The sequence below is a fragment of the Perissodus microlepis genome, chromosome 2, assembly GCF_051167445.1.
Source record: "Perissodus microlepis isolate ML-2025 ecotype Zambia chromosome 2, ASM5116744v1, whole genome shotgun sequence".
Lineage (NCBI taxonomy): Eukaryota > Metazoa > Chordata > Actinopteri > Cichliformes > Cichlidae > Perissodus > Perissodus microlepis.
Window position 1 is genome coordinate 23,356,516 of NC_140462.1, and position 72,089 is coordinate 23,428,604.

The 72,089-nt window shown below is 41.0% G+C and overlaps 2 protein-coding genes, 1 long non-coding RNA gene and 1 pseudogene across 5 annotated transcripts in view; 2 read left to right on the forward strand and 2 right to left on the reverse strand.

The window, feature by feature from the left end:
• The window catches only part of gm2a (ganglioside GM2 activator), a 7,710-nt gene extending 3,022 nt beyond the window's left edge, over nucleotides 1–4,688 (forward strand). The window contains exons 3-4 of the mRNA XM_084953046.1: nucleotides 2,948–3,130; nucleotides 3,275–4,688. Of these exons, the coding sequence (XP_084809172.1) occupies nucleotides 2,948–3,130; nucleotides 3,275–3,430 (339 nt within the window). The 3' untranslated portion in view covers nucleotides 3,431–4,688. The remainder of the gene's footprint in view (nucleotides 1–2,947; nucleotides 3,131–3,274) is intronic.
• A 7,897-nt stretch (nucleotides 4,689–12,585) lies between these two features.
• pcdh12 (protocadherin 12) lies at nucleotides 12,586–32,665 on the forward strand. 3 transcript variants are annotated; one of them, XM_084953058.1, is made up of 6 exons: nucleotides 12,586–12,655; nucleotides 12,934–15,885; nucleotides 19,773–19,864; nucleotides 23,000–23,151; nucleotides 30,751–30,915; nucleotides 31,103–32,665. In XM_084953058.1, the coding sequence occupies exons 2-6, from the start codon at nucleotides 13,033–13,035 to the stop codon at nucleotides 31,339–31,341; spliced, it is 3,501 nt and encodes a 1,166-aa protein (XP_084809184.1). In that variant the 5' UTR covers nucleotides 12,586–12,655; nucleotides 12,934–13,032; the 3' UTR covers nucleotides 31,342–32,665. The 3 variants fall into 3 exon arrangements, with proteins under 3 accessions (XP_084809184.1, XP_084809193.1, XP_084809203.1); XM_084953067.1 differs by having other exon boundaries at nucleotides 19,776–19,864; XM_084953077.1 differs by having other exon boundaries at nucleotides 12,934–15,879.
• Nucleotides 26,557–33,636, reverse strand: LOC146392768 (uncharacterized). Its single transcript, XR_014802723.1, has 3 exons — nucleotides 33,342–33,636; nucleotides 30,812–30,973; nucleotides 26,557–30,569 (listed from the first exon to the last, which is right to left on the reverse strand). It is a non-coding gene; the product is annotated as an uncharacterized LOC146392768 (long non-coding RNA).
• Nucleotides 33,637–38,130: 4,494 nt separating this feature from the next.
• LOC146392769 (uncharacterized) lies at nucleotides 38,131–39,982 on the reverse strand (annotated as a pseudogene).
• Nucleotides 39,983–72,089: the final 32,107 nt, after the last annotated feature.

Consider the following 72,089-nt stretch of genomic DNA (forward strand, 5'->3'; position numbering starts at 1 on the left):
GTAACCAGACCGAAAAGCAGCGCACATTTCGGTGCTTTTTTTTTTTTCCTGAGATGTCATACACTTCGGATTCCAGCCAATCATTTTACCTTTGCAAGCGTAGTAGGCGGGCCCAGGTACGTACGTTCTTTTAGAGCAGAGCTACAGATTAAAAACGCCCAAGGCGAAGCGGTCAAAGTCTGGCTGTACTTCATAGCAAAAGATGCAAACTCAGCAGCCTGCAACAAGTGCTTTAAGGTGATACTGTGCAAAGGAGGTAACACCTTGAATCTGATGAAACACCTGGCGACGCATAGCGTTTTTTTTAAAAGCCGAGAAATGCACCGTATTTGATAGCTTGCTGCAAGAGCTCACATCGAGCGCATCTGCTGTGGGTGTGATGCCTGTTATCGGACCCGGAGTTAGCAACATCCCCCAAAAACCCGAAGAGGAGAGTCCTGGCCCCTAGCCCTGCCAGTGTAGCAGAAATGATGACGGATGATGATGGCAGCAGTCGTTCTTCTCTGGGTCAGTAGCTTAATGTTGTTCGTGTGTAATTTACGTTGAGTAGGCTAACCACGTTATTAAATTAATTCACGTAAGGTGAACTAGCAAACACTGTCGTAGTTACATGCGGCTGTCTTCTTGTTTGATGGCAGATACTCCCTTCACCCTGGCCAAAAAGGCTAAAATGACCAAAGAAAAAGTGGAAACAGCTAAACATGAGAGGTTTTTGGACAAAGTTTGTGTTCTTCATTCTTTAAGCACCGGTTTGAGCACCGTTTCAAAAGTACCGGTTTGGTACTGGTATCGGATAAAACCTAAATGATACCCATCCCTACTTGTGAGATAGATAGATAGAATTTATTTTGAACATTCAAAAATAACTGAAATAACAAGAGAAATAAGAAAAACTTTTAAACAAAATTAAAAAACATCAAGTTTTCATGTATATATCTATATCTACAGAATGTGTGTGCAACTTGTGGTGTAGACTTGAAGCAGTTGATTAGTCTTTAATCTTGGAAAATGAAATTAAACTAAGAATGTTGTTTGGGTTACATGGTACACTGAAAACAGAAGCTTGTCTTTGAAGCATGGTCACATGCTCCAAATAAAGAACTGGAAATTGTCCAGAAGAGAGATGAATGAGCTAACGTCATCAGAATGAGGAGACAGAAATATTAGAAAGGTATTATTACTTTATATATTTCAACTTTACTTAGAAGCACACATGAAAACCACTTCCTGTTTCCAATCTGTGTTTGATACAGAGGAATAAAAATACTGTCCGGTTTGCCAAGATATATAAAGCATTTAGAAGAAACACCTGATGGCACAGAGCAGTCAGGTTTTATTGGATTTTATTCAGTTTTCTTTTCTTTCATTCCTCAATCGGTTTATTTGTACACATATTAACCAAATAAATAACTAAATAGACAACCAGTTGCCTCCTGTGAGGCCTACACACGGACACCCCCCCGGATCAGGGCTGTCATTTATTTTTACAGGTTTAAGATTTTTAAATTTAAATCATTCTGCAAACTAGACACAGCCATATTCTAATGTTTAACAGCAATATTAAAAACTGCAGTGTATGATTGATACACAGTGACACATTACATTCTTCAGGATCACAGTAATATAATGAGCTACTGGACTAAAGTCCGTAATCACATCACACAGTTACAATTATGTGGTTACTTGTGTGACCAAAGTTCTTTACCTGCACTGCGAACCAAGAGAGAGACAAAACACCACCAACCACGTTGTTTTCTTCATGCATATGTCGCTACGATCAGCTGATTTCAGTTTGTGTGCAGGGAGGACGACGATGGTGGACATTACTTTTATTTTTATCACATGAAAGGACAAGAGCGTGACGGTAAAATTCAAACTGTGAATTATCTGGATTATACTGCTGACGCAGACACACACCGTTCTAACACAAAGACAACCCACAGCTACACCTGATCTTCAGCAGATAACAGTGATCCTGTTACAGTGTGAGCAGTCTGTTTCTAAAGTAGAATCGCCATGACGATTGCTTTGAAGCCTGCTGTTTTTCATCTTTGCTCCGTGTTCATATTTGAAAACTAAGATGGTGTGTGTCCTTATTAGGATGGGAATTTGTGTCGTGTGGGGCCTCAGGTTTTTATTGTTTTTTGGTGATTATGTCACAGTTTATTACAGAGCAGCTAGAAGGTAATGTAATGAGTAGTGTAACATGATGTAGTGGTGATGGTGTGTTTAAGGATGTGAGAGGCACTTGGAGGGTTTTTTTTTTTTTTTTTTTTTTTTTTTTTTCAGCTGTAAAGCGGCAATCATGCATCTGAAACGGGAAAAGAAACTTTATCACTCAGCAGAACTTGTTCTTTGTCACATGTGCAGTGATAAGCGTGAACTGTAAAACTCTGATTATGATCCTCTTCAAGGTCTCCTCAAATTTCTTTTAGAGTTCTTGGATTTACTGCAGTGAGTAATTAACCTGAGGCGATTGTGGTGATGAGGAGTTCTATTCTACCTTCACCAAATCAAAGGTCACTGCATCATGTTTGGCTGCTTTTAGTTTTTACGTTTGCTTCAACCTGCTGATGTTTTTCTTTATTTTATCTTATTTTTATGATACTTTTTGTAAAATTGAAAATAATTCTGACATGTTTATGTGGCTGTTGTTGCGTCTTGTTCACGCTGATGAAGGAACCTGCTATGTGGAGAGCTGAGGAAACTGGAGTTTCAAAACTCTGCACATACTGAGGCAATAAACTGAAGCTTCCTGCAGATTTGTAGATTTAAATTAAAAACCAAATACCCAGCACTTGCACGTTAGCTATGATAAAGGCATATGGGAGTATGTCGGGTATCACCGTTTCCTCTCAACAGGGTTAAATTTGCGGCACGGCGCTGGTGACGCTGCAGCATTTTTAACACACGTGCTGCTGTTTCTCTGTCTCCTCTCAATCTTTAGCTAAATGTAACTCTGGAGAAGGAGGTGGCAGGTTTCTGGGTGAAAGTGCCCTGTCTGGATGAGGTGGGCAGTTGTCACTATAAAGACGCCTGCGATATTCTGAGCCAGCTGATCCCGCCCGGCCAGGACTGTCCCGAACCGCTGCACACCTACGGCCTACCCTGCCACTGCCCCTTCAAAGCTGTAAGTCTTTGATGTCAAATCAGATCACTTCTCAGTAGCTGGGATTGAAACGTGTAGAAAACCATTTAGGGATGAAACATGAGCCCTGAGCTCTGTGACCTTTAAACATGATGAAACAGCATGACTCTCCCTCTCTGTTCTCAGGGTTCATACACGTTGCCACAGTCAATCTTCTACCTGCCCAACATCGATCTGCCCTACTGGCTGACTAACGGGGACTACCGGGTTCAGGGGGTCCTCGGCAGTCAGGGCAAAGAGCTGGGCTGCCTCAAAGTCACGCTCTCCATCCACTCAGACTGAGCCGTCAGCCGGAGCCTCATGGTTTTAAAACTGGGAAATGAAAAAAGTTTTCACCAATGAGGGAGGGGAGATGTGGGATAATAATCAGAAGAAAAGACAACAAAAACAGGTTTTATGGGATGAAACACACAGAACATGAGCTCCTGCAGCAATGTACGAAACCAGGCGCAGTGATGCACTGAAACGTTCTCTTTAGTGAAATTACAGGTTTTCTCCACGTTAAGATGCATCCAAGCTGCTCTTCTTTCACTCTGTATGAACACAAACTGCGTCACTGTATCTGCTGGACCCCTTATCGTGCTTTTTAACCATTGAGAACGATTTTACAGGAGCTGAAATTTTATTAAAACTACTTTTAATTGCTGGAAAAGCTACTGAAATTCCTGTTGTTCATCAACTTTTTATAGTTTTCATCTAATGCAGTAACAGAAAAACTAATTAGCAAAAAGCGAAGCCTTTATGTCGAAATATGACGTTATTATTATCACAGGTATGAAATGATCTGCTCACATGAAGGAAAATAGATTTAAACATGGATGACAGAGATGCATAAATATGCTGAAATAAATCACATGAATGCTCTTAATGAAATAATAGAAACCAATCTCTTTTTTTAGTTTTGCTTTAAGCTCCACTTGAGTCTAAATCTCAACCTTCAGTTATTCAAACAGTCCTGCACTTCAGTCAGTCCCCAAAGGTCTGACTGGTTTCATGTTTCCTGAGGAACTAAACCTGTCAGCATTAACATAAAGAATAACCACTGGAGCTCTTGCTCCTGTAATAATAAAGACTGTAAGATGGAGGGGATGGCTGTCTGTTTATGATTTCTTCATAATTCAGCCGTCAGCGGTCCTCATGACAAAACTTGGAACAAAATGATGTTGCAGCTCACTGAATTTTAGTGCTACTGTCTAAAAACCTGCTAACATTTGTCTAATTTATTTCTTATTTTTAAACATTCTGTGCTTTTTTTTTTTTTGATAATGTCACATGTCTTATTTTAACTGGGAGCCAGTTTTGACTGTTCAGTTATTGTGAATGACCTTATTATTAGTATTATTAGTATTATTATTGTTGTTATCATTATAATGTTTTTTTTTAAAAACTCTTTGTTGTTGCTAAGTGCCTGATTCATTCTTTCTTTGATTCATGTAAATCAGAGTTCAGATTTTTCTTGTGTGATGATCACAGAAAAATGTTGCTGTTATGCATTTGACTGATTCAACACAGTTTTGAATAAACTTTATCACATAAGTTATTCATGCTTTTCTGGTGCAGTAAAATCAATTACCTCAGGAAAAAAAGGTTCACGATAGGGCTGTTCGATATAACGATATATATCGGATGATGATATAAAAACGACTAACGTTTCATTTTACGCTATCGTTTGTTTCGTGGTGTTGCAAAATAAACTGTTTATGGCAATATTTTTTCATCGTTTTGATGGTCACTGTAGTGGCTATATTAATTTCTTAAAGTTCTCTCTTTCTCTTATATTTAATATAACCAGACTATGGACGGACAAGCGCCTGTTTTTATGCATTGTTGTTAGCAACAAGATGGTAAAACCATCACGTGTCCGCTTGTTTATTTTCCACATAAACCTTTCACAATAAAGCTCAAGATCCTGTTGAGACTTTTCAAAATAAACTGAATCACGTGAAAGAGTATGCAGAGTATTTACCGATGAGAAGCAAAAAAGAGCCGTCAGGTGCTAAAAAATAAACCTTAGACTCAAACGTAGGAACAGGCTTTTCCCCGCAGCACGCCGTGTAATAAATACTCGCAAAGAAAACGGCGGCCGTTACAACTTATGTCTAAAAATGTGTAGTTTCATGCATCGGTAAAACACTCGACACCAGATACACACGCCCAGCTTGAAACACTTCAGCTGCCCGAGATTCACAGAATTTACAGATAATGTTAAATTTTTGTGATTTATATCGTTATCGGACGATAGATGTTTTATATTGGGATATGAGATTTTGGTCATATCGCACAGCCCTAGTTCACGATGACTAAAACAAAGTTCAGAGGATGTTTCTGTTAGGTAGAGGTAAGGTTGCTACAGGAGTTGGTCCTCTACAGTGAATTGGCTCCCCCCCAGATGAAGGAGACGCAGGCCGCCATTCAGCCTCTGCTTTGCATCATTGTGGAGAAGAATTAAGACTGCAGCAGGAGACACACCTCAAAGCGGCAAAGATCTATTAGATGAACAGCACGCGCTGACTGTCATTGGGCTTCCTCTAACCTCGTGAACTCTGCCACACCAAACATTTACGGGTCACCAGGTCAACCGTTGTTGACCGGTTCAGAAGCTCTTTGGGACTCGCTTTGGACATGTGATCATCTCTGAACACGGGGCACTGCAGCTTTTATGTGTGCTTTTGTGTTTTCCCACAAGATGGCAGCATTTCACATCCAAACATTTGCTGAGCGTTCACATTAAAGAGTCACGTGTAGACCTGCAGCAATAACAGATGATGATAAAAATGCTTCATAGTTATTTTTGCTGGGACTGAATTTTGCTGATTTAACTGTCAAGACCAAGAGTCAGCTTTGGGCATTTTTAATCTGCTTCTCACTGCAGGAAACTAAATGTGTAACTCACATTCAAGAACGCAGAACAATAGAAATTACCCGCTTTCTTTATTTTGACCCAAACAAACCCACTTAGTGTTGAAGTCACGGCAGCAGTGAATGTTAACAGGAAACGCCAAAGAATACTGGAAACAAAAGGAGGAAAGTGAGGAATTACACACGAAGCAAACAGCCCAGCATAGAGTGGACCAGCACCACTGAGTTTACATCCAGAAAAAACCCAATGGAATGAAAGATTCATGAGACTGTGCAAGAACGGGTTAAAAGAGAAGTCTCCACATGTGTTTCCTGCCTGCCTGCTGCATCTGGGTCTTTGAAGCTGGTGAGCTACCGATGAAAATCAGCCTCCATGGTCTGGAAATGTTCACGAAGTTCTTCTTTTGTGGTTTCAGCAGTGATGAAGGAAACACAGAGTTCAGATCAGATCAGAAAGATGATCAGCACAGAATAAAAAGCTCAGCGAGGTTTCTTCTCGCCTTCCTCTGCAGTCTGACGCGTTGGCCACACACAGCAGGATCTATGTTTTAGAGTGCAGTCGAGTGTCACACCACCTTCAAAAAAAGTGTGTGTGTGTGAGATGCAGCTGCAGACCACTTGTTTCTGGGCTAATCTCAGACAGGAAGTGTTTTACTTTGGCAGCAGCATTTTAACCAGAGAAGGTAACGTGGCTTCACTTAAACACCGACCACAGCATGTGGACACCAGGCATCAGAGGTCATACGGTTTGCATTTAATGGCCACTTCATTAGGTACACCTGTTCGGCTTCTCGTTAATACAAATATCAGAGTACAAATGCTTTGTAGATGGCAGAGGTCCGACTGCGTCAAGTTGATAGGAAGGCAACAGAAACTCAAATAGCACTTGTTACAACCGAGGTCTGTAGAAGAGCATCTCTGAACCCTCAAGCTGATGACAACAGTAGCAGAAGACCACACCGGGTGCCACTGCTGTCAGCTAAGAACAGGAAACTGAGGCTACAGCTCACACAGACTCACAAAAACGTTTCCTGGTCTAATAAGTCTCAGATGGTCAGCTCGGAGTTTAAAACATGGACCCATCATGCCTGTGTCAGTGTACAGGCTGCTGCTCCACAGCCTGCCCGAGTGCTGCTGCTGACCACGCCCATCTTTTATGACCTCAGTGCAGTGTCTTCAGTAGGATAACAAAGCTCCGTGTCTCAAAGCTCAGACTGGTTTCTAGAACATGAACCATATTTTTAAAAGATTTTTTTCTTTGATTTGATTTTGTTTCAAAATCAACTCATGATGATGCTTTTTCACTAAAGACATCCTCTTCACCTTAAAGCTGCTTCAGCTAGCAAACAGTCAGTCTTTGCTCCTTTCTTTAGCAGACTGTGTTATTAGGATGAAGTTCCTTTCCTATCCCTCAGTTCTCTTCTCTGATTTCTGCTATAAGTATAGCCACGATCTGACTCTGAGAAACCCTCTCTGTGATTAGAATAACAGTCTGACTCCTGACTCTGTCGTGTTGGTCTGATGCCACGTTTGCCACAATTGCAGGACTGCTTAGTCAGCAATGTTCTGTTACTGAGGCACGGGCATGAGTGTAACAGGTGAACAATGGCTGCAGATTGATTTAGGATAAGCCTCTGATTAAAGTGTCATCTGAACATGGTTTCAATGGAAAGACAGAATAAGGAACTCTGACCAAAGCAGTTCAATAACACTAATCATCTTTAGGTGAGGATATTTCAGCTTGTATTACAATTTTCATAATTAGGCTAAACACAGACTCAGATAACAGACTGTCGGCAGTTTGAAATGTTTGAAACTCAAAAGTCTTTGTATAAAACCAGTTCTCCAAAGTAGCTGGACCAGGAGCACTGCTGGAGTAAAAGCTTCCAAATGGTCACGAAGGGGTTGGTTGGTTTATTGCATGTTGTTTGTGATCAAAGGCAAAAGTCTTACTTGCCAGGAGTGAGGATTGGAGTCTAGGAGGAGTACTGGCCTGGCAAAAAAAACCCCCAAGGTGAATAGAAGTTCACAGGTTGAGAGTGGGAAGCAGCTGAGCCGTTTCCTCTGCAGAGAACAGAGAAGCTGACCAAGGCAGGAGAGAGTGGCTGATGGCGCTTACGGAGGCATGGCCACATTCAAGCAGGCTGGTTTCCAGGACAGGTTCCAAGAAAAGAACATGAAGGTGAACAGAGTTATGGGACTAATAAAGCCAAAGACAAAGGCAACATATAGAGAGTCTGAACTGTGGCTCCCATCAGCCTTGAAATGATTAGTCCGTCCTCCACAGGACACAAACAAAAGGATAGGACAATAGGAGCAGCTTAACCGCTCCACCTGAGACTTAAAGGTTAAAAATATAAAGTAAAACCCAAATTTGGTGTGACCATGGTGGCTTTTTAAACTTTAAAAGTTTTTCTTTGGTTTGTTTCAGTGCACCAACCCCCTCCCACCACCCCCCACCCCCCCCGCGCGCAAAGAGTGGCGGAGATTGAGCTACACAAAAATATCACAGAAGGATCACTGAGGACAACCTCTTCACGAAAGTAAACCAACAGCCAAAGACCAAACTTGTCCTGTGGTCTACGCCAGCGCCATCCCACCTGCCTGCTGATGCGGAGGAGAACCCAGTTCACTAAATGAGAGCCAGTATGTGATAAACTGGGAGTGAGAAGGATTTTTCTCTTACATGTTGAAACAGTCTCATAATTTTAGATGCTTCACATCGATGTGATGCAGCTGTCGTTAGCACGATCAGAGAATCTGATTCGACAGCAGAACAAAAAACACACTTTAATGTTCTTGAAGTTGCAGCAGCTGCAGACAATAGTTTCTGTGTTTGGCTGTAAATTAAATTTGGTAAGAATGTTTATTTAATACACACACACACACACACACACACACACACACACACACACACACACACACACACACACACACACACACACACACACAGAGAGAGTTTGTCCTCACCAGAGTGTTTGGTATTTGTCTTCCTCCACTCCGATCCTTATCTAGCAACATGCAGGTCAGCAGATCAGTTACATCCTGCTTTCAACCACACACACACACACACACACACACACACACACACACACACACACACACACACACACACACACACACACACACTGTTTGTGGAGGGGTTTTTGAGCTGCTTTCAGTGAGGCTTTAAGCCAAACAAAAGGTGAATTTACAGGGGACCTCACCGCTAATGGGAGTTAATGGGGTCACAAATAAATACACACACACACACAGTCAGGTGAAGCTTCTACCACTTAATGACAACCAACAATGAGCTTGAGTTTCCTCTCACCTTCTGCCTTTTACCTTTACACATCGTTTGGGGACCAACTCTGTCCAGTTTCCAGCCACAAAGCTTTTGCAGCAGAATCAGTTCTGCTTGTGGATTCTGCACAGTTGGAGTCTCTCTGTGGATATTTTGCATCTATTTGCTGGTTTGCACTTGGAGACTTGAATGCTGTTTTTGAGCCTTTGTGATCATTTTTGCTTCATACAAAATTCTGTTTTCTGTTTATTTTCTGCCAATTTACTCAAAGAACAAACTTAATAAATTAATTTACCTGAAGACAGAATGTTTCAGTCGGTTTTTTTGTGGTTGTACTGAAATTTTGTTCATTGTGTGTCTGTCTGCCCCACTGAAGAGCATTTTGCGTTTTGCATTTCATTTTAGTCCATTTCAGTCTGTGATGGACAGGAGGACCTGTCCAGGTTTGCCACACCTTTCCAGGCTCCAGCAGCCCCACCCAACAGTGCACTGGATTAACAGTGAAGAAAACAGAATGACCTCCATTAGCCTATCTGATGTTAGTTCTGGATCGTTTTTGTGTAAATGTTAACCGTACATGTTATTTGCAGTGCTGTTCATGGTGTGCCTTATCAGTCGTTTCTCCTCAGTTTCCACTGTTTCTGCATCTAATTTTGTTAATTTTGTATCTTTTTGTCTGGTTTCCCTCTGTCTGTTTGGATTTACATGAGTTCTGGTCTTATCATTACAATTGTTTTTTTTTCCCTTTTGCATCTGTTTTAGTGTGTCCTGCATCTGCTTCTAGCTTTTCTTCTCTTTTTGCTCATTTATGGACCTTTAAGTCTCTCTTGCTTGTCTCAGCAGCTGTTCTGTCAGTTGCATGTATTTTAATCTGTTTGTGTTCATTTTGTCTCTCTTCTCAGAGAGCACCCTCACACTATCATTGATGTGCACCTCTTTCTTGAAGTTTTGTTTGTTGTTAACTCACTTTGCCATCCTCAGGACCCCAAGCTTCATCTTTGGGACTAAAAATAATGTCAATCATTAAACTTTAGAGTGGAGGGTCTGGGGTTTTGTTTTTTTATTTTCAACCCAACCCAAGAGCGACATTTTTATCTACATCTTCAACATCAAAAATGAATGAAAGTGAACGTAGGAACACCAAAAGAAAAACACTAATAAGAACCAGCTTCAACTATGAGTACAAAACTGAGTATACACAGGAAGACTGATGGTATAGAACTACTTAACCCCCTCCTCACACACACATAAATATTCTTCCATACAGGTGGTAGATTAATTGGAAGCAGACATATGCCTGTGTGTGTCTGCGAAAACATTCTCGTCTGCAGCTTCAAGAGGGAATGTGGTCTTGCTCTCTCTCTCACTCTCTCACACACACACACACATAGCAGATAGGCGGGTGATGCTGTTTGTTTAGGAGATAACCACATCTGACCAGCTGACCTCTGCCCCGCCTGGCTGAGCTCCTGCTCAGACGACCTCCATCACTGAGGGTTAAATTACACTTAAATGTTTTATTTAGGATTTATTCTGTTTTTTTAATATTTAGGCGTAATTCAGATATTTTGTTTGCCAGTACTGTCTTGCCATTCTGGAACCTGATGTTTGTGTCCCTTTCACTATCGCTAATGATTTCTTTAAATCACATTTTGAAGTCAGTTTTGTGCCTTTTAATTAAATTTTGCAGCAAGGACCACAGGATACTTACATTTCAAAGTGAGCCCGCAGTTTCTGCTATCACTTCATTCAGTTTCACCTGAGTTCTTAACCCCAATAAGAACTGATGGAGAAAGTAATCTGATCCTTTGAGTAAACACTCTAAACCACAGAACTATTTTTTTCCAAAGTGCATCTAATGATTTGTAATTATTGTAGCTTCTTTACCTTTCAAAATAAAACACCCTGAGATAACTCTTGTTGTGATTTGGTACTATATAAATTAAACAGAACTGAATCTGAAATGAAACGATCTCCTTATGATGTCAGTGAACTGGATGGTTGTTTGGAGATTTCACATCACTGCTGATTACTTTCAGCTTTTTAAAATCACTCATGTTGTTGGCTGTTCAGCAAATTAATTGTTTTGCTTTTACACTTTAGTTACAACTTTATTAAAAAAAAGTCAGTTGCTTTGTGCTTTGCTTTCATTTCGGGCAAACTAATCTGTGGATCCTATGTGTGACTATGAGTTCCATAAATTATCTCTGATATATGTTTCTGAATGGGACTCTCAGCTCTGTCGTCTTGCATTTCTTTGATTTCATCAGTCATCCATCTTCCTCTCAGTCTTTCACTGGCAGGTGACAGCACTGATGGCTTTAGGCTTCGAATAGTCCCCCTCTGTCTGAGCCAAAGGAAAGCGATATGCTTGAACCTTCCTTGGCATAATTCTGTGTGTCTGCAGGATATTCTGAGGACATGCTGGAAAAACATTAAACTACAAGACTATTCTACTCTTTTTACTTTAAATTCTGAACTAAATAAAATTCAATTCTAAATTGACATGAACTGACTTTTTTTTCCAAAGCATTCAACTCCTCTCACTGATAAACAAACCTTTAAGTGCAAAGGAATGAGCGAAATGTGTTTGCCATGGCTTTCTGGAAATGTTTTGACCTCATGTGGCAGTGTGGTTGAAGATGAAACTCTCTGTAATTATATTTGGGAGAAGGCTGGAATGTGGGTTTGTCACATTAAGGACAGGCTTCTGGATTTTGAGCATTTACTTCATAGCTGGCGAACTCTTCAAGGATTGCTTTTCCAGGAGGGAATAAAACAATGTTGCATATTACATAAAAGTACATAAAACAAAGACTACTGTTCAAAGAGGGGGAAAGTCATCACTGTGTTCAGGCAGACTGCGCAGTAATAATACACTTTTAATAGCATGAACAATAAGCCTGTGTGTTATGGTTTATCTGTGTTTGTATTCTTGTGTCAGATATAGATCACTGTGATGAAGCTCGGGTATATATCCTGCAGCCAGTTATCTTCCCACTGGTATACAACAAAATTTCCAAGTGATTTAAGGTCCCACACTGCAGGTTGTGATGAAATGCAGACCAATGGGGGGGGGGGGGGGGGGGGGGGGGGGGGGGGGGGGGGGGGTAAGTGACAGAGAGGCAGTGTCATATTTCTCTGAAGGCACTCCAGAGTTGAGCTGAGTTTGCTCGGTACAGGGGAGAGCGTCTCTTTTGTGTTCAGTCTGGACTCATTTACATATGACCCTCCTCCTGCTCTTGGATTGGCTGGTGCCCTTCTAGCATGTGGAAACCCACTTCCAAGCTTTCTCAGTTGGAATCAAACTTTACAGAGTCAAGGAGGATGAAGTGAGAGGCTGGACGCCAGCAGCTGTATGTGTGAGTAACAACAGCAGGCAGACGCGAGGGAAGAAAAGAGAGGATGATATCTTAATTGTAGGCTTCTATAATTGTATCCTGACCACGTTGGAGTTTTTTTTTCTAGGTATTTGTGTTTGAAAACCATCAGTTTTTCTTAACTTTGTTGACTTGGTCGTGGTGGTTAGTTTGGGAGAAATGTGAATTTTATCATTTTATCTGACAGCAGAGAGAGTCACAAAATAATTTCACTTAACAGTCTTTAGATTTTAAAATATCTCTTATTTGTTTCTTTACAGGTCAGCGCATGGATTCTTAGAGATGTCTGTTTAATTAGTCTTTCACAGAAAAAAACAAACCTTTTTTTAGACAGCAGCTAACTATTACTTTATATCATCATGGTGCTCGCTCTGCTTCTCATTGCGAGTCTTTGCTCCAAGACCCTCTCCTCACATTGCTCATCAACAACTATTCAGTACCAGGTTTCGGAGGAGCAGCCGGCGGGAACCCGGGTCGGCTGTCTGGCGGATGACCTGCGGCAGAGGGACGAAGGCGGATCTCTGGAGGATTTCCAGGTGGTGGAGCAGGGAAAAGCCCTTCCTTTTTCTGTCACCACTCGAGATGGGGTTGTCTCCACCCAGGGCCGATTGGACAGGGAGGAGTTGTGCCGAGGGACTGACCTGTGTGAGGTGGCGTTTAGTGTCCTCTACAGGAAACGAGGTGCTGTGAAGTGCCTGCGGGTTCATGTGAAAGTAATGGACTTAAATGACCACAGTCCCAGCTTCCCCAATACTTTGCAAGAAGTGGAGATCTCAGAAACTGCTAGCCTTGGGAAACGAATCCCATTGGACTGGGCGGTGGATCCTGATGCAGGTTCCAACAGCCTCCAGACCTACTCACTGTCTGTCAACCAGCACTTTGATCTCGATGTGACAGTTGGTCCTGGTGGGACGAAACAGGCAGAGCTGGTGGTTGTCAAAGAATTAGACAGGGAAATTCAGGCTTCCTTTGATCTTACCCTTGTGGCGTGGGATAAAGGGAATCCACCCAGATCTGGGAGCACATTAGTCCGTGTTAGTATTCAGGACTCAAATGATAACAGCCCCACATTTGAGGACAGCAATCCAACTGTGTCATTACCAGAGGACACAGCACTCGGGACTACTGTAATCAAGCTCAAGGCCACTGATCCAGACCAGGGAGCCAATGGGGAGGTTGAGTACTCATTTAGTAAGCACACACATCCAGAAGTTCAAAGGCTCTTCTATGTGGACCCACAAACGGGAGAAGTGAGTATCAGGGCACCATTGGATTACGAGGCCCAGTCTTCTTACGAAGTAATTGTACAGGCCAGCGATCGTGGGCCAAATGCGATCCCCTCTTACTGCAGATTGCACGTCAAACTCATAGATATTAACGATAATGCACCGAGGATACGCCTGACCTGGACCCCAGCCAGCTCGCAGGTTATAACTGTGCTGGAAGGAGCTCCAGAGGATACTCTCCTTGCTGTGGTGACGGTCTCTGATGCAGATTCAGGAAGAAATGGAAATGTGACTGCACAGATTCAACAAGGCTCAGGCCCTTTCCGACTTAAAAAGATGCACGGCAACGACTACATGATTGTCACCAGCGGCTCCCTGGATCGTGAGAAGGTTATGCAGTATAATATCACGCTCTTTGCCCGGGATAGCGGAAACCCCTTACTTTCTTATGTCGAACATCTACCTGTCTATGTTCTGGATGAGAATGACAATGCCCCAGTATTTTCGACCCCCATCTACAGAGCTTCGTTCAAGGAGAACAACATGACAGGCTACCACATTCTCAAAGTCGAAGCTCATGATGAGGACCTGGAGCTCAGCGGAAAAGTCTCCTACTCCATTGTTGAGGAAACTAAAACGCAGACTTTCTCAATTCACCCCAAAACTGGTGTCATAAGTGTCCAGCAACCTTTAGATTACGAGGCATTCAAGAACTACTCTTTCATTGTGGAAGCCGTTGATCATGGACATCCACCACTCACAAGCACAGCTAGAGTACATATTGACATAGAAGATGTAAATGACAACTTCCCGGTCATCAAGGCGCCAAAACCAAGAAAAGGTGTAGCATCTCTCAGTGTACCTGTTGATGCATACAGAGGTGAGATTGTGACAGAGTTGGGGAATGCCATCAAAGAGGAAGCCACCAATGTGGCAACTGATCACTCAGTCAGAGAGGGGCTTGGATTTCTCGCATCAACAATCAAAGCAGAAGACCAGGACACGGGACTCAATGGGAAACTCCAGTACCTCATTACTGATGGAAACCCGTCTGAGCTCTTTTGGCTGAATAACACCTCAGGCCAGCTGTTTGTTAATACCACTAATGCTACCGAGCTCATTGGGAAAACCTTTAAGGTGGACATCACTGTTTCTGACATGGGCACTCCGAGGTTGGCTACTAAGGCAACTCTGGAGGTGACTTTCATAAACCTCAAGGACCATCTAAAGAACTCATCACCTGGAAACCGTGGACAGCTCAGCTTCACTATGATGATGGCAATCTGCCTCGGTGCTACATGCCTGCTTCTTCTATTGGCCATCGCTTTGGTGACAACATTTTGCCGCCCTGAGAAAAGGGACAACCGGGCCTACAACTGCAGACAGGCTGAATCGACCTACACCCGCCATCCTCGGCGCCCACAGAAGAACATCAGAAAATCTGACATCCAGTTAATTCCCGTAATCCGAGGAAGAAAGGAAGACCTCCCTGAGGACGATGGTGAAGCCCAGCCACTAACTCCACCTCCAGCCTCAGATGATCAGCAGATTGAGAGTCACTATAGCTTAATGCCATCAGTTATGAATGCAAGCTTCCATTCCCAAGGCTATCTAGAAGAGGATGTCACTCAGCCCAACACCCATCACTGCAGAACACTTAGGAAACCTGGAAACATTGAACTTGATGGAACCTTACCTTCATCTCCAGCAACATCATACCGGACTCTTCACAAATCCAGAAACACTTCATCCTCTTCCTCAGTCTCACATTCCAGCACCTTAAAGAGGCCGAAGAACTCTGAAGGAGAGGAAACGGTTTCACAGTATTCATCAGCATCTGTGGCAACTCTCAGGAGGCCAAAGACCTCGGATGGACATGGAGCACATGATGCAGCTCACCGGCAGATCCTTCGAAACCTGGTCCGTCTTTCCATGGCTGCTTTTGGAGACTCCATTGAGCTTTCTTCAGCTTCTCCAGAGGTGCAGGTGAGTTTTCTTCTTTTACTTATTCCATATTATTTAACAAGACTTAATCTTATTGTTGTTTGTTTCTTATCTCTAAGGTAATGATCAGTGGCATTAATCTACAATTTTGGCCACTTGAATGTATTTATTAATTCAAGTCTTTTAAAATAAAATAAGTTTGGGTGTCTTTAATCAAGTAAACTGTTTTGTGTTTAAAAAGCCTTTACTCACCGGTATATACAACTAAACCTGCATAAAAAGACGAATTAAGGTCTCATTTGTGGAGAGATCTCTAAGTAAAATGAAGTCACACATGACTGATTTCAAACATTAAAACTATTTAAATTTGCTGCAAGAATGAAACTCATTACAACAAGCCACGTTCGTTCCAAAACACAACAACTTTCCTGCAGGTTGAATTGACATATTTATCCATTTATCTGGTGTTAATGATTTCACTAAATCTGCATGATGATTTTTTAATGTGCTCTTATTTACATTCTCTTCTATAGCTTAAACATTAAGGATAATGTGCTGCTGCTGGCTCTCATCTAAATGCCATTTACTTAGGTCGAAAATGTGTGATCACATTTATTTCAACATGTGCTTACAGTTAGCGTTGGAGTAATTAAGTGTTCTCCTTTGAGGCTTGGAGATTAATCTGAAGTGAAGTCCATTAGAGAGTAGAGATTAAAAGCACCCCACACCTCCTCCACCACCACCACCACCACCACCGATAGAGCAGCACACATACACAGAGCAGCTTCCCTTACAGTTTCCCAGCAGTCTTTGTGCTTTTTCAGCCTTCTGTATGATGACTTACTCAGACTGCCTGAAGGCTGGAGTCAGCCGAGACGTGTGAGTGTAGGGGAGAATAACCCGCTGATGGATCACTCTGAAACCAAAAAGTAGCACATTTATTCATGTGCTCATGTGTCAAAGCCAAAAATCCCCCACGAGAAACCCCGACAGACTTTTAAACTAAATCTCACATATCAGATTCATATTGGAGGAAGGGCCACTCCATGCTCTGTAGGACGTGGGCCAGAAGAGGAGTGTGTGAAGGAGGCTGGCTAAAATAAGCTGTCATGTGTTTGTAGTGTAAGCTAACACTACTCTGACACGCTGCTTTGTCACTTTCAAATGGCTTAAAAAAAAACAAACTTACAGAGAGCCTGTCTGCACAGGCCTAAAATAACTCAACAAACAGGATTTATTTCATGCAATCGTTTTTCTTATTTTAAAAAAACATTATATCTCATGCCGTGATGTTCTAGGTTGTGATCCTGAAACCAACTGAACATTAATTCACCAGTGAAAAATAGTTCAGACTGTTCACTCTTTCTCCTGATGACTGGCCTTTGTATGGCGGGTAGTTTCAGGATTCCTTCTTCACCATCTCCCAAAGGAAATATCTGGTTCCTTGGCTCCTAAATACACCACTAGCTTTGTTTCCTGTTATGTCTGTTGTTTGGTGCTGAGTGAATAGCATACAGTGGATTTTTACAGCTTACTTTCAGCAGTTCCTTGAACCTATCAGTGAACATAGACAAGCAATGATAATTGGAATTATAAATAAACATCAGTTATATGTGCTTAAAATGTTACTCAGGAAATGTGGAGTTTCATTTTAACATTTCACGTGACCACAAGGGGATAAATTCTTCAGTATTTGGAGTTGCAAGCACATTTTGAAAGCTTCATTTAATTTGTCCTCATTTGATTTTGTAGAGAGGTTGCCACCAATTAATGGTGATAAAAAGAAAAGCCAGTTTATATTTTAGAAATGCTTTACAAGCGTCACAGTCATGGTGAATTTAACTTTCAGCTTTGGAAATGCTGCACTGTTAAAACAGATCTGCATTATTGAGGGAAAAAGTCGCTGCCAACGCCCTGCAGACAGAGAACAAAGACCTTGGCCGGGCCCGACATCCTCACGTGAATCCCATTAGAAACGGGAAGAGGCCTTTTTGGGTTCTGCCCAGTTCCTTTCCTTAACCCTCCCAGCCGGCCCAGTTGGCACTCCTTGGACTTCAGATATTTCTCTCCCACCTCGAGGTCACAGAGGAAGAGGCCTGCTCGACGCCTTGGAGGAGGGGGATTTACTGTTCACCTCCACCTCACCACACAAAGACACAGACACACAGACACAGACACACAGACACAGACACACACACACACACACAGACACACACACACACACACACACACACACACACACACACACACACACAAACGATCATCACTGTGCATACTTTGGAGTTCGTCCTGGAAGGAAACCAGCCAGAGAAGAATAGGCTTTTACGTAGAGACCATTTCCTGTCACTGTAGCAGAGTGCACGTGAAAAAACACACAAATGTCACGGCTAAAACAAAGTCATAAATTAGCATGCATGCACACACACACATTATTCACCTTGTACATGTGTGTGTGCTTCCTCCCTGGTGTGCAGTGTGTATCCGCTGTATAACAGAGTTGTCAGCAGAAAGCTCAGAGCAGTGAGACGGACTCGGCCGCTCGGTTCTCACACTGCAACACTAAAACAAAAATCACAAAGAGCACGAATTAATTTCCTTATGTCGCTCATATCACGTGCACTTTTTGTTCAACCAGCAGAGAAACCCACTTACCTTAACAAGGCAGTTACATTGATTTATTATTGACTTCTTTCAAAGTTCAGCTGTTCATACATTTACTTATAAACTACTGAAGAGTAAAAACACTGGAGCTTCAGTCTAATCCTTTAAACATGAGCTGCTGCAACTCTGAAAGCAAAAGAAAAACCTTTTACTTAAAGTGATGTTTTGCATGTGATGGAGATACAGCGACTTATTAAATAATCCCACATGCACAAGTTCCTTTCCCCTCAGTTACAGAGCTGTTACCAACTCACCTTTGAAACTTTTGTCCAGCTGGATATAAAAGCTGGACATGAATCATCACAGTCTGTAGAAAATTTGTGAATCATATCGATTTGATTTGCAAACAAAATGTTTTCACTTTAGGAGTGAGATTATTCAGTGGACCCTCAGCAGGAAAAAAGCTCAGGAGATCCTCTGTGGATGCTTGTTCACTGTCATGGGTCTCTGAGTGTTAATCAGTTCAAAATGCCTGCAGTGAACAGGGTCTGTTATCACTCGTTAGGCACTGATTTTTAACTCTGTGGTCAGTAAATGTGCAACAAAAAACAGGTTCAAGAGTGCCATAAACCACAAACTTGCTGTGTGTGGCTGTGACTGCAGATGAGCTCGAATGTTTGAAATAAATAAAAATCAATCAGAGTGAGCCAAAGCAGACAGAAAGAGATTTAATGCATGAAAACCAGCTTATGTAGCAATCAGCTCAGTGGCTCCACTCTGTCTACCTCCTACACAAAACCAGGAAGAAAATAAAGAAAACGCAGAGTGGGAGGGATCATCACGTGTGACAAAAAAAAAAAAAAAATCAATGAAATGGCTTTTTAGCAAATTAAAATAAATTAAAATAACCGCACTGGCCTGCTGACTTCTGACCATGAAACTGCTTTGCTTGGGTGGTGATTTAGAGGTTTTGAGGTTCTACACCTCCAAACATGTTTCATCTACCTGTAGAAACCAAATTACACCCCGCTCTTCCAAACAGGCCCGATGAATAACCCACCAGCTTTCTGAGATATATATATAATAATAATGTCTGACCTTGCACAAATATGTGTGCAGCATGTGTGTATTGAAATATTATGCGGCCAGTGCCTGACTTCTGGTAGAAGTACTCACTGTGAAGGAGTAACTCTGGTTTGCTGAAGTTTGGTGAAGCTGGATAAACTGAAATGTTTCAGTGATATCTGAAAATGTGCGTTTAACACTTTTTTTCTCCTCTTGTTTCTCACCTTCATCTCTCCTCTCCCTCCATCTTTTCCTCCTTACAGCAGATCTCCCAGCTCCTCTCTCTCCTCCATCAGGGTCAGCTGCAGCCCAGACCGAACTTCCGTGGAAACAAATACTCTCACCGCAATGGCAGGTCAGTCTGACTTCTCCTCTCCATCCTCCTCCTCTGGAGTACAGACGCAGCAAATCAAAGCAAGGTCACAAACCTGCTTCTATCTGGCACAAAACCACGTTATACTCAAAATTTGCTCCAAATAGAAATACATTCACATTCTGTATCTATATGAATTTAAACTGCTTTTAAACTTCTGGAGCCTTAAAAATGGGAACGAACTGAAGTGCTGAAGTGTGATTAAAAAAAAAAAAATAGGGTCAATCAGCTGGAAACAAGATTAGTGAAGAATCCACTCTTTAAGGTGACACAGAGTGCTCAGACCGAATGAGGTATTCATGTTTATTTGGTCATCATTTCATCAAAAAGAAGCAAATAAGACTCAGTCCCCCCCCCCCCCCCCACACACACACCTCCCGAAGAGTTTTAACTCTGATCAGATGCCAGCATGTTTTTAGTTTTAACTCTTTGTAGTCTATTCAGCTCATGATTTAAATTCAAACATGAGTAATGTTTTCTAGTAGAAGTGACTGCACAGTGGACATGCCAGGCACACTGTTTTCTTCAAAGTGTCTTTATTTCATCCTTTAAGGCTTCAATATTTGTTGTTCTAGCTAAAAATGTGGCCGGACACTAACACGGGTCACCACGGGTCTCTTCCTGCTGCCCTGATAGGAACTGCACTTGCACACTGACTTCAAAACAGACTGATATCCTGAAGGAAAGATTCCGATGTAGATCCAGAACTAGTTTTTCCTTTAATCAGAGGCTTGTTTAAGAGCCAGATGGCTGCTGGCTTCAGACTGTGATCGCTGTTGCGCGCTCTGATGCAGTCTTCTTCTGATTGCAGAAATATGAGGGGGGGGGGGGGGGGTCCCACCAATTTTAAGAACCTGCATATGTTATAATGATCAATCTGATCCACGTACAAACACGTGTTGTTGTTCTGTGGTTTTATTAAGTGAAACCCAGTGGTGAGGGTTAGAGATCACCACGCTGAGTATTTTATGGCTGCGCTACTTTGTGCACCAAATACCTGAGCTAAATCTAACTTGAAAAGTTTAAAATGAATTCAGATCTTTGTAGGTAGCCTAACAAAATTACTTCAACACCATGAAATGCGTATTAAGCATTGTCTGTGTTCAAATACTCTCTTTAATGGAAAAGTGAAAATACATCTCTTCAACCTGATTTAGACTAAAGAAGATTTTTCACCTCAGTTTAGTGTTTCAATGTCTAGCAAAGTGGCTGCCGTGAGGGACGCTCCTGGCTTTCATATAAATAAAATGCACTTGGGAATTTGGGCAGCTCCTGACTCAATGTGGTTAGTGCATTATTCCAGCATCTGTGCCTTCATAGCAGTGACAGTAATGCCACACTGTTCAGCTGGAACTTTTGCTTTTGCTTAAAGTCGTGAAAGCTGCAGCTGACAAATGTCTTCCCTGGTGTTTCTGACCGACTGACCTGCTGTGACTGAAATAACAGCAACAGAAAAACAGGACACAAAGTCAGTGTTGCAGGAAGAGTGTCTCATAACCCCGCAGCGTGTGCGCCAGAGCAGGCTGCAGCAGAGTGATTCAGAGGCTCTGACAGGAAGCAGGACTTCAGCATCACTGTTGCGCTCAGATAAGATCTGACATCACCTTGATACACACGGTGCACTGTTTCATCGCACTCACAAAACACACCTGAGTGTGCATAACTCCTGTGTGTGAGCTCACCTTTATCTGTGCGCTGGTTCCTGCCCGAGCCTGCTGCTCTGATGAGATGTGCTTACCAAAGGACTTGTCACCTGAAACCTCAGGAATTTTATCACCTTTTTAAAACCCTTAAAAACATCAGACCTCAGCTGTACTCTGGAGTTCTGTCTCCTGTGACTCACCGTGATTTAAGGAATATATGTTTTTAACTGGATATCAAAAACTCATTCTAACGCCTAGCAACATTTTCAAACTTGTCCATTTGTCTCCCAAAGATTTCTGATTTCTGCTTCCTACACAGCTCTGACACTCGCAGGGTGAGGTCACCTGTGGCTGACAGCTTGCAGTCAGCACTGAGCTCATTACCTCCACTAAGCAGGTTCTGTGTTTGGTAGCGTTAGTGTATCGTAAACACGATAGCTGAAAAAGTTTTGAGTGAATTCTGATAAACTCTGTAGGGCTGTAGAGTGAGGTCACCTAAACAATCATTAAAATTTGACATCCATCCACCTCAAGGTCAACTTCATGATTTATTGGTGGGAAAAGAATGTCTTAGAACTTAACCATGATTCATGACGTCAACAAATAGAAAGTACAGATTTATATTATAATGTCACATTTGACCTCTGACCTCTCTATCACATAGATTGATCTGAAGGTCAGACTGATAGTAATGCTATATAGAGCTATGGCCATATAAGGAATGATATATGGGAATTCTAAATATCACGTTACACTGACCTCTGAACTTTCCCTCAAGGTCAAATAAGGTCAAACTTTGTATTGGCAACATTTAGGAAATAATACTGACATATGAGAATCCTAAATATCACAATATAGTTTGCATCCAAACATCATGTGGACTCAAAGCAGAGCAGTGCTGCTTGGATGTGACTTTAATTAGCAGTCAGACTGTAACTGATATAAAACAGTGCTGCCGGCTTTAAAGTGTTTTAACCACATTACGTTTGCGATGCCTCTCATTGAGTTTGAGGATTGAATTGGATGTTTGTTTTTAAGCCTTGCATGGCCGTGCTCCTGCCAACTCAGCATGAGCCTCACTGTTACTGTGAGCTGGAGACTTCTAATCATCCCTAATTTATAGACTCATCACCAAAGATTTTATATGTTTATAGTTCATGTTCTGGCTCTTATTAAGCATTAAGAATTGTTTTATTTTTAAAAATAAACAACCAAACCAGAGAAAAGGTAAATTGGGCAGATTCTGTTCTTAAATGAGTTTGGACTGCATACCCAACTACTTGTTTAACTTTGTATAAAGTGAATGCTCCCATTGCAATTTTAGATTAAAAAAAAATATCTTTAATAGTTCCGTTGAAACGTTTCTATCAAGAACTCTGTGACATCAAACTATCAGCTTAAACAGACACACTGCCCAAAGTTAAACAGATACATGAACGGAGAGTTTGTGAGTCAAGTTCATGTTTGTCTGCAGGTATGGAGGTCAGGACTGTTCTGACTGGCAGAGCACCAAAGACAGTGGACATGGCGAGAGCGAGGCTGGAGATGTGGACTGGGAACCAGGAAGAGACTCACCGATAGACCCACAGCTGGAGGAAGGACTCAGCAACCTCCTCAACAATCCTGGTAAGCACACAACATCTGACAGACACCTGAGGTTAGCAATAATTCTTGGAAATTGGAAGTGAAATCCTATCTTAAATCAATGATATCGTCATCACCACTGAATGGGAAAGCACACGTTAAAGGATCATCAGAATTCTTAATCAGATTTCCAACTTAGCACGTAAATGAACAGACGTCCAAGCAAAAGCAACCAGCTAACCCTCACCGACTCAACTGCAGTAAAATAATGATGTTTAACTCTTCAGCACTTGTAGATATTTTTAGTAATGAACTCAGGTTCCAGGTTTTTTGACCACAAAAGCTCATTCTTGTTCTTTTTTAGCTGATTTCTTTACTTTAGCATGAGTAGCTGTAAGCATTGTTTGCATCCTCCCACCATAGAGGTCCATAAAATAAAACAGTGTGTCCTGACTCTGTGTGAAGGTTATTTGATGTTCAGGTTTGTTTGACTGATGGTTAGTCTATTTAAAGATCTACTGAAACTAAACTGGTGAATTTAGCTGGAACCTCCCGGTGAAGCTCTTTGATTTGTCGGACAAAAGCAGCCAAACTTTAACCCTGCAGCACACACACAGACTGATCACTCACAATGGACAGTCAAAGACAACTGTAGAAAACAGGATGAAAGCAGGAAATAACACAGTGGCAAGTTACATCCACCCACACACACTCCACTCAGGACGTCTTGCTGTGTTTTGAGATTGAATCTCTGATACACTCTTTTTTACATTCTTCTGCCGTAAGGAGACAGTTGTTTCCCCCGTAAACAAACAGCTGGTTTCGTTACTTCGTGTTTTTGAAAACGCAGTAATGATTGAGGGATAAGAAATGTCGATTGTCCAAAGTCTATCTAACATCTTGGGAATTCCTCAGCAGTATGAAAGCCAACACTCGCTTCATCCAGCGTCTGAGTGTGTACCGTAGGTGTGTTAAAAAGTTTCTTCCTGGCATTGTGGTGGTCACAGCTTGGAGGTGAGCAGAGGGGGTTACCGCCTGATGATGGAAGAACGAGCGTCACTTTATGATAGGACGAGAGCGCGGGAGAGAAACAAAAGAGCGAGTGGGAGTTTGTTAAGTTATGTATGCGCTTGACTCACCTTTCAGCCCGCAGGCTCCATCATCAGTGTAAGTCACACTGTGCTGCAGACGGCTCAGCTCTGAAGAAAGCTTCAGGGCAGCACATTCCTCTTTTTCCTGACCTGCACCTTTATGAATCACACACATAAATGCACGTCCCTTTGTTCATACCTGAGGATGATGTTATGGCTGCTGAGGGGAGAGAAGCTGTGCGTTTATGTTGGTTTGTCTTGTATTTTGTAGTTACTGGTTGCACTCATGGTAGATGAGCATACTGCTTCTGTGCTTTAACTAAAGAATCTTTATCAAAGTTTCCACTCTGAGGACTGACAATAACTTTGAGAGGAAAATATATATGAAAAGGAAAGCTCTTATTGTCATTTTTAGTGTAAAATAATTTAATGATGAACAGAATTTATGTTTGTTTATCCATAGCAGGGGTCTCAAACTCGCGGCCCAGGGGCCAATTGTGGTCCACGTCACCCCTAGATGTGGCCCGTATATTGCCATGAAGAAATATAATGCAATTTGTCCCTTGAAGTGACTTTTTTGTTCAGAAGGATTTGTTTGTTCTTGAGTGCAATGTTAAAATAAGTTCTTTAAAAATCCCAAAATGATTGAATATGAAGGCAACATGAGCAGAGAGTACAAACATGCTGAGGGATTGGCTGTGTTAGTTCAGTGAGACATTTAAAAACTAATGTGTACATTTATGTCTGCACTTTTATTTTGTTAAATATGAACAGAATGATAGCAGAAGTGCTGCCACGTGTTTGGACAGAAAGAGCGGACCAATGTGTTCATTTGGTAGATCAATGAAAGGCTTCAGTCAGTTAAAATCTGCATTCACATTTGCAGTTTTGTCTTGTTATACAATATTTGAAATTAAACAAACAAACAAACAAGAAAACACCCACAAAGATTTCTGAAAATTGTTTGTTGTTGTACTGCTTGAACACTGAAGTGTCCCTCCAATGAGATGACAGTACCAACAGTGGCCCACAGCTCATTGAAGTTTCAATCAGGTAGATTTTCTTCTTCCTCCTGTTAATATTAAAACACATTCAAAGGAAACACTGGCTTCCTTCGGTTCCTTTAGGCTCTCCTGTTTAGGGGTTAAAAGCACCTTCTGGTTATTATAAAAAAAATGATATAATGACTAATGAGCCAGGCACTGCTTGGCTTCCTGCTCCGGTGATTGGTTTCTCCACCTTGAGTCTCTCATGTTTCACCCACCTTGTTACTGTTGCCTCTCTTGTGAATTGACTCTGTTTTCTGTCTCTGTTAGAACAGCTGCTTCCCCCCCCTGAGTCTTTGGTTTCTTTGTATTTGGTATTTATGAGTTCATGGATTTTACAACGCTCTGCTTTTGCATCCTGGCCAGCATTGTTGTGAGTTTATGGAGCTCACAGCAAAAAACAAAACAGTTGTAAAAAACTGTTTTTTGATTTGCAGTTTTTTGTGTCCACTGACACAAACTGGCACATTCTTCATGACATCCAGCACAGATTGTAATATATTACAGTAGGAAGCATATTGTGTGTTTGCAATGCATTCAGCGCCAGTAGGGGAGAATAACTTTGGTTATAAAACTAGTTTCAACTGCAGCAAGTCTATCCAAGTAATGGATATTTAATTTATAACATATTTAAAAAAATACAAAAGACGTGTGAAAATCTGGGACATGCACGTCTCTGGTCTCAACTATCAACCCCTGCGGCCTTTTTTACCCTGTTAAACAGAGAAAATTTTTTTCTTTGTGTATGTGGACACAAACGAGTCTCTATGAGACCTGTTACTTCCACTGCTGACTCCTGTTTCACAGGTAAAGAAGATACAGCCTTAGAAGGCCTCGCTGTTTTTCGACGAGAGCTCAGTGTTTAAAGCTTCCTATTGGAGGAGAAACCCTGAAAGACTTGTTCAGATTAAATAAAGTATAAAGATGGATTCAAATTACAGGCAGAACACTTGGATAAACAGGAAGATGATCTGAAACTCAACACATTTAGTAATTTTGAGGATTTTGAGTTTGGGTGCTCTGTGGTGAAATACTCCTAAAACAAAGAGAGGAAAGGGGGTGGACGGTGGGTGGGTGATTTGGGGGCGGTCTTTACCATTCTGCATGTAAGCACTAGTGTGTGTGTGTGTGTGTGTGTGTGTTTGTGGTGGTACATTTAATCCTCCATCTGGTTGCGGTTAGATGAAAGAGACCAAGCTCGTCCGCAGGCTGATTCTCACAGTTTCTGCTTTTTAGTCCACGACGGCTGCAGATACAGTCCGGGAGTACATGTATTCAATTCAATTCAATTTTATTTATATAGCGCCAAATCACAACAAAAGTCGCCTCAAGGCGCTTCATAGATACAGAGAAAAACCCAACAATCATATGACCCCCTATGAGCAAGCACTTTGGCGACAGTGGGAAGGAAAAACTCCCTTTTAACAGGAAGAAACCTCCGGCAGAACCAGGCTCAGGGAGGGGCGGCCATCTGCTGCGACCGGTTGGGGTGAGAGAAGGAAGACAGGATAAAAGACATGCTGTGGAAGAGAGACAGAGGTTAATAACAGATATGATTCAATGCAGAGAGGTCTATTAATACATAGTGAGTGAGAAAGGTGACTGGAAAGGAAAAACTCAATGCATCTTGGGAATCCCCCGGCAGCCTACGTCTATTGCAGCATAACTAAGGGAGGATTCAGGGTCACCTGGTCCAGCCCTAACTATATGCTTTAGCAAAAAGGAAAGTTTTAAGCCTAATCTTAAAAGTAGAGATAGTTTCTGTCTCCCGAATCCAAACTGGAAGCTGGTTCCACAGAAGAGGGGCCTGAAAACTGAAGGCTCTGCCTCCCATTCTACTTTTAAATACTCTAGGAACAACAAGTAGGCCTGCAGAGCGAGAGCGAAGTGCTCTAATAGGGTGATATGGTACTACAAGGTCATTAAGATAAGATGGGGCCTGATTATTTAAGACCTTGTATGTGAGGAGCAGGATTTTGAATTCAATTCTGGATTTAACAGGAAGCCAATGAAGGGAAGCCAAAACAGGAGAAATATGCTCTCTCCTTCTAGTCCCTGTCAGTACTCTTGCTGCAGCATTTTGGATTAGCTGAAGGCTTTTCAGTGAGTTTTTTGGACATCCTAATAATAATGAATTACAGTAGTCCAGCCTGGAAGTAATAAATGCATGAACTAGTTTTTCAGCGTCACTCTGAGACAGGATATTTCTAATTTTAGAGATGTTGCGCAAATGGAAGAAAGCAGTCTTACATATTTGTTTAATATGTGCGTTGAAGGACATGTCCTGGTCAAAAATGACTCCAAGGTTCCTCACAGCGTTACTGGAGGCCAAGGTAATGCCATCCAGAGTATGAATCTGGTTAGATACCATATTTCTAAGATTTTCAGGGCTGAGTACAATAACCTCAGTTTTATCTGAATTAAGAAGCAGAAAGTTAGCGGCCATCCAGGTCTTTATGTCTTTAAGACATTCCTGCAGTTTAACTAATTGGTGTGTGTTATCTGGCTTCATGGACAGATAGAGCTGGGTGTCATCTGCATAGCAGTGAAAATGTATGCTATGTCTTCTAATGATGCTGCCTAAGGGAAGCATGTATAATGTAAACAGAATTGGTCCTAGCACTGAACCCTGTGGAACTCCATAATTGACCTCAGTGTGTGAAGAGGACTCTCCATTTACATGCACAAATTGGAGTCTATTAGATAGATATGATACAAACCACTGCAGTGCAGTACCTGTAATACCTACAGCATGTTCTAATCGCTCTAATAGGATATTATGGTCGACAGTATCGAACGCTGCACTGAGGTCTAGCAGGACAAGCACAGAGATGAGTCCACTGTCAGAGGCCATAAGAAGATCATTTGTAACCTTCACTAAAGCTGTTTCTGTGCTGTGATGAGCTCTGAAACCTGACTGAAACTCTTCAAATAAACCATTCCTCTGCAGATGATCTGTTAGCTGTTTGACAACTACTCTTTCAAGGATTTTTGATATGAAAGGAAGGTTGGAGATTGGCCTATAATTAGCTAAGACTGCTGGGTCTAGAGATGGCTTTTTGAGTAAAGGTTTAACCACAGCCAGCTTGAAGGCCTGTGGTACATAGCCGACCATTAGAGATAGGTTGATCATATTTAAGATCGAAGAATTAATCAATGGCAGGACTTCTTTGAGCAGTTTTGTAGGAATGGGGTCTAAAAGACACGTTGATGGTTTGGAGGAAGTAATTATTGAAGTTAACTCAGAAAGATCAATTGGAGAAAAAGAGTCTAACTTAACATCAATGGTACTAAGAGTAGCTGTAGATAATATTACATCTGTGGGATGATTACTGGTAATTTTTTCTCTAATGATAAAAATTTTATTTGTGAAGAAGTTCATGAAGTCATTACTAGTTAACGTTAAAGGGATGGTTGGCTCAACAGAGCTCTGACTCTTTGTCAGCCTGGCTACAGTGCTGAAGAGAAACCTGGGGTTGTTCTTATTTTCTTCAATCAGTGATGAATAGTAAGATGTTCTGGCTTTGCGGAGGGCTTTCTTATAAAGCAGCAAACTATTTCTCCAGGCTAAATGATGATCCTCTAAATTTGTGACACGCCATTTCCTCTCCAGATTACGAGTCATCTGCTTTAGGGTACGTGTTTGAGAATTATACTACGGAGTCAGGTACTTCTGATTAGAGACCTTAGTTTTCACTGGAGCTACAGTATCCAGAGTCGTACGTAGTGAGGAGGTGAAATTATTAACAAGATAATCAACCTCTGTTGGGGTAGCGTTCAGATAGCTGCTCTGCTCTGTGTTGGTACAGGGCATTGAAGATGATAACAGTGGGTGGATTATATTCTTAAACTTAGTTACAGCGCTTTCAGAAAGACATCTACTTTGATAAAATCTACTCTCCACTGCTGTGTAATCAATTATTGTAAATGTAAATGTTATCAGGAAATGATCAGACAGGAGAGGGTTTTCAGGAAACACTGTTAAATGTTCAGTTTCTATGCCATATGTTAAAACAAGATCTAGAGTGTGATTAAAGTGGTGGGTGGGTTCTTTTACATTTTGAGAGAAGCCAATTGAGTCTAATAACAGACTAAATGCCATGTTGAGGCTGTCATTTTTAGCATCTACATGGATGTTAAAATCACCCACAATAATTATTTTATTTGAGCTCAGAACTAAATTAGATATAAAGTCTGAGAAATCAGACAGAAACTCTGTGTAAGGCCCAGGTGGACGATAGATGATAACAAGTAAGACTGGTTTCTGAGTTTCACAGCTGGGGTGGACAATGTTAAGCATCAGGCTTTCAAATGAATTAAAAGTCTGTCTTGGTCTTTCATTAATTAATAGGCTGGTGTGAAAAATTGCTGCCACACCGCCCCCTCGGCCTGTGCTTCGAGGTTTCTGGTAGTTAGAATGACTCGGGGGTGTTGATTCATTTAAACTAACATAATCATCCTGCTGCAACCAGGTTTCTGTAAGGCAGAGTAAATCAATTTGTTGATCAATTATTAAGTCATGTACTAACAGAGACTTGGAGGAGAGAGACCTAATATTTAATAATCCACATTTCACTGTTTTACTCTTTGGTTCAGATGTGGATACTGTATTGTTCTTTCTTTTTGATTGTTTATGTTTAAGTTATTTGTTGCTGGTTTTTAGTTTGTTTTTTGTCTTTTTGGAAGCTGACACAGTCTCTATGGAGATGGGTTGTATGTTCTTATAGAATTGACTGGCGCATTATCCAACATCAGGAATATGACAAATGAGCAGCTTCCTATAGCAGGTCTCCAGATGTGCACTGACAAATGCTGTTAATGAGAAAATAAACCGGTGTTTCTGCTCATCCCGTCACTCTGCCAAAGTTTTCCACAATCCTGCTCGTACTTGAGCTTATCCAGGTTTGTGTTGTAAAGATCTTTTATGTTTTACGTTAAATTAGGGTCAACAAAAACTTTATTAGTGCTGATGTGAAATCAGGTTTTTACAACAACATCTGATAAAAACACAAGCAGGAAGCGCACAACATCAACAGGATGTTGTCAGGGTGAGGAACAGGATGAGGAGTATATCTCTGTGTTTTCCCCTTAAACTCTGTCCAGCAGACAGTGTGTTTACAGTAGATGAATAAATGAAGTCAGACATGTAATCATGTTGAATGTTTGAGTGAAAACACACAAACCAAGGTTAGAGCTCCGAGACACACCCGACATTTACGCCTCTGACATCGACTCGCCCGCCAGGCAGCCGGCAGGGCCGGGAGGAGTTTTATGTCAGCGTGGACGTGATCGTCGGCATACGGTCCAAGCATGCAGGATGCAACTGATGGAAGAAGGAAAAAAAAAACTTGTTTATAGCCGCCAGATAAAGCCACTGTGTCATTTCCTCCTTCTTGTGCATCCTTCATCTCTACACTGCCCTCACCTGTGAGATATATCATAATATTACACTATAAATAACCTGAGATGGTGTGAGGACAAAACTATCGCTTCTCTTTCTGCAGATGATGTTTTCTCAGAGGTCAGTGACCCTTCCTGGATGGCCAGACTCTCCCTCCCACTCACCAGCGATTACCATGACAACGTGTTTGTCCCCAACAGCCCTCCATCCCCCGAAAGTGAGACCCTTCCTCGGGATGGCCTGGAATCTTCATCCTTCTCCACGTTTGGTAAAGTTTGCATTTAAATTTATTTTACTCTTTTTTTTCCCCAAGTTGAAATATTATCCTAAAAATAAAAAGATAATAGTTGATTATTATTGAAGATTGTGTTGATCATGTTCACTTGAAGCAGAAGCGCGATTTATAAAAAGACGAACAGAAATCTGGAGTTTCTGACTCTTTGTGTTCTCCTCAGGTAAAACCCCAGAGAAGGACGGCCCACTGGGCGGAGCTCTGCTATCTGAGGTGAGCACGCTGTTCGAGATGCTGATGACGCAGAAGGCCGATGCCCACCCCGGCCCTCGGCCTGACGTCCTGTACCGACTGTCGGCGGCGTACCGTCGCTCTCTGGGCCTGGACGGTGGAGCCGCCGGCAACGCAGCCAAAAACTCTGCGAGATCTGGGCCTTCCGCACCCTCAGGACTTTGTCAATAACCGTAACATGTGTTCACTGAAGACTGGAACAGACTGACAACTGTGCAACAGACAGTGTTTTTCAGGTGTCTGTTTTTGTGGAGGATTTTAGAGGCATTCAGTCACAGAAACATAATTCAGGCATGTGAAACAGTAAATAACACCACAGTGGATCTGTGATGGATTTAATTAACATACACTCGGCCCTCACACTCCCCTCAGCCAGCAGCACTCTTCCCTTTCCTCTGCTTGACTAGTTTGTGCACTTAACCATCTCCCACTGGCTGGAAATGAGCTTATTTATTTTACAAACCAGACTGAAGACAGCACCACAAAGGCAACACGTTAATCAGAGTAAAATACATTTATCCTATAAGCATGTTTAAAGCATTGCCAGAGACCAGAGAAATTACATGAAATAAATATTACATTTTTTGTTTTAATGAAATCATCATATGGTGGGACAACCTCCATGATTCTAGTTCCCAGTTCTGTACAGTACAACTATAATGAGCTGCCAGGATGTTTAAAGAAAACAATACTAGGAAATGTAACTCAGGAAATAAACTACCTCTCTGATGCTAAACACAATCACAAACTACAGACAAGAGGAGCAGGAAGACACAGCCTCCAACATTTGAAATCATATATAGGTGCAGCTTCGCCTCAGTCCTCTCTTCCCTATAATGAACGTGGATTCAGGACTTTATGTTTTCTCAAAGTCACCAGTTTCCACTTCACATTCTTCCTCTACAGGCTGCAGTATTGGAAACAACATCATGCTGATGTGCAGTTTTTAAGATAAAATATAGACGTTATGCTTGGGGTCAGGGTTTAGACAGATGCACAGACTGAAGATCAGCTCAGATGTTGTTAAACTGGTGCTACAGTATCTGATTTTTTCAAAAATTCACCCGTGCGTCGTGATGTCAGGTTTTAAAATACGTGCAGGGAAAACACAGCCAAAGTGGACCTGAAGACTGCAGTGTCTCCATTGTTCTTAACTCGGACACAGGCAGTAACCTGATGACCTCCTTCTGTCAGGACCTAATAAACCCTGTTGTTGTTCAGGGTTTGGCTGGCAGAGGCGAACCAGTGACTGGGAGGAAATGTCGCTTTGTCCTTTTGTTTTTCCTCAAGAATGAACTAAACATCACACTGAATGTCAGACTGAACTTCCTCCTCAAAGTAAGCCAGCAAACCGCTTCAGTCCTTTAACCTCTGGCTTAAAACGCTTCTGAAAGTTGTCTCACTATATAGCAGATTTTATCCATTTAACAGCCAGCACTGTGTATATAGTTTTACTTTTTGTAATATGAACTTTTTCAATAAAATGTGCATCATATTTAAACTTGTGGATCTTTATGAACACAACCTCTATGTGCACTTAAGAGCTTCACTGTTCTTTGTATATTTTCAGGTTGTTCCTTTGCACAATTGTTTACACTCATCCAGCTGTTCAAACATCTGCATCCATTAAGCAGATTTGCTTGTCATCTTAGTCTTCATTCTTTATTTAAGACGATGATGATTAACGGTGCACACTAAAGCCACCACGCAAACAGTCTGTGTGGACTTTGATTGCTCAGATGTTTTCTTTGTGCAGAGCGCCCTCTGCAGCCTCAAAGAAACAGTTACACTGCGTGATGGTAAAAAAAAAAAAAAAAAAGTCATGCCAGCTCCTCCTGCAGAAAGCAACAGAAATGATTTTCTGATCAAAACAGTGTTCATGCATTAAAAATAAATTCAAGGCCAGACCAGTGATGTCAGAAAGGTCAAGGAGGCTGTTGTGTTGGTACAGAGACAGCATCAAACTCTATGCTGTGATTAGTCCTGACAAAGCAAGAAATGCAGAAAAAGTAACGGAAGTTTAAAAAGATGAGTGACAGAGAACACCGAGTCCACAGATCTCAGGCTCACAGGGAGTGCGCTGAGCTCGCCAAATAGTAACTCAATATACTCACATTACACATGCATCACAGATCAGATAGTTAAGGTTATAATACGTAATGGAAACTTACAGGCATGTGTGGGCAAAAGTTTCACCTCCACTGCGCACTTGTAGCAAATTAGCTGGGCATAACAAACTTCCCAAGTACCAACTGTGGCCACAAGAGGGTGCCAAATCATACAAAACAAAGGCATATTAACACATTAAAGTTATAACAACACACTCATCCTGATATATGTGGAACCTCGAGCTCACGTGTAAAGTTTATATTTATGGGGCAGCTAAAAAGTGAAGCAGCTGCAGGTGAGGCTGGAGGAATCAGCTGATGCAATTAGTGAGAAAGTGGGGCAGGTGGAAGCACCTGTTCTGAGATCAGCAGGGTCAGTGAAAAAAACAACCAAAACAGACTAATGCTTCAGCACAGTCCTGCTTCACCAAGTAACACTCACACACTGAAAGTTCACCGTCAGCCAGTTACAGGCCTGTACATTGTCACGCAGAAGAACACAAAAGAATAAAAAGTTTAAAATATAAACTAAAATGGATCAATCTGTTGACAGAATAAACAGCATTGATGCAGTGAGAGATAAATAATGATCCCAAACTGAACAGCAAGCAGCAGAACCCTGATTTAAAGTCTGCTTGGAGCTGTTTGACTTGTTCTTGTTCGTGCCAGTGATTTAATCATAAACCTCCATGAGGAATTCAACTTAGCATTCAAAGTATTTCCTGTGTCTCAGTTCAGATTCTTCCTTTAGTAGTTTTGCAAATACACTGCTAATTTCATTAGCTTATTGCTGATTTACAGCTCTGTGTGCCAGCTGCTGCATTTTGCAAACATTGAATATTTATGATGCCTCTGAACGTTCATATTATTAAAGTTCTCTACAGCAAAGTCAACAGTGTAACTTTGCATAATCACTGAACAAACCCCCCAAATATCCCAACACAACAGTGATTATGAACGTCTGTTGCTTTTTATAGTAGGTAAGCATCTGTGTTACCATCAGTGCTGATGTTGTTCCCGGCCTTTCCGTTGAATGACGAACACACCATCCTACACTGATGGAGCCAAACCTGATAGTTGGACACGTTCAGTTGTCCAATTAGGAAACATAAGACAGCATTAAACCAGGATAAACTGGAAGTTCCACACAAGCACAGGGAAACATGCAGACTTCACGGAGAAGGATCCTGTGAACGTCTGAGCCCAGGATCAGCCTGCTGATGTAGACATTTCATCCAGCTCACAGAAGGTAAGTTTTATTCCTAAAAATAAGTTTATTTCCTTCTGCAGATGCAGATGCTCGATGACCAACTGAGAGTGCAACTTCAGTGAGAATATTTGTAAGTGTGAATATTTTGTATGTAGACAGTGACAGCAAAAGACAAAGAAGCAGTTTTTTGATTTTTCTGCAACCTGTTAATGGCTAAAATATTATATTTGCTATATGAATTTTTGTGAGCTTTTGAGACTTCTACATCATCAGTGTGATTTCTTGCCTTCCTCCAAAGAGTAAATAAATTGCCAAAACCATTTCTAAGAAATAAGCAGCAAAAAAAGAGAAAGAAATGCTGGATGTACACATATATGCACATTAATGTAAATGTAAATTATTTCTATCTGTTCTTTACATGTTCAATAAACACACACACAAAAATAAATTCTAATGATCATTTCATGGTTTAGTCTTTACTGAATTGTTCTCTGTGTCCTCCTGACATTTGATGCAAACTTAGAGGTCTTAAATTTCTTCTTTAATTCAAATTTGTCTAATGATTCTTTTCTTAGGAGAAGTTTCAGATATTAAAAATGTTAGATATTTTAATGTGGTTCATTTTGTCTATTTTTCTGTGAATGATCATGAAACTTTGAAAAGTGTTCACTGATTTGTCTCAGTAACTTCTGTTCACTAGTTTCTTTAGTATTTGGATGTCGCTGTAACGCACAGTCAGCAAAAGTCTGCAGGACTTCATTTTGTTCTGTAGCCACTTCAAAATCTCACTGGGCTCAGGAGAGACTTTTATTGCGCTCCAGGCTTTTATAGTGATCTGAATTTAAAGGAAATATTAATTTAAAAGACAAACTGGTCCAGTTTAGATTTACTGAACAACAAGAACAAAAACAGCAAAGCAAACAGTTTCCCCCCAAACCACCAGGATTAGGATCGGTGGCCCTGTGGTAGGAAACAGATCTGGAAGCTGCTAATGCGCACATTGCTATTAAAGTGTGCCACCTGTGAGTTACTGAATGCGAGAGAAACCAAAAATCCAATAAAAACTCGATTACAACAACACTTTATTTGTAAGCTCCAATAACACGAGCAGAGTATAAACTCATTTCTGGCAGAAATACGAGCATGTTTGGAAGCAGAGTGAATCCCAAAAGGACGACGAGTAGATTCACCTGCTGCAGAATAAAACACAGCCAGCCGGTCCTCTGTGAAAATATATAAAGAAATGATAAATAGAAGCAGCGGCAGAAACAGCATTAAAACAACAGGTGTTTAATTTTGCTGCAGTCATCTCGGATGATGAAAGAGCCGGAATATCATTTAAAGCTACAGAAACGAACTGTTGTTTGCGCTGAAGGGAAATGGGGACAAAGGAGATTCATTTCCACGCTGATGGACATAATCGTTCACAGATATCTGCCAATCATGTTCATTTATTTCTCTGCCTCTTTGACCCACAGCAGGATTAATTGATTGATTAAGATTGATCAAAAAGTAACGTTTAAAGTCATAAAAGTAGAAAAAATGCAGTCTCCTGAATCTAAACTGGCAGCTGATTCTACAGAAGAAGAGCCTGAAAGCTGAAGACTCTCAATCTAGTTTGACTTTTGGAAACTATGAGAGTGACGTGCTCTGTTAGAACAAAATGATGCTGTGAGGTCTCTAAGACTTTAACCCAGTGAAGAGTTGAAGAAGGAGTTTTTAGGACAAGCTGATAATAATGCATTGCAAAGTCCAGCAGAACCAACACATGCATGAACTAGTGTTTCAGCATCACTGCTTGCTGGTCAGATATGGTAAAAATGGTAAATGGCCTGTATTTGTATAGCACTTTACTAGTCCCTAAGGACCCCAAAGCGTTTTACACGTTCAGTCATCCACACATTCACACACTGGTGATGGCAAGCTACATTGTAGCCACAGCCACCCTTGTGTGTTTTGTCTTCAGGTCTCCATATGTAAATGTCGATTGAGCAAAACAAGTGATTACTCTAGGAAGAAAATAAAATAATTTAATAATGTGGTAAGATTTAAATATGTCTTTCTCTTGTCACGGTAACTTCTTGAGATATGACTCAGTATGCAAATTAGCTGAAATGAGTGGTGAGAAAGAAGCTTCCTGTGTGGCTGTGTGACTGAGGCTTTGAATGGAGGAAACATAGCAGAGACTGAGAAGAATTAGTTGGTGAAATATATAATGGTAAAGTAACAGGATAATTAAATAAGGTGGTCAGGTCTGTTCAGAGGTGCAGAGTTGGACAAGAAAGTTCTAATTTAGTGATGACATATTGTTATAACGGGTTTATATGTTATGCTAAATCTAAGTATGTTAAAGTGCTTAAAGGGGAACATTATTGTGTGCAAATTGTGTGGCTTTTAACAAGATTTTCTGTGTATTTAGCAGGTGAAATTATGTCAGAAAATGAACAGAGGGAGTGAGTTTAAGTCTGATTTCAGACTATGTAAGTATTAGTTAAACCAAGAGTAGGGCAAAACTTTTGTGGCCCTGAAGTTCTAATCTCCATAACATATTGATAGATTAATAAGAAACATTTTTGCGTTTAAGATCTTTGGGATTGTTGTTTGAGTGATGGGTGGATTGTGTCAGTTAGGTTTGGGTTGTTTTCTTATTTTAACAGAGGGAGTTTTAGTAAACATGGACATGTCTAGAATTGGGCCCATTATTTTTGTAACAGTGCACTTAGAGAAAACCTGTCAGGTGATTATGTGTCATGTTTTGATGAGCTAATAATCAGCTCTCTTTTTTCTCATTTTTTGTAAGCAGGCCTGCAAGATTGAATTAACAGCGCTGAAAATTTTTTTCGGGAGAGCAAATATAAGGTGACCTTTTCCAGATTACAACTGGCTGAGGAGAAGGCCACCTGTGGGAACCTGGGAGTTCCTGTCTAAAAGGATTGCAGCGTGTCAATCCAGACCAAAAATGATAGACAAGTGTTTTTATTTTGAGTGAATGTGTGTGAATGAGTGAATGAGGGTTAGCATGAATAAAAGGGGGACAAACAATTAACTAGGTTGGGGAGAGAAAGGGGATGCTTTGCAGACTTAATGTTTTGGCTGCTGATTTTGGGTTGCTGAGGTTTGCTTTAAGAAAATTCTGTTTTATTGACTGGGTTTAGATTATGGTACTAGATTACATTGTTGGGAAAATGCCAAATGCTAAAGGGGAGAAACTTTTTGATATAACTCATGCCATTAACAAAATAGGCCACTGTAGAAGTCAATTAAAGTTTATAGAGGAAAATAACTAAAACAAAAGTAATATTTATGAGTCGCATAGGAGATTCCTAGACTTTTCATATAAAATGCAGTTATAGAATAACAAACACTTGACGAAGTGACCAAGGTTGTTTCCTTTAAAACAGGAGCAAAGTAAGGAAAGGACATATATTTAGGTTAAGTCTGGTAAAGTATAATTAGAATGTACCGTTACATTAAGAGGAGCAAAATGAAATCAAAATATGCTGTATCAAGAACATGTTATAACACAGGAAATGTGAGTTTTAAAATGAAGTTAGTGTTAACACACAGGTGTTGTTTCTAGGCAGGTTTGAATGGAGCCAGTGATGTAAAAGGTTTAACATGATGATTAGACTGATCTTATCCCTACAGGTTTGGAGGCCCGGGGCAAATATACCCTAGAGGAGAATTGCTGAGAGTTGTAGAGAAATGATGTGACTAAGCTTTTCCTGTCATTTTTATAAGGGGTGGTGAAGTGTTTTCAGTTTTAGTAGCTGTTATGTGACGGCTGTGTGCAGACAGGAATAGGACCCGAGGTGCAGACTCCGGAGACAAACGTGAACTCAAAACAGCTTTAATGTTAAACTCAAATATAACATAATTGGAAAAAATTAAAATAAAACTTACACCAGAGGACTGACAGAACACAGCTAGGTAAACGGTAGATCGCGACACAGACAAAGAAACACAGGGCTTAAATACACAGAGGGAGCAATCAGGGAATGGGTAACAGGAGGGAAACACAGCTGGGGCAAATCAGAACTGACGAGACAAGGAAGCGTAACCTGAACACACTGAGATGAAACGGAGACCTTCAAAGTAAAACAGGAAACACAAAACATAGACTGAACAAAAGACACAGACTCACATGCAGGCACTACAGAGGGAACAGAGACGTGGGACCAGGGCAGACACAGACACTGACTGGACAAGGGGATACAGCAGACAGGGGAGACAGAGCGACTAGAGAAGACGGACATAAACCAGAAGACAGAACTCTAACAAAGAAACCAAAACAAACCAAACAAGGAACCAGAAAAAAAAAAAAAAAAAAAAAAAAAAAAAAAAAGTGCAAACACCGGAGCCCGGAAAGCAACATAACAAAACACAGGCTCACGACAGGCGCAGGCAGCCAGGAAAAACAGTTCACACAAAGGTCAGGGGGCCGGCCCAGAGGCTGACGGCACGATAGTCCAAACCCGGGCAGTTCAGGGGGCCGGCCGGGCGGGAGGCACCGGCGGCGACGTAGTTCAGGGGGCCGTCCATGACGGCAATGACGTCCAGTCATCGGCCTGGAAAGCGGCCAGACAGGACGTGCAGGACAGGACCAGACAACATGGGGACCTCAGGCGCAAACAAAGCTAGACGAAGCGAGGCTGGACCAGGCGCAGCTGAAGACCCGGAGGCTGGACCAGGCGCAGCTGAAGACCCGGAGGCTGGACCAGGCGCAGCTGAAGACCCGGAGGCTGGACCAGGCGCAGCTGAAGATGCAGATGCTGCAGGCGGCGTGGATGTTGAGGTTGCAGGCGATGGAGCCGGTGGTGGCTGAATGGTCTCGCCAGAACCGTCAGCAGACACTAGGATGTGCTGGCTGGGTCCTCCCGGACCCCCCAGCGGGAACAGACGGCTGAAGCGGTTCCTCGGACCCCCCAGCGGGAACAGACGGCTGAAGCGGTTCCTCGGACCCCCCAGCGGGAACAGACGGCTGAAGCGGTTCTCCAGAACCCCCAGCGGGAACAACAGGTGGCAGGACAGAAGATTGAGGAGAGGAGCGACGGTGGCGTCGTTTCCTTCTGAATGAGGGAACTGAAACTGGCGGAGAAACGGAGACCTCTTCATCGTCCGACCACATAGCTGCCAGGAAAAACGCAGGCAAACGAGAACCCGGCTGGTGTGGGGAGGGAGAGGAAGTCCGTGGCAATGTTGAGACAGGAGGAGAGTGTGTATTGTCCTGGGGCAGCGGTGGGGAAGATGTAGTGAGTGAGAGAGCAAGCTCACCAGCCTTGACTTGCTCTCTCCAGGCAGTAATGGTGCCGTCCAACTTAGTGTCCTTAGCAAACTGAGAAAGCTGAGGGTTATGGCGAATGATGGCATCTACCGCACTTAGCCCGACTGCCATAGTCCGTAAATCCTGTGACTGGGCAATGCGGTCGAGCAGACTCACCATCCACATCATCTCACCGTTGAACTCCGAGGAAAAAGAGTCTGCAGGGTCCATGTTCTGGTCGCGATCTTCTGTTATGTGACGGCTGTGTGCAGACAGGAATAGGACCCAAGGTGCAGACTCCGGAGACAGTCGTGAACTCAAAACAGCTTTAATGTTAAACTCAAATATAACATAAGTGGGGAAAAAAATCAAAATAAACTTACACCAGAGGACTGCCAGAACACACAGCTAGGTAAACGGTAGATCGCGACACAGACACAAAGAAACACAGGGCTTAAATACACAGAGGGAGCAATCAGGGAATGGGTAACAGGAGGGAAACACAGCTGGGGCAAATCAGAACTGACGAGACAAGGAAGCGTAACCTGAACACACTGAGATGAGACAGAGACCTTCAAAGTAAAACAGGAAACACAAAACACAGACTGAACAAAAGACACAGACTCACATGCAGGCACTACAGAGGGAACAGAGACGTGGGACCAGGGCAGACACAGACACTGACTGGACACGGGGATATAGCAACTAAGGATACACAGAGACGCGAACTAGACAAGGGGATACAGCAGACAGGGGAGACAGAGCGACTAGAGAAGACAGAGACATAAACCAAAAGACAGAACTCTAACAAAGAAACCAAAGACTAGAATTTATAAATAATAATAAACTCAAAAACCCTGGGTCAACGACCCAGGCATCCTAACAGTAGCTGGCTTTAACGCATTTGACACATGAGATGTGCCAAGAAGGGGTGATTTTGGGTTTAATTTGAAATAAGGGGCTTTATCAAGGGAGCTTGATAATTTAGCTATGATAAAACTTACTCATAAGTAATTGCTTCTATGCTTAAACTTAATTGATTGAAAATGCTTGTTTTGTTTTCCCTTTGATTTTTTAGTAGAATACGTGGGGGGTCAATGTAAAAACAAAATGCTTCTAGACATAGATAACATGAAGGTTCATTTGTAGGTGAGAGTTAAGACACATTTTGCGTGGAAACTTTTGCACTTGCAAGAGTTTTTTTTAACCCTTTAAGACCTACCATAGAACCAAGGCTGCCAGAGCTTACTTTATATTTTTACATGCTATAGTGCCATTTTTGGGAGCATTTCAAGTTGCTATACATCAATACAACTGTTATAGCCCATATTTTAATAATATGTATGCATTAAGTCCATAGTAACTACATAAATTGCAAAAAAGTGCAATAAACTACAAAAAAATTGAAAATCGTTTTTTTTTTTTTTTTTTTTTTACATATATTTCTACTTGGAGAAATTTAAGAGGTTTATCCCTCAAAACTTTAAATACAAAAAAGTTGCAAAAATAGTTTCCCACCACAGGAAATTTCTTTTGAGTGTCTTCATAGTTTTCATAGTAGTTCATAGTTTTGAGATACACCAATTTTTATATACTGCAGGAAAAATGAAAAACAATCCTATGATGCAAATTTGCAAAGAAAACAGCATGTGCATCAAAATAAACTATTTTAAGCAGTGCAATTTGAGTTCTAAACATCCCAGCAACTATTCAGAAAAGCATAAAGTCAAACATGACTTATAAAAACACCAGCATAGGCTTTTAATACCTACAAGTAAAAAACTACATTTTCCGCGTAAAAAACGTCACTTCTGGTTTCGGGCAGGTAATGGCGGACATGCGATCGTTTGCGCTGATGTTACGAACAGCTGATCGGATCGGCAAAGCGTGTTTCTGGAATATTATGTTTTTGTTCCTGCAAGCGCTTTTTATGCAATATTTGCAAAGCCATATGTGGAAGGAAACCATGACTTAGGACAAGCTGATGGCATAAGATGTAAGTACAACTCCTCTGGTTTTATACGCAAAAAAAATTATTGCGCTAGCTTACGTGGTTCCGGTTCTACAGGGATTTAAAAATAGTTACGCAAAACGGAGCGTGCCCGCTCCGACCGGCTTTAAAGGATTAATGCAGGCTTACAGACACAGACATGACGTAGATTGGTTTCTGGGGTAAAGGTAAAAACAACAGTTTGCTTTGTCTTTGTTTAACAAGAAGTAATGCAGAAGGTGTGAAAATAGGCCTGGTCTGAATAGGTCAAGAGGAAAACATCTGGAGAATGAGACAACCATATAGGGCAAATGTGGTAGAGCTTGTAAATGTATGTGTGATTAAAAACAGGAAGTAAGTTGAGTACAGGACGTGCTTGAGATCACATAAGAGAAGAAGAGAGTTTCTTAAAGGGGGTTAAAGGTTGTTAAATGTGTTGCTTACCCAAATGAATAAAATTGAAGATTATATATATATATAAATGAATTTTTATACACACATTGCAACTGTGCTCATAGGAGTTGTCACTTGGTCAACTGAAGGTCATAAACGTCGTTCAGCGTGACTGACTGAACTGATATGTTGTAGGGATGACCTTGAGTGCCGATGGATAGATGCTAACACGCTTATACACATAATTAGGTTAATGCTTTTGATTAGAGAGTCCCCAACATGATAGGTTGAACCAAGATTGAATAATTAAGAGAACAATTGATGAACATAATAAGTTAGGGAGGCGTAGCAGGGAAAGGTGTTTGTTTCGTTTGCAGGAGATTTTGGGACCACAGCGACCACGGGGGTGGCGAGACTGAAGGGAGCACCGGACCGAACGGACCAAAGAGGGGCACCCATAAGAAGCATAGAGCTCCACAGTTGAATAAAATTTGTTGTTTGGGAGATTAAAAGCTTGTTAAGGTTAAATGTGAGCATAAAAGTAATGAAGGGGAATGAGAGCGACTTTAGGAATAGTGTAGGATTTCTATGTTAGGTAAATTGCCCAAGAAATAGTGCTAAGACTGGATTTATGTTATCCGCAGAGTGGGTGTTAGAAGTGGGTTTAAAGCTTGATTTATGGGCATGATTTGTTTTGTTATATTCTAGTTATTATTTTCACATGCAAGTAAATTTAAAGGGATAAATAAGGAATTAGTTCATCTCTCAGGTAAGAAATGAAGAGGGGGAACTGTTGAGGTTTAAATTTATAATCTTAAATGTTTATATGCTGATTATATTGCTTTATATAAGAAAGGCCTAACTCTGAGTACACTCTGTGCCAAAAGTGCCGACAGGAAACTGCATGCTTTTGCAGAGCGTGCTTTTTCAGCTAGAAAGTGAAACCAACTAGGCTGTTTGATCGAAACTTAAAGTGTGGTGTGACCTAGAGAGCAAGTATATAAATACCTAGGCTTCCGTTTGTGCTTCAGACCTGGGGTTGTGTGTTTTGTCTTCAGGTCTCCATATCCCGGATATGTAAAATAAAGATCATTTTTTAAAGTAAAAAGACCACTTTTGAGCCATGTCTTTCTTGGCCCTAAAGAATCCAAAAGAACCGGAATTTAATACTAGCCAGCAACAGCTCTCGTCACTCCACTTGTTATTGCTCTCGCCGGCTCCCTGCAGCTGTCTACATCAAGTTCAAGGCACTAATGTTTGCCTACAAAGTGGCCACTAGCGCAGCACCCATCTACCTGAATTACCTCATTCAGATTTATGAGCTTTCACTACAGTCTGCTGAAGAACAATGGCCTGAGGTCAGTGCGAGGCAGGAAGTTTCAATCCGATTCTCCACAGTCAGCAGAATCGCCTACAAAGTAGTTACTCCCCTTATATGCTATTTACTCCCATACACGAACGACTGTACAAAAGTTGTGGGCGCTTTAGGTGTTTAGAGTCTTATTTATGAAGTCAGCATGGTGTCTGATCATCATATAGCACTGAGTGGCTGAACAGGTGCTGTACTGAATGTATGAATGCGACGGTGTCTTTAACGGTAAGTCGTGTTTTCAAAGGAAAAAAAGGAATTTCCCGTGTTGCTTGCAACCTTGAGGTACTTGTATCAGGTTGATCTTGGAGGCTGGGTGTAGAGGCATTTATTTTCAAAGGCTTCTCTGTCAGCTACTGTCGCTTTGATTGGATCTCATTTGTAATTTACTGTGAACAAAAGCCAAATGAATACATGTAAATGGAAGATGTAAAGAGTGCGGTCAGGGCGAGGAAGGAGTTGCGGCAGCCGTCACTTCAAGGGTAAGATAACGAGCACTTTCTAAATGCTTCAGTTCCAACACTAAACAACTTATACTGTATACCCTGTGTCAGAGGGAGCAGATAAGCAAAAATGAAAAGCTAACCTCGCTTTGGTGTGACGATTTTATGGTAAAGGCTACATTTGTTTTACTGCAAGAAGAAAACTCAACAGTCAGAGATCTGATTTTCAGATGATTCAGTCTCATGTAGTTCCAGATGAATGCAGTTAGTAGAAATCTTTTCACAGTCTTGATTTGTGTAACTGAGGTAATGAATCTATGCTATGGTGTTTGATTTGGAGACAGTGGCTGTGACACAAAGCTGAAGATGCTCAGATGTTCATAGGGAGTCCATCAGAGGGACAGCTCAGAGTCAGAGATGGTTTGGATCTGTGCAGAGGAGGGAGGGGGGATATACTGGATAAACGATTAAGGAGGAAAAGAGGAAGATCTCAGAGAAAGTATATGGATGTAGTAAAGTGAGACATGCACAGGGTTGGAGTGACAGTGGAGGATGGTGGGATAAGAGGAGATGGAGAAAGATGATCCGCTGTGGGAGTAGCTACAGAGGAAGGTAAAAGTCTGTTATTCAGCATGTGAGACTACAGCATTTCACAGGTGTGACGGGTTTTGTTTTTAGCTTGGGTTTCAAACAATGAAGTGCTAATACGAAGCATCTGAGCTTTAAATCTAAACTCTGAATGTTCATTTTGCTTCTCCCGCTCATGTTTCCATGAAAACAGCACGTTTCAGTATCGACAGAAGAAAAGACACAACTACTGTTCATGCCTCTGATGGTTCATTTCTCCATTGAAATTGCTCACAATGAAACCATTAGAACACTTCAACCTTTGTCTGTGATCATACTCGTCGATAACAGGAAATATCTGTATGAAAGCAGCCCTTTTATTCATTTGTGTCTGAGCTGGCTCTTGATATGTCTCAGTCCAGGTCAGGGTCAGTATCTGAGCCAATTTTGAAAAGCTGTTGTTCAAAAAAACCTTCACACCAACTTCAAATTATTGCTGCCAGAGAGGCTAGCTCATGTGAACACGATGAGTATCAGATCCATTTCTAATACAACAACAAAAAAACATGCAATCTCTTTTATTCTTCAGTCACCTTTCTCACTCACTATGTGCTAATAGACCTCCCGTCTTCCTTCTCTCACCCCAGCCCGTCGCGGCTAGTGGCCGCCCCTCCCTGAGCCCGGTTCTTTCTGTTAAAAGGGAGTTTTTCCTTCCCAATGTCACCACAGTGCTTGCTCATAGGGGGTCATATGATTGTTGGGTTTTTCTCTGCATGTATTATAGTGGGGTCTACCTTTTTTTATTAGTCCTTTATTTATCCAGGTAAAAAATCTCATTGAGATTAAAAATCTCGTTTCCAAGAGAGACCTGGCATCATGACAACAAAAGTCACATACCACATAGGTATATAACATTTAAAACAAATACAATATCCCATACCAACATGTGTAAAATATACAATAACAGATCAAATTAAGAGTACATTAAAAACAATCACACTGAGTAAAAGAGCTGTTCTCTCGTTCCTTTAAGACAGACTTAAACTCTCCCAAGGTAACCAATTCTGATAATTTCAGTTCCTTCTGCAGATTATTCCAGGAAGCAGGGGCAGCTTATTTAAAAGCCTTTTCCCCCAATTCTGTTCTGATTTTTGGGACAATCAATTGTATGATATTGTGCGAACGAAGGCTGTATTGGTTGGGGTTTTTACACATATAAACACATAAATAAGATGGAACCAACCCAAGGAGAGATTTATAGATAAAGATCAACCAATGGGAGAGTCTGCGAATATGCAAAGATGGACATTTAGCAGCAGCATACAAAGAACAATGATGTACACGATTTCCATAGCCAGTAATAAAACGTAAAGCACAATGGTACACAGTATCCAACCTCTTCAGGTAGTGGGCAGGTGCATTCATAAAAAGCAGGTCACCATAATCCAATAAAGGTAAAAAGGTTGCACGAATCAAATGTTTTCTCACTTGGAGGGAGAAACAGGATTGGTTTCTAAAAAAGTAACCTAGTTTTACAATATACAGGGAGTGCAGAATTATTAGGCAAATGAGTATTTTGTCCACACCATCCTCTTCATGCATGTTGTCTTACTCCAAGCTGTATAGACTTGAAAGCCTACTACCAATTAAGCATATTAGGTGATGTGCATCTCTGCAATGAGAAGGGGTGTGGTCTAATGACATCAACACCCTGTATCAGGTGTGCATAATTATTAGGCAACTTCCTTTCCTTTGGCAAAATGGGTCAAAAGAAGGACTTGACAGGCACAGAAAAGTCAAAAATAGTGAGATATCTTGCAGAGGGATGCAGCAGTCTCAAAATTGCAAAGCTTCTGAAGCGTGATCATCGAACAATCAAGCTTTTCATTCAAAATAGTCAACAGGGTCGCAAGAAGCGTGTGGAAAAACCAAGGCGCAAAATAACTGCCCATGAACTGAGAAAAGTCAAGCGTGCAGCTGCCAAGATGCCACTTGCCACCAGTTTGGCCATATTTCAGAGCTGCAACATCACTGGAGTGCCCAAAAGCACAAGGTGTGCAATACTCAGAGACATGGCCAAGGTAAGAAAGGCTGAAAGACGACCACCACTGAACAAGACACACAAGCTGAAACGTCAAGACTGGGCCAAGAAATATCTCAAGACTGATTTTTCTAAGGTTTTATGGACTGATGAAATGAGAGTGAGTCTTGATGGGCCAGATGGATGGGCCCGTGGCTGGATTGGTAAAGGGCAGAGAGCTCCAGTCCGACTCAGACGCCAGCAAGGTGGAGGTGGAGTACTGGTTTGGGCTGGTATCAGCAAAGATGAGCTTGTGGGGCCTTTTCGGGTTGAGGATGGAGTCAAGCTCAACTCCCAGTCCTACTGCCAGTTTCTGGAAGACACCTTCTTCAAGCAGTGGTACAGGAAGAAGTCTGCATCCTTCAAGAAAAACATGATTTTCATGCAGGACAATGCTCCATCACACGCGTCCAAGTACTCCACAGCGTGGCTGGCAAGAAAGGGTATAAAAGAAGAAAAACTAATGACATGGCCACCTTGTTCACCTGATCTGAACCCCATTGAGAACCTGTGGTCCATCATCAAATGTGAGATTTACAAGGAGGGAAAACAGTACACCTCTCTGAACAGTGTCTGGGAGGCTGTGGTTGCTGCTGCACGCAATGTTGATGGTGAACAGATCAAAACACTGACAGAATCCATGGATGGCAGGCTTTTGAGTGTCCTTGCAAAGAAAGGTGGCTATATTGGTCGCTGATTTGTTTTTGTTTTGTTTTTGAATGTCAGAAATGTATATTTGTGAATGTGGAGATGTTATATTTGTTTCACTGGTAAAAATAAATAATAGAAATGGGTATATATTTGTTTTTTGTTAAGTTGCCTAATAATTATGCACAGTAATAGTCACCTGCACACACAGATATCCCCCTAAAATAGCTAAAACTAAAAACAAACTAAAAACTACTTCCAAAAACATTCAGCTTTGATATTAATGAGTTTTGTGGGTTCATTGAGAACATGGTTGTTGTTCAATAATAAAATTATTCCTCAAAAATACAACTTGCCTAATAATTCTGCACTCCCTGTAAAGTGCCTTGAGATGACTGTTGTTGTGATTTGGTGCTCATGTATAAATAAAACTGAATTGAATTTTATATTAATATAATTCGGACAAAATGTCCAACAGGGGCTGTGTGGATGTGAGAAGTAAATATAAAGACAGGCAAAGACAATGCACAAGGCGGGGTAGTGATGTAATCGTGACCTCATTCGATTCATTTGTTTTACCATCATTTCAGGGTTGTGGTGTGGCTGGGGCCTATCCCAGCTGCCAAAGGTGTGCTACACTTTGGACTGGCTGCCCACTTATTGAGGGTGAGCTGCCAATTTAATTATTATTTATTAAAACAGTGACACGGGCAGACATTTACACCTACAGTCATTTTGGAAACACCAATTAACCCAACATGGATGTCTTTGGACAGCTGTGGAACCTGCAGGAGAACCTGCAAACTTGGTGCCTGGCCATGTTCACACACAGACCATTGGAAGCGGCGAGGAACAGAGCTGACATGATGATGATACAGCATGGGCTGGGCTAGAGCAGGGCATTAGTAACTGTGGGCGGGATGAAGGATTAACAGCACGCCCTACAGCCTGTTGGATGTGCTGAAGGGTTTGAGCTGAGCTGAGTGTGACTGCCTGATCTTATGCTGTGATAGATTTATTAAGCCTCAAATGACTCATTGGTTCAGAACTGATAATAACAAGTAAAAACAGGCAAAAAAAAGTTCATCTCTTCAACTATCACCAACTTGTCATCAGCAACCACACCCAACCCTCTAACCGCTAAAACCAAGCAGTGCTTTGCTCTGTGACGCTGTTAGCGTACGTACTTCTATAAATGTGCATATGATTACGAGTATGAATATTTCTGCTACACGTTAACATCTGCTGCTCTGACACGTTTTTTGTAAACATACTACATAACACAGTGAAACTATTTTGTATTATCTAACTCTTCCACGCTGTTAAAACTGCCGGGGGCTTTTGGCCTCCAGGCTTGCCGTAGGCAGCTGCTTTGAGCTGTCTTTTGCTGTTTTGTCTTCACGCTCACGTCTTCCAAAAAACTCGGTTACTTGTGTGCAGCTTGGGCATGAGTTATTGATTATTTTGGCAAAAACTCCTGCCAAGCGGACTAAAAGTGGAGTAAAAAAGAAAAGATAAAAAGCCTTTGTTGGGCTGTTCTCTTCACTTGCTGTAATTCACCTTAAGTTTACAACCTTGAGCTGCAGGAAAGGGTATTTATGGTGCTTTCTTTTACAGATTCTCATTTGTTTATTCAGACAGGGCAGGATGACTAATGAGTTCTTTTACTTTATATCTTAAGTTTGGTGAACGGTTGTTTACAGTTCAGTAAGGTTAATTCATTTTTATGTACAGACCAAAGAATTTCTCAGCCTCATTTTTGATCTTGTATCTAAGGAAGACCAAACAGATGCTGGTAAAGCTTTGCTTGAATCAGGAATCTTTTTTTAAAAAAATATACACTTTATGTGCAAATGTGCAAAACTCTACCCAAAAAGCAGTTTAGCTTTACATCCTCACAACGCTGCTAAAATGTAATGTGGTCCAATGGCAGCCACATTTGAAATGTTTGACAGTATATTATCCAAGTTTACAATAATAGCTGTTTATTTTCATTAAAGACAAAAAAACATATATATTTTTAAAGCATCATAGAACCCAACGGGAATTCTGCAAACAAATGTAAATAGATCAAAACATGATTTCATTTTATTGCATTTTCAGATTTCTTGTGAGGTTAGCGGCCTTTTCTTCGAGTGAGAATGATGGCAGAATTACAAGGACACTCTAACAGGCTAAAAACAAAGAGTATTAGTAAATGAGTCATCTATCAGTTTAGTCTTAAAATACCAGGTTTTTATATTTCCTGTCCCTCTGAAACACATCTCGCCTATGACAAGCTGCTATCATCAGTAAGAGCCTATGAGTGTGTGTGTTCAGTGAAAAAAACAGTGTCTACGTTGCGAGAGGAGGAAGATGCTGGTCAGTGTGATGCTGTGGATACAGGAAACACTGGAGGGCAGCAGCAGCCTGCGAATGAGCAGCAGTGAACAAACCTGGAGGAGACGGGTGAAAAATGTACAGATTCTCCCAGAATGACTGAAGGATTTCAGAGGGAACGGCCCCAGTTACACAGCTCAATAATCAATCACCCAGAAAATAAAGATGCATCCAAAAATATCATAACATATTGGAAAGACACAACAGGGTGGAGTATTTCTGTCAACGCAGCAGCTGCAAAGCTGTCACCATAAACCACCGGCTACACACAGCAGCTACACACTCCGTCAGCAAAGTCTTTAAAAAAGGTGGCATTTTAATAACACCATCCTCTCAGATGTTACTATCAGCTCCCTGCTGAGGCCTGAACAGGGCAGGGCTGTTTACAGCTGTTACCATGGGAACCAGACTGGACACGAACACACGGTTTGGCTTGGATTTTCCAGTATCCATAAAAAATGTATTTTTTAACATTAATTGGTCACAGTTTACATGTCTGCTGCATTTTAGGAGAGTTTCTCACTGTCTGAACATTCTCACTATGCATGTGGCTTCTCAACAACAATCCTCTAACTTTACAGGCCTCAGTAATCCCTAAAACAAAATACAATCATACTTATGAGATTCAACATTTCACTGCAGTATCACTGCACACATTGGATTAAAAGAAATCCTTCAAAGTTTTCATCATCATTAACCTACAACTCCAAATTTTAAGTTTGTATATTTGTGTCCAGCTGGTGGAGAAACTAACCGGCTCCAGGACCTGAGCAATAAAAAACGCACAGAGCAAGACGATATCCTAAAACTGCACGGTCCAAAAGGTGTAGGACTCAACAACACTGGAGAGGTTACATAAAAAATTCAATATGACAGAATTACTGTGAAATGGAAGAAATTCTGTTGCTGCGTGAGGTTAGAGTCTGAAGATCTTTTTGGAAAGATTAACATGAAATTACCTCAAAACTCGGGATCAGTTCAGCAGCTACAGAACAGCAGACTCAGCTAAAGCAGCAAAAGTACTCCCCACGTCCTCCAGCGTGTTCTCATCCCAGCGACTAACACGCTTCCCTTCTGTTGGACGGTGCTAATGTATCAGAGGTCTACACCAGGTGTCCTTTGGATGTGAAGTTTTGACCCTCCGGTCACCACAGTATTGGAAATCATTTGATAAAGGAGCTGAATTATCTGCATTTGGAAATTGGAAAGGTGTTTGTGTTAGTCACAGTGTTTGCCTGTTAGTTTCAAGTGTTAGAAACTGTCTGGTTATGTTTAAAAACAAGAATAAGGAAGTGAAGTGAAGGAGGACACGCACAGGGTTGGTGTGACGGAGAGGATGTAAGGATAGGGAGATGGAGGCAGACAATCCGCTACAGTAACAAGTTGAAAGAAGAAGAAGAAGAGCAAAAGTTTGTAGTTTTGGTCAAACGGTGGTAGAAAAATGCTGGATGTTCAAAAATGACACTTAAACATTGCATTAAATGTGATTCCAGGGGTTCTTTACAAGCATCCCAATGTGATCAGCTTGGAGAGACTCACCTGTTTGAACCCCATCAGGCACTGGGCCAGAGTCCCAGATGGTGACGCGGCTCCTGGTCTACATTGGATTTTTATTCTGGAACGTCATTACAAACTATAAAATACAAGTGAAACAAGTAGTTCTATTATTTTACGACAAAACTTCACTGAGTTGTTATTAGTGAAAAAAGTAAATGACCTTCCACAGCGAGAAAAAGGACAAGGCTCGGAGTCAGTTGGCTCGGCCAGCGGTTACGCTCACTGCCAGGTAAAATCAGCGTGTTTGACAGGTGGCTGAGGGACAGCGCACAGCAAACAAACAAACAGCCAGACGCACATGGAGCTGAGGAGAATGTCCAACTGCAGGGACAGATGCAAACGATTCAGTTCCTGGAACAGCGCTGATGCTAACGGCTGCTACGCACTACAGATCTGCTGTTAGCTTCTCTGTTTATCTGAACAGCTTCTCAGAGATGAGCACGTAAGTGTCCCTTCAGCTGGAGGCAGTCCATGCCTTCCATCCATCTTCTTAAACATCCATTCTGGTCTTCCTAACATGTCCGTTTACGCCATTTCAGGATTTTGACCATCGTTTTTAGAGCTGGATCAGAGTAATTAGAGTAGTTAATTATGGAGATATTTCGTTGATTGTAGGGAGGGGGTGGAGCCTCATTTCTCCAACTCTAACAACAGAGTTTGAGAGTAAAACGTTTAAATAATTTGCACAAGCTTTAAAGGCAAGCCAATCCTCCAGCCCGCCCCCCGCTATAATCCATTAACTGATCCATTTTCTTCATGCTGCTAAATATGTCGTGATCGCCAAGTCGTATTTATCAGAAAAATTTATCAGAAGCATGCTGTCATTTTTATCTTTATTACTGATTTCCATAACAGTGTTCTGTTATTGTTGCTGTTTGTTTTAGTGCTTATGTTTCAGTTTCTTTCACAACAAAAGCTTTAAATAGTCATCTGACCTGAAAAAATGTTTTATGCATGCTGTCAGTGCCAGTATTGTGTCTTTATGTTCATAGAGATGTTTTTTTGCTAGTGCTGCCATCGTTTACCAACTCGGTGTAACAGTTGTTGTTTATAAGAGCAACTTGTTTTGTTCAAGCACAAAATAAATAAATAAATAAATAATAATAAGCTAAAAACAGCTTCGGCACTGAACACAACCCTGAGCTAAAAATGTGTCGTTTATTACCAAAATCGCAGAGACCCTCCTGGGCTTTTATGTGCCATATGGAGCCAAAAATATACACACAGGTTTTTTACTGCTGCCAAATCCTCCACCAGATGATTTCAGTGATAAACACATGCGGCATCAGAGGAGGAACCAATCCAGCTTCATCTGAAATATGTTGTATTCCCGACATAAAAGCTGGCTTAGCGCTTGCTTCGGGACTCCGTTGTGGTCTTTTTGCTGGTTGCAAATAGAGAACTAAAGCTGCAGATAAACCAGATGGAGTCAGAGAAATGAGAAGAATGTAAGCATTACACACAATAAAACTCAAGTTAAACACAGAAAGAGAGAGAGGACGAGGAGATGATGAAATCCTGGCCACCATGTCTAGCTTGTCGAATTAACATGCTCTTTTTTCCTCCCTATATTCTCGTGTCCACAGAGCAGATAAATGTTTATTTGCTCTCCAGGCCTCAGCAGTGGAGAGAGTATGTAAGAGCCCCATATGGGTTTTTTCAGATGCGAGTTCAGAGGCTGTAAAGCTCTGTGACAGAGCAGACTGTGGTCAAACACCAGCGGCCAGCAGGCAATTTACTCCACACCAAACATTTATTAGACTCTAAGCTGCTGCTGCTGATGGAGGTTTATCTTCCAGGTTCACTTCTCTCTCTCTCTCTGATCCTCTGCTCACTTCCCCTCCTTGCGTTGTCTCTTTTCATTCGTCCGTGTTTATTTGAAACAGAACTTTTTCGCTCTTAAATCTTCGCTTTCATGCTGTACGTACACTGAGCTTAGAGTGTTGTTAGACTTTTTCAGCTAATGACGATTTCTAGGGAGTAAAAAGTTCCAGCGTTCATGCACTGACTGATATTTTTATGCTGTTAGTGTGTGTGTGTGTACTGATACATGCTGTGCTGCATGCAAACAATAGAGGAAGAGCTGCTGGACAATGGGACAGTATTCTTTATGAATTAAATAGAGACTTTTTTCTGTATTATTCTCTGTAGAAAAACTATAAAGGCTGATACTTTAATACCTCACACACATTTAATACCTGATTATTTATGGCAGATACACACTGGCTGTGGGTGCTGTCAGCTGTAGTGGTTCTAATTCTGAAAAAAGACCTTCAGATCATCCTTCGGCTTTTGGATGTTGTGGCCAGTCTTTTTCCAGCCTTCGTATGTTCGTCCTGGCAAATTACTTGTGTGTTTACGGTAGCTGGGTTGAGGCAGCTGAGGGAATGACATAAGATTCACACGTCAGTGCTAACGTCTCTCGAGATGCCAATCCTGACTAATCGGTGCTGTGAATATCTTTATGATCTGGAAATGCTTTCAACTGATCTGATATAGAAATGTTACAAAAAACAAACTGTTGATGAGTAACATCTTTATCTGAGGTGTTGTCAGAAAATTCTCTGGTGTCAAAGACAACACTCTCCACCCCATCACCTGACACTCGACATGCTCCATTATGTTACTGTGACAGCTCAGAAAACCTGAATCTTCTGATTTGTATTTATAGACACGGATCCACTTCCAGTTTTTCAGCATTTCTTAACATGATTCCTCATCTGTCCGGTCTCATGCACTGATTTGTGTCCAGGTACACCAGGTGTCCAGGTGTGCATACTCACACAAAGTCAGTCATGGAAAAGCTTCCTCCTTCTCCTACCTGCTTTGCTTTTATATCACCGAGCTGCCAGCTACATAAATGAAAGCCTTAAATAGTGTTGCTAACCCACCTGAGCTTTATGTGACAACATTTAGCTTTAAGCAGCTTGTGTTTTCACTGAATCTTTTCCCCCCTTGGGGCTCACTGCAGCTGTATGCACTCACTTCTGTGCCACAGACCCTCATGCTCAACTTTACCCGGCAGATGCTTTCGCCATCTCTCGAACAGACTACCCTTGAAACTCTCTGCACATGCTGAATTGCAGTCTATGCTCACTGAATCCAAAATGTACTTAAAGCAACATCTGCAGATTCACGTGTTAACGAGGTAAGAACCACTGATTTTGGCAGCCAGCAAACTTTGACGAGCCTTATTGCTGCAGTTTTATTCACTTAGAAAATGGTAAATTTGATCTTCTCTTAGCGTTAATGATTGTTTCAAGTACTGACATGGTTTAGGTTTTATTTTGAAAAATTTTATATTTTTTGAGAGGACAGGAGGATAGGATGGAAGTATTTTATTTATTTTTCTTAAGTCGAGGTAAAACTAAGTTAAAGTTATGTACAGCATATCTTCTGTGCATGACTTGGCTCAGATTTCTGTGGAGTAGAGACCTCCAGTTCGTAGCACGATTGCTAATTGCTAATTGCCATTCCATTGATTAACTGCTTGTATTTAACACGACTTACAAGATGGTAGAACTGAAAAATACAACATCTGGAGTGCTCTGCTTCTCCACTGTTTCATGTTGGATCGCTCCGATGTAGAGGTCAAATATGCTGCTATCTGGTTAACAGGCTAACTGCCTCACCAACCCAAAACATCTTTGCTTTTCACATTTGATTTATTTTTTTAGTTAACTGATGCAACTGATACAATGAACTTTCAATGATACTCTTGTACACCAACCAGAAGCCAGGAGCCAGATACATATCTATCTATCTATCTATCTATCTATCTATCTATCGTATTGAATAAGTTGTGCGCATATTATATATAGAAACTCAGAGAGGTTTATTCCCATACTTCATATACTGTAACAGTACATATGGGCACTTCAGAATCACTTGGGGAGGAACAACATGATCAAGAAGAATTGGCTGTGTGTGTGATACAGCAGTGTAACCAGAGGGAGAGAAGCTGAAATAAAACAAAGCTCTCAGGGTTAAATAGGTATGCAACGATTTTGAAAACCCCAAACGTAACCCCCCTCCCCCCTTGTTTTACATTAATAGAACAAAACTACAACTGCAGCAAAACCTTCAGCAACATATTACATATTACCATATTTAGGTGACCAACTTCTCTCATTTATTGAACTGGTTTGTCAGTCCCATATGGCAGAAAACAGTTGGAGGAAACAGTCTGCGTGGCTGCTTTAGGAAAATATTTGGATTCGACTCTTCAGTTTGGATCAGTTGCTTCCTGTCTGGAGGCAGAGATTTCCCACAAGTGGCCAGAATGACATCAGAATTTAATATGGACAGACTGGGAGCCTTAAAGTGCTCAAATTTTTACACCAAAAGATGGAGAAAATGGCCGTTCCAGCTATTTGGTCCAAATTGAGATATGCTGCAGGGCCAAAAGAAGGCTGACACATGGATGTTAGACCCATACGTGATAGTTGAGCATCGCTTTTGAAAATCACGCTTTTAGCCAGTAATTTGTTGCTATAACAGCCAGCACTCCTCTGATTTCAGACTGTACTTTTCCTTCTATTTGGACAAAAAGCATTTGAATGGTCCAAAGGGAGACTGGGTAACAAGGTTCCCACGAATCCCAAAAGTGTTGTCAGACATATTTCTTCACACCAAACTTTAAAGAGCACTGAAGCAGAAGAAGAGCTTGTTTGGAAGTTTAGGCTGTAAGATTAGGATCCCTCTTTAAATGTAGTAACCAGTCTAATTTAACCCTTTAAGACCTACCATAGAACCAAGTCCGCCAGAGCTTATATTATATTTTTACATGCTGTGGAGCCATTTTTGGGAGCATTTCAAGTTGCTATACATTAATACAACCATTATAGCCCATATTTTAATATGTATGTATGCATTAAGTGCATAGTAATTACATAAATTGCAAAAAAAATGCAATAAGCTACAATAAAATTGAAAATCTTTTTTGTTTTTTTACATATATTTCTAGTTAGAGAAATTTAAGAAGCTTGTCCCTCAAAACTGTAAATACAAAAAAGTTGCACAAAATAGTTTCCCACCACAGGAAATTTATTTTGAGTGTCTTCATAGTTTTATTTTTGAAATACACCAATATATGTTTTTATATACTGGAGGAAAAACGAAAATAAATATTATAATGCAAATTTGCAAAAAAAAACCCAGCATATGCATCAAAATAAACTATTTCTAGCAGTGCAGTTTGAGTTCTAAGCATCCCAGAAACTACAGGGAGTGCAGAATTATTAGGCAAATGAGTATTTTGTCCACACCATCCTCTGCATGCATGTTGTCTTACTCCAAGCTGTATAGGCTCGAAAGCCTACTACCAATTAAGCATATTAGGTGATGTGCATCTCTGTAATGAGAAGGGGTGTGGTCTAATGACATCAACACCGTATATCAGGTGTGCATAATTATTAGGCAACGTCCTTTCCTTTGGCAAAATGGGTCAAAAGAAGGACTTGACAGGCTCAGAAAAGTCAAAAATAGTGAGATATCTTGCAGAGGGATGCAGCAGTCTCAAAATTGCAAAGCTTCTGAAGCGTGATCATCGAACAATCAAGCGTTTCATTCAAAACAACATCGCAAGAAGCGTGTGGAAAAACCAAGGCGCAAAATAACTGCCCATGAACTGAGAAAAGTCAAGCGTGCAGCTGCCAAGATGCCACTTGCCACCAGTTTGGCCATATTTCAGAGCTGCAACATCACTGGAGTGCCCAAAAGCACAAGGTGTGCAATACTCAGAGACATGGCCAAGGTAAGAAAGGTTGAAAGACGACCACCACTGAACAAGACACACAAGCTGAAACGTCAAGACTGGGCCAAGAAAAATCTCAAGACTGATTTTTCTAAGGTTTTATGGACTGATGAAATGAGAGTGAGTCTTGATGGGCCAGATGGATGGGCCCGTGGCTGGATTGGTAAAGGGCAGAGAGCTCCAGTCCGACTCAGACGCCAGCAAGGTGGAGGTGGTGGAGTACTGGTTTGGGCTGGTATCATCAAAGATGAGCTTGTGGGGCCTTTTCGGGTTGAGGATGGAGTCAAGCTCAACTCCCAGTCCTACTGCCAGTTTCTGGAAGACACCTTCTTCAAGCAGTGGTACAGGAAGAAGTCTGCATCCTTCAAGAAAAACATGATTTTCATGCAGGACAATGCTCCATCACACGCATCCAAGTACTCCACAGCGTGGCTGGCAAGAAAGGGTATAAAAGAAGAAAAACTAATGACATGGCCACCTTGTTCACCTGATCTGAACCCCATTGAGAACCTGTGGTCCATCATCAAATGTGAGATTTACAAGGAGGGAAAACAGTACACCTCTCTGAACAGTGTCTGGGAGGCTGTGGTTGCTGCTGCACGCAATGTTGATGGTGAACAGATCAAAACACTGACAGAATCCATGGATGGCAGGCTTTTGAGTGTCCTTGCAAAGAAAGGTGGCTATATTGGTCGCTGATTTGTTTTTGTTTTGTTTTTGAATGTCAGAAATGTATATTTGTGAATGTGGAGATGTTATATTTGTTTCACTGGTAAAAATAAATAATAGAAATGGGTATATATTTGTTTTTTGTTAAGTTGCCTAATAATTATGCACAGTAATAGTCACCTGCACACACAGATATCCCCCTAAAATAGCTAAAACTAAAAACAAACTAAAAACTACTTCCAAAAACATTCAGCTTTGATATTAATGAGTTTTGTGGGTTCATTGAGAACATGGTTGTTGTTCAATAATAAAATTATTCCTCAAAAATACAACTTGCCTAATAATTCTGCACTCCCTGTATACAGAAAAGCATAAAGTCAAACATAACTTTTAAAAACACCAGTTTAGGCTGATGAGGCCCTGAAGGTAAAAAACTACATTTCCCCCTATAAGCAAGCACTTTGGCAACAGTGGGAAGGAAAAACTCCCTTTTAACAGGAAGAAACCTCGGGCAGAACCAGGCTCAGGGAGGGGCGGGGCCATCTGCTGCGACTGGTTGGGGTGAGAGAAAGAAGGCAGGACAAATGACATGACATGGAATAGAATGGCAATAGAAGTGTCTGTATCACTATCACAGTCAGTATACATATAACACCTGTGATTTTGCCTTCCTTGTTAAAATGCCCCTTGCAACTGAATTTGATTATTTTTTGAATATTTCGTTGATCTTTAGGACAATCACAATGATCTTTCAGCTCAACCATCACAACACGGTGCCGGCTTTGCAAAGGGATATCTTATGAATTTGTTTACAATGAAAGAAAAATGCAACTGGAAGAGGTCATGAAACACCCCAGACCAACAGCAACATAACAGCATACAGTAACATCTGAGTGTGTGAGGGTATATAAAGCACACATCAGACACCCGAGTTCACACAGTTCACATCAAGACTGCCATCTGTGGCTGCATTCAGGTAACACAAGTGGCCCGGTTAAGGAAAAAAAAGAAAAAAAATCAACGTTTTTGTTAAATGTGAATAAAAGTGCTTTAAATGTTTCATGTCACTTTCATAGTGTGTTTCTTCTTTTGGGAAGAAAACAACCCAACCTCTCGCCCTGTGACAGCTGGGATAGGCTCCAGCCCCTGTGACTGATATGGATAAGAAGAAGAGAATGGATGGAAAACAAAACTGCCCGGCTGTCTTACCCCTAACTACAGGTAAGGAAGGATGGTGGTTACTGCTAGAGTAACATTGAGAGGTTCAAACTCCAGCAGCAGTGTCTTGATACATGCTTAATCATGTCAATCATCCAGGTTAGGAAATCCCAGAAAGGTGAATCTGTTCTTCTGGGTGTTATCGTTTCAGCATTTTCATCTACAGCTCAGCTGACTGCACGTTTCCAGCCTTTCAAACAGAACTCCAGCAACAGTTCATCCAGGCAATAAAGCTGTGTGTTCTAATTACTACGAGCTGACGGAGTTCTAACCTCTTCATATTATCCTGTTCTCTGTGGGTCTTGGAATCTTGGAATCTTTACTCTGCAAAATGAAAATTCTGTGGTTTAAAAAAATGTAAGCAATCAGATAACCAAAAAAAAAAAACTATTATTATGGTTAGAGCCCACATTCCTAAAACTTTCAGTATCAACACATTTGTGTCACGCCAAATCAATCTGCCTGGAGGAAATAAAAGAAATAGAAAAATCAATAAGCACTTCACATGTTAAAGCCAAATTCTTTGGCTCTTTGTATATGAGGCACCTGAGAGAATATTTAAATATCGCCGTGTCAGAGCAACATGCAGACCTTGGAGAGTAATCAAACCAAAATCAACCTCGTGTTTTTGATGAATCGGAAAGGAAGACGCTTCACTCAGTCTGAGTGTAGTCGTAGTATGGCGTCCTCTCCAGCGACTCTGTCACGCTTGGTAAACTTCTCAAAACTGCATTGACTTCAGTTTTAATATGAAGCTGCCGTCTGGCACTGCTGCAGGAACCCCCAGGGTTTAAAGGGTTAATTAGGAATATTTTGCCCGCTCTTCACATAATATTAACTGTTGAAAATTAATTGTATATAAATGAAATTTATCAGAGAGTGCTTTGAAATATTAAACACCCATGGGTCCCAGGGCGAACCCATATCAGTGGCGTGTGAGTCCTTAGATATCCGCATGTGTTTTTGTACTGACGTGACATCACAATGTGACATCCAATCACAACTGTCCGTGTTTCCCTACATGTGCTTCCTGAAGAAGCTGCCTTTTTACTATTTTCACTCCCTGAATTGACACCGTTCGCATCAATAAACATTTTTCTAGCCCAGCTGCTCATCGTTTGAATTTATGATTTAGGCTGTGAGCCACCTAATGAACGGGATTTGGAATTGGAGACCTTTTCTTGAAGGAAGGACGAATCCTTAGACTCTACAATTTAGTGCTTGACTTCATACATTACAGGACAAAAAGGTCCATCCTCGTCTTATCTCTCTCCATCTGAGTGATTTGATAGCTGATATAGAATGAGTGAACTAAAAGAAACACATTGCTTTGCACTGCAATGAGTTCCCTTTGACTTTTTTACCAATAAAACACCTTTGTATTGAAAATCAAATAAGGGAGAGTGTCGGTGAGTGCGTCCTACTGATATAATCATTTCCCTGTTTTATTAGCAAATTGATATGCCATCGGGCCGCACCATCGGTTTAACCTCCTAATCAGGTATCGCCTCGCTCGCCCCACTGCTACTGCTTCAATTAAGCCTGAGACGGGGGAGAGAGGGATGGGCAGAGAGAGCGAGAGAAAGAAAAATAATGAGAGATGATGTAATGAGAGATGGTGAAGAAGATGCAGGAAAATGAAAGTGGCTGACAGAGACAGATAGATGGAAAGATTCTCACATATGAAAGAGCAAACAGAAGATAAAAAGTGATGGAAGAAGCCCCGGAGGATGAGCTTGTTTATATTTTCATTTATTCCTTTTGTCTCAGGATGCTGCGGCTGCCTGTGCTCGGGCCGTTTTCATACTTTTCCATCCGTATACCTCGAGGGTTTCTTTTAATCTCCGTCTCTGTTATGCTCTATTGTGGTTATTTCTGGCAAAATCCATACTGCTTATTGTTACTTTCACCTTACACTCGTTAGTTAATTACAGTTGCGTTTTATAACACAACTCATATCCTGCACTAGTTTCTGCTTGCATCTGATATGGTTTTGCAGGGGAATATTCTTATTCATTTGTAAGGATACAATGGGAAAACAACCAAATGTATATTGATGTAGGTGGCGGCAACATTCATTTTTATTTTATTTTCATTTTTGAACAGAGATATAGAATCCATTAGGAACCCTGCCTCCTTCTCAGGTTTCCATCATTATTTTTTCCCTTCACCTCCCATTTATGGACTCCTTTTACAGTATGTGATCAATGCCAAGTTCTCTGCTCCAGTGAGAAACTTTATTTCAAACCTGAGCGACTTCCGTGTATTATATTGGTATCCTATCATGTCACTTTTAAAATGTGCTTTTCTTGAAATTATTGTCAGATAGGTGTAGCTGTGGCCAAGGCAGATCTTTGAATCAACAAACAACAAGATAGCAGCTGCCATGAGCAAGCAATTTGTGTTCATGTGCTTCAGATTTTTCAGAGAAAAAAAATAAGTGTGATAAGTTTAGAAATTTATATTGAAGACTAAAGAAGAGCAGCAATCAGACCAAGGATACTGCAGCAAATAACCCTGGTTGTGCTCCATATTCACTGCACGGTGTTTCTGTTTGCGTTGTGCTATGTGCCGATCTGATGACAGACACATCTCGGTTAAGATCGGGCCTTAAGGGCTCCCAAACTGAGAAGACACTGTGCAGGTTTTGCTTCAGCGTCTGCCTTTGATGTTGCTCAACAACAAACCCCTGAAATGAGTTCCTCCTCTTCCCTGTATGGGTTTAACAGACTTGATTGCTTGTTGCTACACACCACAAAGATTGTACAACTTGGTTAGATGGCCAATTTTATTTCCAGCAAAAAGTCTTTTTGATCTTGTTTTCAGTGTGACGCACAAAGCAAGATCACAGCCTAGATTTTATTTTGATAACATAGGTCTTTTAATTTTTACTTAGTTTCTAAGTCTTGATATTAGTACTGAATACTTAAATGCATACTGGACTAAATTATATCATCAAGACACTGTTTGAGATGAAATGTATGCTACAGCAGTTTTGAGGTGTGAAAGCTTGTTTCAAGACCTCCTAGTGACAATTCACACACTTAGACATTTGCCATACAAACATTAGCACAGGGCTCGTGGTGATGTGGTAATTAGCGCTGCTGCCTCACAGCAACAAGGTCCAGACTTTGACTCCACCATCTGGCTTGTGCCTGTCTGTGTGAAGTTTGCATGTTGTCCCTCTGGGCTCTCTCCGGGTGCTCCGGCTTCCTCCGACAGTCCAAACACAAGGAGTTAGTGGGGTTAATTGGTGATTCTAAATTATCCATAGGTGTGAATGGTTGTCTGTCTGACCTTGCCTCTTGGCAACTGGAATAAGCTCCAAGCTGCAACCCCCCCCCCCTGTGGATTTACTTGATTCAATAATGGACATTGCTTTGGCAGAAACTTAAACAACTGAGTTAAATCACTTAGTTAAAAAACTTATTCATAGTCAATAAACCTGTGCATTTTGTGTTCATAAAACGTGATTGAAACATGTTTAGATGAAGTAAGTTGAGCTCTTGGAATATTTTAATCCTTCACAATTTTGTCATTTTATTTCAACACTATTCAATAACCTTTACCACAGTACTACTTGATTACTTAAATACTACGTGTTGTCTTCATATTACATAATGTTCAACAAAGTCTAGAGTCTGGTTATCATAAAAGTTGAATGGATCTACAACAACTAACATCCTCCTATCTTTATCCTGGTTGCAGGGGGGATAGGTTACGAGGCAGGGTACACACTGGACAGCTCACCAGTCAATCACATAGAGACAAACAACCATTTGCATTCACATTCATGGTGAATTTAGAATCACTAATCAGCCTAAGCTGACTCTAATAACTGCATGACTTTCAACTGTGGGAGGACACCAGAATACCCAGAGAGAAACCAGTGCAAACTAGCCATATTGTGGATTTGAACCCAGGACCTTCTTACTGTGAGGCAACAGCGCTAACCACCATGTCACCAATCCACAAACCGCAATAAAAAGCAATAGCATACACATTGTGTGTGTGTAGTTATCCTGCCTCTTATAACTCTAGCGATTTTCCTGCAGTTTGAAATCTCATGTGATCCTGTTAATTTCATGAGTCCAGCAACTAACCACTCTTACTAGATTGTATCATGTCATCTCAACAAGAACAAATTAAGTTGTTGAATTTCGTACAGATCCTACATGATTTAATTACGTTCAAGATAGAAACATGAAAATTTTGTGTTCAAATTACAAGGTAGACTTTTTTAATGTAACAACCACCCAATTTACTTTTTTCTGTTTACCAAAAAAAGTAGAGGTGGCTGTCCGACTTGACTGAGATGGATGCCTTCCTCAAACCACGATCCAAAGTGTGCAAGACTGAAATCCCGTGCAGTGTCGCGAGATTTAACATTGTTATATCATTGACTTACTTCACTCGAACATGATATGAACAATTTAATCTACCCGCTCTGCATATTATGTAGTTTCTAAACTATATAGTTACACTTAACTTTAAACCATGAGGCAATTGTGTTAAATACACGAAAGATGCTTACATAAATCCAAGAGCTGGCCAATCCCTTTTTTTCAGTGTGAGAAGAAGCCACAAGGAAAGAAAAAAAAAGTGAGATAAGTTTAGAAATTTATACTGAAGACTAAAGAAGAGCAGGCTAGTTTTGTTTGACTTAATACAGTACCTGCAGTGAGTGTTTTAAATAATTTTCACTGTCCAAAATATATCTCACCAAGTGTGGTCATCTTACTGCACTGGCAAATTATTTGCACTCGATTATAATCTGGATCTTTTCAAATTAAGATTGTTTTCCTTTATATTTAGATTGTTGCAGAGCACACACTGTACAAAGGTTTATTCCATTCAGGTGTTGTATGTATCCACTGATAATTTCAGCAAAATGCCAGTCAAACAAGATTCACATACATAACATATCAAGAATATCAACATATTCATGCTGAATCCTGGAAAAAAGATTGCTCCAACTACAAAACGACCATCAAGTCCACTTTAACCCCCTTAAACTGATTAGACAGTAGTTCTTCTTGATTCTAACATCGATTGATTTTGGCTTCAAATTTGCAGTTTGTCTATAATCTTCTCTTGTGCTCCAGTCCACACTGGATGTTCCCCAGAACACCATGGTGCTTAGAGCTTGCTGTTGCTGTAAATACTTGGAGCATCTTAGCTGGTGAGGCTAACACGACAGACATCTGGAAACAGGCTAGTCCCCATCAGTAAGAAGCTGACAAGGATGGCTCAGCATGGATAGGTGAGCACTGAGCAGCTCCTACTCCAGCAGACCAGTACTGAATAAAGAGTGGATGGCTGAGTGATGCTCTGAATCCTTCTTTTGTTGGGACTTGGAATGATTAGGATTGATTGAGAGGGCGAAAAAGTCATTTTAAAGAAAGGTTGGGACACATATGACAGTATGAAAAGATATGATACCATGTGGTTCAGAACAGCAAGACCATAAACCAGAGGCAAAATGTTTTAAGCCATCCGACATTCGGTGGCGATTTAGTAATGAACTTAAACAACATGACTGCTATGGTGAGCTCGGAGATTGTTGTGTGAGACTAAAAAACTTTAAACAGAGTAATAACAGTGCTTAATCTGAATAAGGGGTTACCACCCCTCAGAAATAATTTAGCTTCCTGTGAAGGTTTTCAGCAGCTCTTCTGTAAACTGCAGCAGTAGCTTGGCTCTGGAAATCACTGTGTTCTCTTGCTAATTACGCCCATGTAATGGATCCACCTGAGTGAGTTCAGCGCTGGCTGCTCTTTGCTGCAGGCAGGAGACTCCATCTCAGTTTAATGGGGACTTTGTCATTCAGGCCTGCAGCTCCCCGATGCAAACAGCGAGTGCTTAACTGGCTCTCTTTACCTTCCCCCTTCACTCTGCCTTTTATTTTCCTCCCTTATTTCACCTTCCACTCTGCTTCTACTTGAGATTATTCCTGTATCATTATTTCACATTGCTTCCTTTTCCACCCTCCTGACTCGATCCCGTTCATTTTAATTATTATTTCTTCCCGTTTGTCTATATCGTACCCTCCTTGCTCATTTCTCATATTTTTCGGGGTTTAACCAAGGCCTCCTGTTTTCCATATTTTTTTCTCCAGGACTTCTTTCAACATTCAAACTTGATCAATTACTGGAGACCTTCGGTCGGCACCAGACCTGCCGGTCAATAAGGACATTTCAAACATTTGTCAATGTGTTAAACATTTGGGAGACTAAACTGGGGAGGAATATATGAGGCGTGTTGTGATGTAACCTACAGCTGGGGGTCTGTCACTGCTGCGCTTCACGCTGTGATAAATGACAGTCACAGCGAGAGCCTGGCTGCACAGCTAGGTATTGAAAACCAAAATTTGAATGAAGTTGAAAGTGGAGGATTGACTGAAAATTAAGGAACAAAAATGATGAAAGCTTAAAAGGAAAACCATGGTTCAGATAAAGTTTTAAGCCTTTGGGAATCTAATTATTATGCATTTTGAATTCAAGGTAGAAAACAAGATGAAGTGAACTTTGGAATGAATGTTTGGAATAAGATTACAGTTTGAAAGACGTCACCAATGAAAGGTGGCTTAAATAAAGATTAGTGGTTGGAAGACGCTGAAGTTCTGGAAGGAAATTCAAACAGAGATAATGCTCGGCTGATATTTTATATGCAGTTTCGAATACAATACAAATATAATGGATATGGTTCAAAGGGCAGTTTGGAGAAGTTGTGCGGTATTGACTCAGACCAAACTTGAAAGAATGTTTTTTTAAAAAAAAGATAAAGACAAAGGTTTATGTGCAGGTGAAGAGTTTAAAGGTGTTTTTGTGTGCATTTTTATTATGTGCCAATAATAAAAGACAGATACAGTCAGCTTTAATAACCGCCACCAAACAGCCAGAGGCCTCCCTGGCTTCTTCTGTCAAATATGTTCGTTTTTTTTAATCTAAGGTATACAAGTACGTTTAATCTTCCCAGCATTCACAAATGACATTTTAAAGTCTGTGCTCATTTTCCTGGCTGAGAGCAGCAGAAACAGCCAGAAAACTGCTCCCTCCCTCCCGCTGTTTCCCAAGTTTGCATTGACGCTATCCTGCTCGGCTCGGGCTGCAGTTATAGGACTCAATGCTCAAAGCCTCTGGCCACTCATCCAATACATAGACTCCCTGAGTCGGTGCAGTGTGATAATAACAGCCAAAGGTAATGTGCATGCAAGTGTAAATGTTAGAGGGTGTGTAAGTGTGCGCGTGTGTATATTTTGGGTGTAATCTATATTTCTGTTTGGCCAGTTGAGTTGCCAGCAGCAGCAGCAGATTGATGCCGGAAATCGTCAGCTTGCTGGCTGCTTTGAAACTCAGAACAAAACTGCATGTACAGTCAAGTCCGTATATATTTGGACACAATCTGTGTGTGTTTTTTTTCTTACCCGTTTACTGAAATGTATTCCAATAATTAATAATAATAATAATGATAATAATGATGATGTATACTTTATTGATCCCCATGGGGAAATTCCTCTCTGCATTTAACCCAATTATGTACCTTGCTCAGGGGTACATCAGGGTAGCCATTCTGTGGATTCAAACCCTATCCCTGCCCTGCCCAATTATAGTTATATAATTGACAAGGACATAATGTGTAGACTCAGCTTTCATTTGAGGGTATCCACATTCAAATTGGATGAAGGGTTTAGGAGTTTCAGCTCCTTAACATGTGCCACAAGTAATAGAACAATTGACTCAAAAGTTATTTCATGGGGAGGTGTGGGCAGTTCCTTCATTATGTCATTATCAATTAAGCAGATAAAAAGCCTGGAATTGATTTGAGGTGTGGTGCTTGCATTTGGAAGATGCTGCTGTGAACAGACAGCATGTGGTCAAAGGAGCTGTCCATGCAGGTGAAACAAGCCATCATTAAACTGTGAAAACAGAAAAAACCCACCCCAAAAATTGGGAGTGGCAAGATCTACAGTTTGGTACATCCCGAGAAAGAAAGAAATAACTGGTGAACTCAACAAAGCAAGAAGACCTGGACATCCACGGAAGACGACAGTGGTGGATGATCGCAGAATCATGCAGAAAAACTGCTTCACAACAGACGACCAAGTGAACAACACTCTCCATGAGGAAGGTGTGTTGATATCCAAGTCTACCATAAAGAGAAGACTACAGAAAGTAACTACAGAGAGTTCACTGCATGTGCGAGTCACTCATAAGCCTCAAGAATAGAAAGGCTAGAATGGACTTTGCTAAAAACATCTAAAAAGGCCAGCACAGATCTGGAAAAACATAGAGGTCAGAGGTGTTCAGATACATACTGTCTGCTCAAATCCAGCTAAATGCAGTTAAATTGATTGAGCAGAGTTTCATAACACAGATGGACAATGACCCAAAACACAGCCAAAGCAACCCAGGAGTTTATTAAAGCAAACAAGTGGAATATTCTTGAATGACCAAGTCAGTCACCAGATCTTAACCCAACTGAGCATTTCACTTGTTGAAGACTAAAAACAGGAACAAACAGGAACTGAAAGCTGCTGCAGTAAAGGCCTGGCAGATAATTAAAAAGGAGGAAACCCATGGTGATGTCCATGAGGTTGAGAGTTCAGGCTGTGATTGCCAGAAGAGGATTTTCAACCAAGTATTAGATATGAACTTTTTATTTTCAGTTATTTAATTTGTCCAATTACGTTTGAGCCCCTGAAATGAAGGGAGTGCATTTCATAATGTTTTAGTTCCTCACATTTTTGTGAAATCTGTTTGTTCAACCCACTGAATTAAAGCTCAATTCAATTAACCTGTCCAAATGTCTCCGTCCGAATATTTATGGACCTATCTACACACGAACAGCCCTGAGTATTGGGAACTAAAGGAAAGTGTGTTTGTCTGTGTGTCCAAAGGTGTAACTCAAAAGTTTAATGGTGCAATGTTGGATAAACTGCTTTGATAATGAAATCTTATTTGCTGGGTGTGTGGTCACTCTGACCTCATCATGTGTTGGAAAATCAATATGCTGCATGCAATCTGTCAGTTTATGTTCTGTGTTGTATCAAAGGTGCCAGGAGCTTGGATATGACTGCAGAAATACTTTTTTACATCGTTAAAAGCTGAAAGTGTGTCAGGTTTGCAGCTCAGACAGACCTGGGCAGCATAAATACACATCAGTGCTGGTTAACCAGATGCATCACCCATAGCCTATAATGGCAAGTGGAACAGACTGTGCTTTGGAAGGGCCGCATGGAGAAAGTACAAGGGGCATAAATAGGAAAAATTAGTCCTCAACTGCCAGAAGCAGAAGTGAAAGGCAAGATGTACGCCTACCTGGGTTGGATCTAGAGGTTTTGTGGGGAAATCACTCTTCAGAGCTATGAGCAAGGTTGGCAGTACAGTAATGGCAAAGGGCAGAACTATCAGGAACATCTGAGGCAGCAGAAAGAGTCTTTAGATAGCTGATGAACCTTAAAAATATTACATAATTCATTATCCAATCCGAACTGTACCCACACTTCCAGCTCAAAGCCTTCAGTATTAGTCATGTAATACTGTAATAGAAATAGAACAGAAAGACAGGTAAATATAATAAAATATGCTTGCTAATTATCAAGCAGTATGTGATACATGCCCCATAATAAAAAAAAAAATCAATATCATGTTGTTTGAAAATAGCATGTATTGTTTAAATAAATTAATCCACAAGCTTCAAATCCACCTTGGATTATTAATATTATACATCCCAAGTTGTGATCTAAAAGAGTTTATTTGAAACAAAGCAGAGAGTACTTTTAGGGTTCATTCTTGATGAATTTGTAGCTTAAATTAAAACACTGACGTGTTCATGTGAAACAGGCATGAAGATTTTCACATTTCTTTTTAGTGGCAACAGTAAGTTGTCTCTGTTCCTATACACTGGCATACATGAAGTGCTGTCAGGTGGCCCATAGGCCTTTCTACAGTAGCAGGGTATAAATATAAAGCTGTACTTGCGGACAGATGAGTTGCTCCGATCGCATTTTGACTGACAGCGATGCCGCCGGCCCTCTTCCCTGTTAGCGGGGATGCCCTCTGCTTCTGATGGCGTTTGAAAATCCTCTCCTTAGTTCTCTAGGAAGATGAAGAAGAGCTGGTCTGCCCGCAGAGCCTCTCTGCCTCAGGCATCATGTCGGAGAATTTGTTTTGTTTTTCCACCTCACTCCTCTTCTCTCTTTTCTCTGAGTCCTTTGCTGCTTCCCCATCTGCAGAAATAGATACAACCTCAGTGGGGTTTGGTGGTGCAGAAAAAAGACTGAATATCAAACCTATCAGGAAAGAGTGGGGTTTAGGATTCAGTGAGCCACTGTTGTGCTGCTGCTTCTGTCTCAGAGCATGTGTGTTCGCTTGTTAAATAAAAGGTGGAAACCACAAAACCAGACTGACTTTATCTGTATTTGAAATAATGAACTCAGCCCTTTGCAGAAGTTACCAAAAGATACACAAGGCTATGATAAGCCACTAATAACATGCACTTTACACCTGACTTATTCATTTTAGCAGTGCAAGTGAGTCCCATTAAAGCTACATTTAACAATTGTTTACCAAAGATTAATAATAACTTGAGATTATATGTATAAAAACACAGAAAAGGAAAAAAAAATCTGAGATAAATAGAAATAATCAGTGCATCATAAGAAGCCCCAGCAGCCTAGGCCTATTGCTTCATAAGTAAGGGATCCAGCCCAATAAGCTTTATCAAAAAGTAAAGTTTGAAAGTTTGAAGCCTAATCTTAAAAGTAGTGAGGGTGTCTGTCTCTTGAATTCAAACTGGAAGCTGGTTCCACAGAACGACCTGAAAGATGAAGGCTCTGCCTCCCGTTCTACTTTTAAACATCCTAGGAACCACCAGCAGTCTGAGAGTGAAGTGGGTGATACGATACTATGAAGTCTTCAAGGTAAGATGGGCCTTATTATTCAAGATAATATGCTTGCCCTCCAATTAGTAAATACCCAAAATAATAATATTGCTAAAAATCCAAGAAGTGAGTTGTTAAAAGACCTTTTGTGAAAATAACAGCAAAATCAAATAGTGCAGAAGTGCCCAGATATAACATAATATAAGGATGTTGACAGCCATAATAAACAGACAAGAAAAGCTGTCAAGCACCTTAACACTGAACTGTTTAAGTAGAAACAGAATTAATATCAGAATGTCATTTTACAAGTAATGTTCATTAAAAATTCAGTAGAAGAGGAATTTATCTGGTGTTTAATTATCTTTTGCCCCCAGATGTTGCTGAAGAACCCAAGTGTCTTCATGAAATCTGCAACATTCAACAGTGCGTTGCTTTTGTGCTGCCAGTCTTTTTTTTGTGCTCTTCTTTAAAGTCTCATTTCAGACTTAATACCCTTCATATCAAACTGTGGCTGATCTTCCTCTCTCCTGATGCTAATACCATTAGAGACACAGAGCATCTGTTGAAAATCACCCACCGGACCTTCCACCTCTTGGCATTCTTCTCCTCGCTCGACCGTTCACAGACTATTAGAGCATTTATGCCACTGGTAGAGAGGGAGCTGCTGAACTCATTTCACAGGTTAATTAGAACAAAAGGATCAGCCTTGCACCGGGCGAGAGGCTTTCGATTATTGAAAGGTTGTGGCTCGCTCTCCTCCCTGCAGGCCGCCAGAGAGAGGACAGAGTATATTGGGCTTCATCACTGCTAAATGCCACCTATCAATCACCTGATCACGGCTGGCTGCCATCATTAGCGTCTCCTGATTGAGAGGTAAGCTTGTAATCATCCTCAGGCAAATGGAGAGTGAAAATATTAATACACTGCATGTCTGCTGGAAATGAAATGACAAGTTGGGTCAACTTTTCAAAATGAGAGTGAATGAGCAGACTTGAGGAGCTGAAGAGTTAAGTGTTGAAAGAGCCACATAAAGGACCAAGTGCCATATATAAACACAGTATCAGATACTATAATAACTCACTGAGGTTTATGTGAGTTAATAATTCCATAAATTTGTAAATATCACAGATCAACTCTCATTGCAGCATACTGTACGGTGGCACAGAAAGTGCATCTTCAAGATAACAGATGAAGATGAATAGCAACAGAGAGAAGTGGAAAAGTATATAATGTCATATTACTGCGGAAGTCCTTCAGGGAAAGCAAGGCTATTGTGCTTGCCCAGTGAAATCTGAAAACTCTTTATCCTATCTCCTCCCATCACCTTGAACTGGTCAAGGCAGATGGTGGACCTTCTTTGAGCCTGGTTCTGCCAGAGGTTTCTTCCTGTTAAAAGGGAGTTTTTCCTTCCTGTTATTGCCAAATGTTTACTCAGAGCAGGTTGTTTGATTTTTGTGGTTTTCTTTCCATTATCGTAGGGCCTTTACCGTAGAATATAAAGCACCGTGAGGCGACTGATGTTGTGATTTGGGGCTTTAGAAATACAACTGAATGGAACTGAACTAAGAACTGAGAATTAATTAAAGTGATCTTTCTCCTTACATCTAAAAGATTTTCATGTCCCACAAAGAATCTCATTTTGTCTGTTTACATCCATCCTATAAAAATAAAATGCCATCTTGTGGCACCATATTTGGAAAAAAAAAAATCACTTCCTTATTCCTTTTCCATTAGCCAAACTCAACACTGACAGAAGGGTCTACGTGCATATTCTTTACTGAAACACTTCTGCAATTAATGTAAGCCCTATTTTTTGTTCAGTACTGTTTCTTCAATAATTTTCAATTAATTTTATAAATCAGGAAATTATCAAACAATGAACAAAAACAGGACATTTGAAAAACAAATGCATGTGGAAGGGATTGGATGTGAGCCCCACTGTCTGATTGTGGAGCAAGTACAGCATGCACCGCCACCTCCATCTCTGATGTAGTTTGTAAATATCTCACTTTATTCAATAAAAGCAAAACTATAAATTATGCTGACAATAAAACGTAATTGGGAAAACAAATCGTATAGACCTGGGGTGCTTTTTATTACATTAACATATCTCCTTGCTTCCTTCCCTTCCTTCTCTTGTCTTAGGTCCTCCTCAGTGCTCATGTTTGTGAAATGCCCTCTGCATTCTCTGTCAATATTTCACAATAAAAGTTTTCCTCCTTCTTAATATATTATCATCCTAATAATATACAAAGGAAAACAATATTCTGCATACGACTGAACAGTTCAAAGTAAAATAAGACATTTCCTCCTTTGCAGGATCCATAAAAACTTAGACTACCCTGGGGGCTCAGAAACACTGTTCTACATCATATGACCATTTGA

Bases quoted from the DNA above. Each gene is read 5' to 3' on its own strand.
- pcdh12 (XM_084953058.1), top strand. From the start codon at position 13,033: ATGGTGCTCGCTCTGCTTCTCATTGCGAGTCTTTGCTCCAAGACCCTC. The intron at 15,886-19,772 runs GTGAGTTTTCTT...TCCTCCTTACAG, and splicing joins CAGCTTCTCCAGAGGTGCAG to CAGATCTCCCAGCTCCTCTC. The intron at 23,152-30,750 runs GTAAGCACACAA...CTCTTTCTGCAG, and splicing joins CAACCTCCTCAACAATCCTG to ATGATGTTTTCTCAGAGGTC.